Genomic DNA, 71,501 nt, shown 5'->3' on the forward strand with positions numbered 1-71,501 from the left:
GAGCCTAAGCTCTTAAAAAACAATGCTGAAGCCGAAACCATCATATTTTCACACGAGGCCAAAGCCAAGGCTGCATCCTACGGCTCGAAGCCGGTACCAGGAGGCCGGAAGGGCACTGGCGCCCCCAAACCCAAAGCCATCAATACACAAAATAGCTTCACGAAGCCGAAGCCGAAACCGGCTTCGCCCCCAAAGCCGGCACGTCGAGCCAAAATGTAAACATTGACGGTGATGAAGTTATCTGCCGCGTGCCGTCAGCAGCCGCGACGTTCAGAACGCCCCGAGACTGCCTAGCGGCCACGGCCAGCGTACGCTACACTTCTATGGCGTGCGACAGAGGCGGGCACACTCACAGAGGAGACGACGAAGACCGGGCCGAGACACTCACGAACGATGGGAGGATCAGGCCTCGGGCTTTGAACGAGGTGAGGATCAAAATTATGTAAGCTGTTCAGTGCATTTGCGAGGAACATTATTCCCAAGATAACACGGTAGCGATAGCCTTATTCCTCGGAGAAAGAACAGCAGAATGGAGATATAGATGGGCTGATATTTCGGCAACATTCCTATATCGAAACAATAGCAGAAGCCTTTTTTCAATAAAGGCATGTTGCCGAAACATCAACTCATCTATATCTCCATTCTGCTGTTTTTCAGAGGAATAAGGCTATAACTACTATCTTATCGAGATGAGGAACGGACTAAGACACACACGAACGAGACAAGGGTCGGTCTAAGACATCTGCAAACGAAACGGGGATCAAGCCATGACACTCGCCTACGAGATGGGGATGTAGCCGGGGTACCCAAGAATAAAACGAAGACCAGACGCACAGGATTTCACGAGACGTCGGGCTGAGGCACGAACGAGGGTAGATACGAGTGGGCCGAGACACTCACGAACGAAATGACGAGCACTAGGCCGAGACACTCAGCGGTGAGAGTGCCGAAGGCGTTCCAGTCCTTGTCGCCCAACACTTGGTAGTACCGGCTGGGTATGATACCAACCCAATACACCACATACTGTTCTGAAACGATACGACCGAGGAGAAGGGCGATGTTCAAGGGCTAAGATCATTAGTGAACTTAATAGTAACATGAAGCCGACATCTCACGAACTTGTACTTTTCGCCTGGTTGTATAGTCATCCCTAGCATGCTGCATGATAGGTAGAACCTCCCTAAAATCACACATGAGCATCCACTGTTGAGAGAACGATGCTGATCAAGCCAACACCTCTCCCTATCAACCACCGGACCGAGTACGCCCCAGCTCGACAGGAGCCGACACTGGCTGCCGGCGCGCCCACCTGACCCGCTGAAGATGAGCAGCACCACCAGCTGAAAGACGCTGAAGGAGCCGAGGCTGGGGAACATGACCTTGAGCAAGGCCCAGGCGTGGCGGCAGAAGGTGCGGTCCAGGCCGTACCCGCCTTCTTCCGGCGTGCGCTCCTCCTCCGCCGGCGACGCCGGCTGGTCGGCGCTCTTCTGCGCGTCGGTCGTCGGTCGGCGCGCCGGCGTCGGTCGGCTCCTCTGGCGGGCACTGCACGCGCATGGTCGCCGCACAGGGAGCCGTTGCTGGCGATGGGTCGCTGCCGGATGGTACGTTGGATCGAATCAGCTTACGTCATGTGGCTGCCAACCACTGCCACTGACGATGGGTCGCTGCCGGATGGTAGGTTGGATCAAATCAGCTTACGTCATGTGGCTGCCAACCACTGCCACTGACGATGGGTCGCTGCCGCATGGTAGGTTGGATCGAATCAGCTTACATCATGTGGCTGCCAACCACTGCCACTGACGATGGGTCGCTGCCGCATAGTAGGTTGGATCGAATCAACTTACGTCATGTGGCTGCCAACCACTGCCACTGACGGTGGGTCGCTGCCGGATGATAGGTTGGATCGAATCAGCTTACGTCATGTGCCTGCCACCCACATACTGCTAGCATTCCTTCCTTTTCTGGTGTGTTTGATGCTGTGTGCTCACCATGCCATTACAGCACCCATTGTTCAAAGAAAATTTGGCAATAACTAGCTATCTGGATCATGATGGCATTTCAGCACTCAGGTAGCTGGGTATTTTGCAGCTTTTTTAAAAAATCTACCAACATATCTTATCTGCCACTAATTGATTCAGCATCACCTATCCTGCCCTCTGATGTTAGATGACCTTTGTTGCCACCAATGACACTGGCCCCAGGCCATACCTGTCCAGGACAAATAGAGGGCCCTTAAAGTGACCCCCCCCCCTCCTGCCAGGGTCAGTGGATTGGAAGACAATTGCCCTAACCCACTGAGCCACCAGGAAGGATGAAATGGATGATGGCATAATAATGATACAATAAATCACAATGAAACTCCAGCTAGGCATGTGGATGTCTCCCCCAAGCATGTTTCCACAAAAGACCAGGACAGCAGTGAATGCCTATGTAATAACACCATGGCTTGTGTAGTGGCTGGTCAATATTGAGGTAGCATGTGATACAGACACCTGTCCACATTACAAAGCATACAGATGATTTGGATATGAGCACTATTAACTTCCAAAAATTGGCACTGCTTCCCTTATAACTTAGCATCAGAAGTAAAATTTAGCATGGTGGTTAGGTGGTACACACACCCCCACCTACACAGTAAGGGAGGAGTTGACCAGCATGAGAGACCACCAAACTAAATAATAGCACCAAGAAAGTAGGTATCTGATCCATTTTCACAGAATGCATTGCTTTCAACCAGTTTCTGAACCTGTGCATGGTGTCATTTGACACTGCCACACAATAATTACTTGAATGTTAGTTGAATGCAACTAAATTTAATGATTCTTCATCACAGAAAAGCAATAATTACAAGATGAAAGGAATGTTGATTCCAGGTTCATCAAGACGCACGGCAAGTTGTGTTAAGTGTGGAGCATTTGGCATTCCTAGCTTACAGCAATTTAATTACTATTAACTTTTGTTTTCTGCAAATTTCCAGCACCTATCATTTTTGGGATCTCTTGCTCCACTACCACCAGCGACTAACACCAGACATCACGTGAGTCCATGATTTGCAGTTGGCAATGCAACATTAGCGCTGATGGGCACCTCTGAGCAATGACCGGTATTCACAGCGCAGGCCCATCACATCCTATAGCACGCTGAATGAACTTGCATGTAAGGCGTGCATCATATTTCTAGCATTATTTCATATACAACCAATTTATGAACGCTTCAAATATCTTCATATGCATTTCTGTTTCACGTACTAATAAGTACAGCCATCCTCCAAACAACCTACCCACCTAGATCGCAGCCTCCACCGTAGGCTTGTGGCTGCGCCGATAATGAGGGTAGACGCCGACACTTTAAACTCATTGAACGGTGACGTCATAAAACCGCGAGATCACCGTCATTCGTTGAGATCCCGCTGTGAAACACTTGCTGTTTCCATTTGTAAATGTTTTTAACTATCCACGTCGGAAGAATGACACAAGCTGGAAGCTTGGCCCACAAGATCATGAAGTTGGCTCAAATGCAGGAAAAAGCAACTGAAATCTTATTTTTTATGACGCTCTTCATAGCAAGATCAACACCTCACTGTTGGTCCATGCTTCCCAGACTCCGCTGTAGCTGCGCTGTGCGTCTTATTCCGGCGAGTTCAAGAGAGTGAGTGGGTGCTTACCATCACTAGTGTCCCTGAGAGTTGACAACAACCTGTCTAAGAGTACCATGAAGAAACGGAATTTTGATTCCGAATGCAAATGCCATTTTCGGATCAATTCTTTGCAAGGTGATGAGACCAGACGGAACCGAATGGCACCAGACTAAGCGGGACCCGGCGGGGCCGACGCGACCAGACTAAAGCAGCTGGACCAAACAAACCAGGCGGGACCGAATGGAGGCGGATGGAACGCCCAGACCTCCGGGCAGAACCAGACGAGGTCACACGTAACCGAATGAAACCGAACGAGAACAGATGGACCAGCCGGGATCCGAAGGGGCCGTGCCGAACCGAACGGGACCAGATGGGACCAGTCGGGCTCCGTTCGGGCCAGTACGGTCCAATTCTGTCCCTTCCAGTTCCTTCCGGTCGCATCCGGTCACGTTCGATTTCGTTTCATCCGGTTTGGTCTCGTCTCGTCCCGTCGGGCCCCATCCGATTCCATCCAATCCTTCCCATTTCCATCCAGTTCTGCACCGTTTGGCCCTGGTCGGTCCTTGTCCTGTCAAATCCTGTCACGTCCTGTCCCGTTCTGTTCTGTCATGTCCTGTCTTGCTTTTTCCCGATCGGGCAATCCCGTCCTGTCCTGCCCTGTCCTTTCCTGTCCCGTCTTGCATCGCAGCGCCCTGTCCTGTTCCTATTGGTCACGTGACACATCCCTTGCCGTCCAATCCCTCCCCATCGCCTCGAGGGCTATCTGGTCCCGTCGGGCTCTCTCCATTCCCACCCAGTCCCGGAGCTCGTCCTGCCCCATCCAATACTACCAGACATCGAACAGTTCCGTCCAGTGCCCTCCAGTCCTACCGAGTCTCATCTGGGTTCATCCGACCCCGTCTGGTCTGATCACGTTTCATCCTGTTACGTCTGGTCCCGACGTGAAGCGTACGGCTTAAATCGGTCACATCTGGCCCCGTCCAAATCCACCTGCTCTCGTCCGTTCACATCTGGCCCTGCCTGGTCCGACCCGGTCCCGTCCGGTGTGGTCAGGTCCTTCACGGTGCGGTCCAGTCCCGTCAGGTCCAGCTCTGATCCGTTTCCTTCCGTCCAATCATGTCCGGCGTCGTTCGATCCCGTCTGGTCCCGTCTGGGTCTGTCCTATTTTATTCGGTCCTGTTCGGTTCTGTTCAATTTCGTCCGGTCCCATCTGGTCCCACACGTTATCGTCCGGTTGCATTAGGTTTTGGTGCTCACTCCCTGACCCGTCTGGTTTAGTCGCGTCCCTCCGTTTCTGTCTTGCCTCATGGGTTCACATCCGGTTTCGATTGGTCTGGTTCGGTCCGGTTTCGTCCGGTTCCGTATGATCCTGTTCTGTCCCATCGGATTTTCTCCGGCCATGTTTAGTGTCGTCTGATTCTGTCCGTTTCGGTAAAGTTCCTTCTGGTTCCGTGCGGTCCCGCTGATAAAGTTATGTTACGTTCGGTTCCGTCCGGTCACATTCATAGATATAGTTTTTTATTTACGGCTCATCCACGTGGTGGCTGTTCTGCGACTAGTCGTACAAGAAAAAGAACCGACACACAATACAGAGGTACTCACATACGGATGCACACACAGCTTCAGTCAATGATTCAACAATTTAAAACAGTCAAGATTGCCTGGCGCGAGGGGGCGCGGACGCCCGCCGGAGGCAGTCGGTTCCACACGGCGGCGGCACGGCACGGAAGTGTCGCCGGGTGGCGCTCAGTCGGACGCTTGGCAGATGCAGCGAGCCGACACCGCCCGAACAGCCCGAGTTTGACGTTGGGAAGACTCGGCGCGCGTTACGAATAGAGCTCGCAGTGCGCGGGGAGATTCGGGGACGCGCGGTGCCCTGTACACATTCGGGCAGTCCCGGTGGTGCACAAGTTCCGTGACGCTATGCCAGCCGAGCGCCTCCAGAACGAGTGAAATGTATTCGCTGCGGTGGACACATTTCCCCATGCTCACATGGGTCTTAACTGGGCAGCTCATATAGACCCCATGTGGCTTCCAGTTTGGCCCCATATTGGCCCCAGGTGGGCTGCCCATGTGGGACCCAGGTGGTTGCCCATGACATGCCCACATGGGACCAGCTATCCCATGCTCAGCTCATGCGGACCTCAGTCCAGCTAGCCGTCCCAAGTTACAAAATAATTGTACATCATGTCGTAAAACCTCAAAGCAATGCCAAAACAATGGCTATTTACATAACTGTACATGTGACAACTTTATTGCGCATGTAACAGATTGGCGGCCCATCTGCGCCCCAGATTAAGCCTAGATACCAGCCCACCTGCAGCTAATAATGACATGAACGCAGCTCGCCCACACACGACCCCTGTGGATTCCACCACAGCAAGCACTCTCTCGTCGGAAGTAATCTCTTCTTGTGGATTCCACCACAGCAAGCACTCTCTCGTCGGAAGTAATCTCTTCTTGTGGATTCCACCACAGCAAGCACTCTCTCGTCGGAAGTAATCTCTTCTTGGCGTGATAAATTCCGGCGGGACAGAACAAGGCACCAACGTTTCTAGTGCATGCAAAAATATGAAATGATGTGGACACCCCATGCGAGACCCGGCCGAAGCCCAGTTAAAAGCCCACCCAGGGGCGGATCCAGGATTTCATCAAGGGGGATGTCACGCAACACTGTGGGGCCCCCTAGAGTTTGGGGCCCCTCCAAAAAAATATTGTTGCACCCGGCTCATGACATTTTGAGACAGTATATATATATATATATATATATATATATATATATATATATATATATATATATATACCCATATAGCATAGATTCCTAAACCCATCTTACTGTGCGCAGCTCTATACGGCTGGGCGTGCTACGTATGCATATGCATAGAGCTCAGTCATGTTCTACAGATCATGTTAAATCCTTTAATTCTGAGGCTAGGTATTTCGGAACAGCAGACAAAATTAACTCACGTTGGCTGCAAAGAACCAAAGGGACCTCCATTCAAATACGGAGCACCGAAAACCCAGTGCAGAAGGCCCCGAAAGACGGGGTGTGTACCGGAGCAGATTATCAGATGGCCCCTGCAGGAGCGTACAGCCCTGAATTCAAACACCAAGACCGAATATTCAAGGCTCCCGAACAATCCAGTGTGGCCCACGAGGTGAACAGATGGGGCTCCCGACAAGAGTGTAAGGTCATCCATTCAAATGTCAAGTACCCTAGACATAATGTGGAGGGGCTCCGAATAATCGAGTGTGCCCGAGGAAGTGGGTGGGGTGGGTGGGGCCGCCGACATGAACGTAAGGTTTTCCGTTCAAATATGAAATACTCATGACGCGATGTAAGGGGACTTCGAATGATCCAGTGTGCCAGAGCAGGTTAACATATAGGGCTCCCGCCAGGGGCGTAGGGCCCTCCATTCAAGTAAAAGTTAACCAAAACCCGACGTAGAAGTCCCCCAACAACCGAATGTGTTTGAGCAGCCTATCAGAAGGGACCACAAGAGTGCAAGCCCCTCCATTCAAATAAGAAGTACCCAAATCCAGCACACAGGCCCCCCCCCCCCCGAATGACGGAGTATACCCGAGTAGATTATCAGATGACCCCGATAGGAGCGTAGAGCCCAAAATTCAAGCACAAAGACGCAATGTGTGGGGGCCCCCGAACAGTCCAGCGGGGCCGAAGAGGCCAACAGAGGAGCCCCGACAAGCACGTGGGCCCCCATTAAAAAAGGACGTACCTAAGACCCAATGTACAGGGCTCTCCAACGATCGAATGCGCCCGAGCAGGTTATCAGATAGGCCGCTGACAAGAGCGTAGGACCCCCATTGAAATAAAAAGTGCCCAAGACCTAGTGTGGAGGGCCCCAGGAGATCAAATGTATCCTAGCAGGCTATCAAGATGGCCCCCGACAAAAGTGTAGGGCCCTAAGCAAGTGAACAGATAATTGGAAGGGCCCTAGACAAATGCATATGGCCCCTGCACATATCGCAAGTGTGTCCGTAGGTTAATCGAGACCAACGAAAAGGGGCCCCGAGCAGCCGAAAAATTTCCGGCATGTCAACACATATGGCTCCCGGCTGTAGCTCACAGAGCCTTTCTGGCGAATGGAACTAATCCTTTGAATGCCCCTGATTGATAAAAGTGCCCCGGCACTCTAGCAGGAAGGGCCTAGCAACAGTGCAGTGCCCGCCGAGCCAATGCAAAGAAATCAAGGCAACGTGGAAGGCTCCTTAACGATCAGAATGGACCTGGAAGTGGCCAGATAGGTCCCCCGGAAACAGCATGTGCCGGAGATGGTAATGTGGAAGCTGCCGCTCTTTGTGATAGATGGCTTGGTGCCGATCAGCATGATGTCTGTCTTTTTGGGATTCATTCTGAGGCTATTTGACTGGAAACAGTTTTGAAGGCACTGAATGGATTCCTCAACAAGAGCTTTCAGGTCGCACAGAACGACGGCAATCGGCAGTAGCGGAGTCAGGAGTTGGGTGTCATCGGCAAATCATCGGCATCGGTGCCACATCAGGTTCCGTCTGATCCCGTCTGGCTCCGTCTGACCGTGGTCGGTTCCGTCCGGCCCTATCTAACTCCATCAGAAATCGTCCAGTTCCATCCAGTCCCGTCTAGGCTCATGACATTCCATCTGGTCTCATTCAGTCAGGTTCTAGCTCCGTCCGGCTCTGTGTGATCCTGCTCTGTCCCTCTACGACTCATCTCGTTCACTGTCCGTGTCTAAGCAGCGGCACGTGTGATCGGCAAGCGCCCGGATACTACCATAGACTTGCCGGTCTTAGACGAGCGCATGACGGTTATCACGACGGTAGTATCAAAGTGGTTCCTGTGACGTCATCATTCAATCAGCTGGAAGTGTTGGTGATCTTCACAATCTTCGTAAAATCAGCTGACAGCCGCAGCACAATTTGTGCGTCTGCTGTTGATGATCCGGTAGGTAGTCGTTCCCGAGGAAACTTTGATTATACGGCTCATGGAACTTTACTAAGGGATTTGAGGTACTCATGAAGCTCTTGTGCATCTACTGATACCAATATTGTGTGATTTTCATGTAAGAAATAGCTGCTTGAAGGTCGTTTAAGTAAGTACGACGCCTGCGCCTATGATACCTTTTTAAACCAGAAGCGAGTGGAAGGGTTGCTGTGAACGAAAGGGCTTTTGATTGTTAGTAAATGGTAGAGTGAGGTGAGGTGCTGGAAGATTAATCATTTTCAGCTGTTATTTGCTGGCAAGACTCCAAACTGCTGTGTTCTGGTGTGGATGTTCAGATAGTGAACAACTAGTGATGGATATTGGCCAATTACTAAATTGGGGTGCTCTGGGCCCATCAAAATTTTATGGATTCCATCAACCTTAAACAGGTTAAAGTAGATGAACATTGGTTTTCCATCATTTCACACCCTCTTACAACCAAAATGTCTTGAATGTTTTGCTTGCATGGATTTGGATTCTGCATACTTGTCAAGCATAGTGTGTTGCATGTACTATGAACCCACCACCTATGTTGAGTTGTCCATTTCGAACAGATAAAACTGTCTCCACTCTTTTTCCAAAAAGCAGTGAGAGAGTTTTGTATGTTGCATAATGCTGTGGCACTTCAACCAGTGCTGTGGTTAACCCTTGATGATCAGTTGTCAGCTGATCATCCCATTTTATTCAAACCAAACAATGTGTGCAGTCTGGGATTGGTATCTAATGCTGCTGGAGGTTAAGTCCAGTATCTTTACCATAGACCAACAACAAAAGCAAACTTTTGCTTCCGCATGCCTTGTTTTTTAGTTGTTTGCATTATTTTGTTAGGGAAGTATCCAAAGCCAATAATCCGGTTATAGAGGTAGTCGACACCACAAGCAGCAGATACACATAAGATAAGAAACATGTGGGTTATCAGAGGTAGATTCCATGTCAGCTATTTGAACTAAACATTGTATCTGAAGTGTTTTAGTTAGCTAGAGACAGTCTCATGGTGTGGAATGCTGCAGGGATATGTTGTGCTTCAATAATGTGCATGCTACAAACCGATTGGCCAGATCCCTTCCCAAGCTACTCATGAGACATTGTGCTTTTCATGGTTTCAGTTAACAGGTGGCAGCAGGAAGTAACAGGAGGCAGCAATCATGGTGGCAGCATTCCCACTTGCCAAGTTGGGGACGCTAGTCATTAAACAAGTCAGCAAGCCACTGGCCAATGCGATCAAGGAGAGGGCTAAGCAAAGCTACTTTTTCCGGACCTACCTCTGCATGCCACCTGCACAGTGTAAGCACGCTAAGTGACAGATTTGTACATGCCATGCGTATTGCTTAACACAAAATGTAATATGAATGTGGATGGGCCAAGGAGGTTTTGTTACAGTTATTTTGTCATTTGACAGGTTGCACAGCATATTGGGCTCATGACTGTCCATCAGTGGTTATTGTGTCACAATTGCTTCTTCTGCTGGCTGGATCTCAACAACCATCATGATGACAGTATGGTGAAGCCTTTTGGTGTGAATTCCGCGCGTCGGGTGTAGGGTCATCGACTTCGCCGCGACACTATGGACCAGCGCTGGCCCCCGTAAAAACACATCAGAGCTATGCCACCCTGTCCATGTGACGTCAGCACCGGACCGACGTGCTGCCGTCCCCGACCGTGCTGGGCTTACATGATTGTTACCTGTTTTCTGCGGAGTGAGTGTGGGGGATGATTTATGTGACAGTGACCATGCGTTCCCCACGTATCTTTCGACGGAAGGCGTAACGGCAACAAAGCGTTGGTAGATTGTAATAACACTAGTATATCTCCGTGTCTGTTCTACTTCTGAGACACTGCTGGCTGTCCAAGCGTGGCCGTTCTGGCACATCGCCGGCCCTGTGCTCGTTCAAGCAGTGATCAGGTGCGCCGCGATGTGTGCCGGTGGTCGTCCTCAGCGCGCCCGCGCGGTCTGGTTTCAGTCTACCACTGGTGTGAGGTGCGGACCAGGATGTGGGTGATGAACCTCGGTCACACTGGCCAGGTTCCCAAGCTGAACGAGGCCATGGCCATCGATCTCGGCGCCAACATGCTCGGCGAAGGTGGGTCTCAAACTCCTGACTCCCCACCCACCGAGGCGAGCGCCGTTGACGGTGGCTAGTGGCTGTGGAGGCGTGGGCATTACTGCTGATGTGTTGCGTATTCGATTTACATCTGCGTACGTATTACAGGCTGTGTGTATCCTCTGCACAGTGGTAGTTATGAATTCCATGACAACGGCGTATGATGCATGGCTGCTCACTTGCAGCATGTTTTGGAACTGACGGGCGTTCGTATTTTGAGACGCGTAATCTCGAGTCACCCGTCGGCTGCGCGCCGGCTCTGACCGTCCGGTCGTCTGGGCTGAGCCCGTACCGCCCGCTCGGCAGGCATCATCCTGGGCATCGCTACCGGCGTGCTCGTGTATGAATACAACCGGTCCAGCAACAAGGAGGAGGCGCGCGAGGCGGCGCAGCACGAGCGGCTGCGGCAGCTCGAGTCGCGCCTCGAGGACCTGCGCTTCACCACCGAGCAGCAGGACACGCGACTCCGCGAGCTCACGCGCCAGCTGGTGGCGCTGGACCCGCGGCCGCCGGCGCCGGCGGCGCCCCGCCCACCCGGGCAGACCCCGCCGCCGCCTCCTCCGCCGCCGCCGCCGCAGGCCGGCGTTGGGCTGGAGGCGGCTCTGCAGGAGGCCACGGGCCGCGTCCGCGGAAGCTGAGGACGCCGGGCTCGTGGGGCGGCTGGTAGTCCTGGAGCGGCCCGGAGTGGCGGCTTTGTGCCTGTGCCGGCGGCGGGAGCGGCGTCGCTCGGCCGCCGGCTGCGGTTCCACCCGGCGACCGACGAGTGAGGTCCTGTGTGAGAGGAACTGGAGCGTGGGCGGCGGGCCGGCTTCTAGGTAATGCTGGAGGCGCAGCACGGCAGCAGTCCGTGACCTCACGCGTTTTTATTGGTGAGCTTCGAGATGAAGCGGCTCGTGTGTTATTCGCGTGAGGACGAGCGGCTTATAACGAGGCTTCCTGCTGCACTTCGCGTGCAAAACTGTGATGCTAGGCCCTGTTGCTGAAACCGTGCTACGTTTCGGGTGATAACCGAGCGGAGCGGTTTTCGCCGGTCAAGTCTAAGGCCCGTCCCTTGAGCATGTTGTCCCAGATATGTAGTGACTACGTGTGGCTCGCGCCCTCCCGGCCCCCGGAGCTTTTTCTTCCCCGGCCAGCACCGCCACTGCAGCCGTGCTGCACAGCTCGGCGGACGCGGCTAGACGGGTGTTCGCGTCAGCTGTCCGTCTCTCTCTCCGCCGCCCTCTCCGCGATCCCGGTGGCCGCTCGCTGCTCTCGTCGCCGGGTGCGGTCCGTCGCCTGGCGTCGGCTGTGACGGGCCGGTGCAGCCAGTGCAATATAGAAACGGCACCCGGTTGTGGAAGGAATCGCTGATGACGGAGCGAGTCGGACTGCGGTTCGGAAGATGTGTCACGGCACTCAGCTGCAATGGGTTCCAGGACGTAACGGTCGAAGCCTCCCCAGAAGTCCCTTGTTCGCTTGGAGGCTGACGTGCTGACGCAGATACAATGACGGGATGGACAGGATGTTATGCATCCTGTTACTGCAGGGTATCACTATGGGGTAGGGCGTGACATGCAGACGCCAAACAAGACGTGACGCCAAACAAGACGTGAATGTAGGGCGTGACAAATAGACGCCAGACAGGACGTGACGCCAAACAAGACGCGACATGTGTAGGGCGTGACATGCGACGCCAAACAATGTAGAAGATCGCATTTCGCAAAACGCGACACTAGCAAAATTTGTATCTTGTTTTTCTGGTGATTTATTTACAACAAAGGGACCATACAATTTTCCGTCCATGGAAAATGGTCTGAGCGCGCTCGGCTCGATGAACGAGGCGGGGGAAAGCTGGTCCCTAACATCACGTGTAATATATATATATATATATATATATATATATATATATATATATATATGCATTTACCGGGACACTACATTTTCGCGACACCATGCCCGGGTGCTTGCGATCAATCTCAATCCTGCAACTATATCGCAATGGTGTGCACCACAACGCCATTCATTTTCAAACTGGCACCGGAAACCCATCGTGCGGTTTTCACGTTTATTACCCTGTTTCTTAGACAGTGAAGTGCAAAGACAACGTATCTGCCGTGACTAGCAAAAAAGAACCGGCTTGCACATCAAGCGACATGTATGACGCTCTCCCCGCAAAACGAAGTACCTCGGCAACAACGAATGGACACAATAAGCGGCGGCACCAGCACGAGCCGCGTGACCCCCGTGTGGGCGTATTGCGGCCGTGGCGTGAAACGGAAGCTTGCTGCCCTCCTGGCTCTGCACTCATCTGGCCACCTCTGCCTAAATGGCCGGCTGCAGCTGCAGCGCACGCGCTCTTTCTCTCAGCAGGCAGTCACCCATGGCAGGCGTCCGCCGGCCCCGCTGGATCCTCCGCTGGGCCTTTGCTGGCAGCCGTGGGTTCCTCCGCCGGGGCGTCTGTTGCCCCGTCACCAACCCTCGGGCAGGAGGCGCGTCCCGGCTGGTGTCGGCCTGAGCCTCGGCCGGGCCGTAGCCCCCTGCGCTCCCCGCCCGTCCGCCGAGGCCGGCCTCAGATGATCTTGATGGTGACGTTGCTGAGCAGGGCGCCAAGGCACAGGCCGAGTCCCAGGAAGGCGGCCATCATGGAGCTGGCCGTGTTCTGCTCCTCCGGCTCAACAGAGCTGGCGGCAAACACGCCACTCGGTCAGCCGAGGTCCACCCAATGACCTGGCGGGGTCCATCCACTGACCTGGCGGGGTCCACCCACTGGCCTGGCGGGGTCCACCCACTGGCCTGGCGGGGATCCACCCACTGACCTGGCGGGGGTCCACTCACCGACTTGGCGGGGGTCCACCCATCGGCCTGGCGGGATCCACCCACTGACCTGGCGGGGGTCCACCCACCGACTTGGCGGAGAAACGCTGCCACATCGGTCGACGTCAGGCTCATGAACAGCTGACAAATTACCGGGTCTGCTGCTGATTGCATTATCTGGTATGCGGGTTTAAGTTCCCGATCCTGTTCCGTCCAAATCGCGTCTGCATTTCAATATCGCCTCACCGACACCGGGCGTGAGGGTCCCAGCACGAGTCTCCAACACGAGTCTTCATCACTAGTCTCCTACTAGTGATGAAACGCGTCCGGTGACTCGACGTTAAGCGTCTGAACGCAGGACACAAATTGGCTACGGCGGCCCCCGAAGTGACGTAAGCCCGGCTATCCACCGCAAGGCTATACGCCACGCCACGTGTGCGCCGGGCACGAGGCGGACCGGAGCACCGGCCGCTCAGCTGAGCGAGCCGGCGGGTGCGCGCTCACCCGGGCCCGTAGATCATGCACAGCGTGGCCAGGTAGCCGTTAGAGAGGCCGAACACGATCATGATGACGATGTAGTAGGCGTCGTGGTCGAACACGGTGGTCAGGTGCTTGTGGTCGATGTTGCAGTACATGAAGAGCGGGACGAAGACCACTCTCAGCACCACCAGCGCCAGCACAATGTACCACTGGTGCTTCTTCGGCTGTTGGGATCAGGCCGGCCCGGCTAGTCGACGGCAGGAACTTCACCATCGATGAGGAGCGCCCTCATGCTAAACGCTTTCCGAACTAGAGCAATAGCAAGTTTGCTTGCTTGGAAGGGAACGAACAGAGGCGCGGCCATATCGAGGCCCACAATATGATACATTCATCACAGGCCTTACTATGGCCTTGATATCATGGCATACATCACATGAGCTAATCACGAATAAACATGAATCGCGGCATGAGCCGATTAGTCCATGCTCAATTAAGTTTGCGCAAAACGGCCACCCGTCCATGTTCGTTACCATACAAACCATGCCAGCGATGCCTTCTTTGACATTGTCAGACCGTCACGACCTCCATCGATTCTGCCGACGCTCTACGTGGAATTACGGCAGCACAGCCTGTATACACATTTGGAATGTGTGTGCAGGTGCGCGTGCGTGTGTGCGTGTGCGCGCGCGCGCGCGCGCGTGTGTGTGTATGTGTGTGTGTGTGTGTTGGTTCGGTGTATTCCTGCCGTAGTTGACGCCTTTGTCAGGCTAGAGGAGGATGTAACGTGAAATGCTTTGCACAGTTCGGTCCGGCTACTCACCCACACTGTGTAACCGCCGCATATTCTGCCGATGTAGTCGGTCAGATTGAACAGCAGGAAACAGCACACGGGCACAAAGTAGTCACCTGCAACGCACCACACACGCGCGGGTGACACGCGCTCTGAGAACAGTGGGCAGCACTGAACATGAAATACGAAGACGACAGCAGATTATGGTCATGGTAACCAGATAGTCGATTCATCCGCGATGACGGTTCGGGACCACCGAAACCCACGACACCACCCCAGTGCACCGAGCTGTCTCAACGCTGCAACCTGACCATGATCCACTACATTTTGCAGGGGTGCGTGCCATCCTTCTCCCAGTCACCACTCACGGGCCCAGACGGACGGGTTCTCCTTGGTGCTGGCGCGCATGGGCTCGATCTTGGCCGTGATCGCCGGGAACATGGACAGCGTCACCAAGAAGACCAGGCACACTGCCAGGGCGAACCACTTCACCTGTCGGCAGAGAGGCAGGGCTTCAGCAGCGGGCGGCGGCCCGGCCGGCTCCCGTCACCCGGCCGTGCGACGGCGCAGCTCGCTGCGCGGCCATCCGTCCAGACTACCGGCACGAACCGGACCCATCGGGGTCTGGAGGCCCTCGAGGATAGGTGGGGGTCAGATGTCACGTACCGCCATCTACGCGCTCTGCACGTGGCCGGTGGCGCCGCCTATCTAGCGGCGGCCGTGGGTCGGCTGACCTTGAGGAAGACGCGCCACACGGAGACGGACGGTGCCTTGACGGCCGCGGACGACCTCTGACCCAGGTCGACCAGCTCATTGGCAGCCCGCTTAGGACCATGCAGCACCGTGTAGTACTTGTAGAAGGCCTGGCAAACACGGACGGTATGCAACTATCAACCGCGGCGCAGCTAACCGCGGATGAGCGCAACAGAGACACTTGGTTTTATTCGCAGCTTTTGCAGGGTTCACATACTTGCTGTTGTGAGTGCGCAAGTCAGCAAAAAGCAATTCGCACGATTAACATCCCGAAAGGCAAAACCACCTCGCCGACAGAGCCTCGCCACGTCGCCAAACCACCACAGCCGAAGTAAAAACCGAAGCCGAAGTATAGCCGAAACAGTTTAGGACTTAAACACACTTAATGATGACCAAATGAAGGTCATACTACAAATCACGCATTTCCAAACTTTACAAACATGCAAGGATCAAGCCCCTATAATCGCGCAACGAATGGCGCGCTGGAAGCTGCAGGTACCGGAGATATCGCGCTAGCACGACCGTTTCGATCCGATTATACTCCAAAAAAGCAGGCGAAATGAGGCCCAGCCCAGACAGCCAATGATGCTCGTCTGAAGGGCGGGAGGGAGGGAGGGGGGGGGGGGGGGGGCGCCCGGCACGCGCTCCATTACAGCGACCGTCGGATTCCCGGCGGCATCCGGGCCGCACAAGTGATCGCGTTCCGCCCGGCATCCTGCCCCGCTGCAGCCAATTGAGGCGTTGACGTGTCCGTGTGAGTCCGACGGGTACAAGGCGAGCCGAACTCTGGCAGCGGACGCCGAGAAGGCAGAGCGCAGCCACGTCGCTGACACTGCTCTGCCTCATCCCCCCCCCGCCCCACCCCTGCCCCCGGGCGAGACGGCGGTTAAATCGAGATCATATGTACGTCATCAGCACAGTCATCGTCGCAGAATCGTTGCAACACGCTCACGTCAGCGATAGGAAGCTGGCAATGACTGCAAGACTGTAATTCGCCTCTCCCGCCAACAGCGGCCCTCGTGCTGTGGGAGAGGTGCCCTCTCCCCTGGCCGCGCCGGCCGGCCTCGCGCGCCCGCCGCCCGGCCGGGAATACTTAACAGCTTGCGTCCCGGTGCAGATCAACACAAGCCCGGAGCTGGCCGGAAACGCTCGGCAGTGGTACGTGGGAAATGTTGAAATGAGGCCACTCTTTAGAAACGACAGGCGCCCGGGACTACCACTTGCTTTAACTGATTCGCCAGCTACAGACAATATACTGCCCATCCCCAGCCACTACACTTATCACCGGGGCTTTCAAATGTGCCCCACCCACCCGTGTAACCTTTTTCATTGTTCAATTTGTTGATGTGACGTTTTTTGTACCAACTACTCCCTGCATCAGAGCGCCCCTATGACAACCGCACGCCCCAGGTGTACCGGATATATTTTTTTTGAAAATCTCCCCCAACCCATTTTTTACGATTTCTTCTAGGCACTCATGGCCGAACCCGATCTCTCCAGGAATACAGCAGGAACGGGAGGAGCATCTATGACCGCTTGTCTTGGTTTGGGGCGGGGTGATGGAACTAGAGGAGGGCGTTAAGGTGTGTGTGTGTGGGGGGGGGGGCCTGAGGTCTCAACTTCCTGAAAATTTCAGGCTGGCCCTATGAGCGTTGATGCATAAGCAATGGCAGTGGTCCCTTCCCGTCTCCAAAACCAAGGACTTTGTTTCTCCTGGTTTGCGGACTCCCAATTATTTGGTTTGGGTTGGTTCGTACAAGAGCCCTTTCAGCCATCCGTGACCATTTCAGAGAGATGGGATCTAGGAGAGCAGATAGTTCATGCAGGACTGCATAGACCAGGGAGCCCCCCCCCCCCCCCCACCGAGGCTTGGCCCCTGCAGGGCTCGACGCCACGACTGACATACCAGGTGGCACTTAAGCCCAATCATGATTCATGCATGCAGCGGCTTGGCCTCGAATAATTGGGGCGGCGCGAAAATGAAACGTGAATGAGAAACGGAAAACGAATCCGCATGACTCGCAAGGATGCACGGACTCCCAGGACGCACGGACTCCAGACGGCTCGGATGCCCGGGGGCCACGACTCGCGTGGCGCGTGCCGGCCGACCTGGTGGTCCCGCGCGCCTCCCTCACCATCCGCGTCATCCACAGGTAGGCACCCATCGAGACGGCCAGGGTGATGTCGGCCAGGGTGAAGTAGACCAGCGCCGAGTTGACGGCCGCCGCCACCTCGTCGTCGCCGGACACGGCGATCGACACGATCCTGGCGGAGCGCAGATGAATTAGTCAGATGCCGCGGCCGATTGTCCGCCACCGCCCGGTGATGAGCAGCGGCGCTCGTCTGCTGCAATCGTGCTGTTGCATTTGAAGAAAGAATGGGGCAGTGCGTTGACATCAAACTAAAGGTAGCAAAATTATAAAAGAGTATATCTAAACCGTCTCGAGACTGACTGAATCATGTCGCAGCGCAGTCGGCCACGGCTTCACTGTTTGGCGCCACATTTCCATTGGCACGGCTCGGCCGTACGCCTTCGTCTCAGACGCGCCAGCCTAGCGATGCGGGTCTGTCATAGGGCGACGGATTTTCGGTGGGGCGGGGACACAGCAAGCAACATGCCTGGAGCCAGACGTTCACCTTCTGAAGCTTCAGCCAGCACCGACCGAGAACTCCTCATTACTCGTCCTGCCCTTCAGATTAACATCTGCGCATGCGCTTTAATGTCAGGCTTGCCCTGGATCTCACAGATCATTCTACAAATTTCGGGTAAGTGTCCTACGGTCCTACTCAAGCATGTTTCAGGACATTTTACAATATAATAGCATCCATTTGATTCTTTCCAACAACAGAACACACGTGGCAGAATATAACACTCATAACCTCAAACCTGCGATCAAGGCAGGACATCAGCTTTCAAATTGCCGTGAAGGACGGTTTTAGAGTGGTACGACAAGAAAGCGAAGGACTGCGAACCACGTTGACATGTGAAGCGTATTACTGTTATGCAAAACTAGCACACAACCTGTCTTGTGCCGGCTGACTGGTGAGCAAGGGGAACTGGGCGTGCTGGTGACAGATCAGGCATACTACGTGATAACAGTGGGGCGCGTGGTTGCAGCTCGCACCGCCATGAGCTTGCTTCCAAACCATGTTAACATACGTGAAACGGACACACGGGGTACCCGAGTATCACCAGCGTATCTCTCCCTCTTCCCCAAGGTGTTGACTGGTGCATATAACCTTACAAAGGGTATGGCACATAGGCACTCCCAAATCCTCTGATTTCAAGGATCCTATTTGTTTTGATTTGTTATCAATGATCCTATTTGATGAAACGATCCTGGTTGCCTAACGATCAGATGATCGTTCCATAGCCAGCCATTTCGACAGAGGGTGGTAACAATGTCTCCTAAATGGCAGAGCGCCGTATTGTTAGACGCTCTCGCCAGGCACCCTGTGCCGAATAGGATGACGCTGTAGAGGTTACCAATCCCGACAATTCCGGCCAGTCTGCGCCGCCTGTCGCGCCGGCCGCTCAGGCGGCGGCCGGGGTCCGCCAGCGATTCCCCCCCCCTCTCCTACCCTCCCGCCCCCCCCCCCCCCCCACCGGTCGGCCCCGTACCGACCTGCAGACGCAGGCGAACACGGCACCCAGCGCCTGGCCCGACAGCACGGCCGACAGGTACTTGGACGGGAACTGGGCCGACAGGCCGAACAGGCCGCCCTGGAACACGGCGGCGCCCACTGTCGACCGGCAGGCGCAGGTCAGTACACGAGCACGGCGGCTCACACAGGTCAGCGCGCAACACAAGACCTACGCAGGTTAGCACGGAACACGTGACCAACGCAGGCTAGCACGGGACACTCGACCAACACAGGCCAGCACGGAACACACGATCGACACAGGTCAGCACGGCACACACGACCAACACAGGTTAGCACGGAACACACAATCGACACAGGTCAGCATGGCACACACGACCAACACAGGTTAACACGGAACACACGATCGGTACAGGTCAGCACGGAGCACACGACCGACAAAAGTTAGCACAGAAAATACAGAGGACAGCATGGAACACAAGCCGACACAGGTCAGCACGGAACACACGACCGACACAGGTCAGTGGAGAACACGAGACCTGTGTCGGTGTCTTACGCTATGTGTTGGTGTTTCACACGCGGCCAAGAACGGAGCGCCGCTGGCGCACCTCAAGCCACGGGGCTTACCATTCAGAATCACTACCATCACCATTGTGATGGCGAAGAAGGTAGACTGCCATTGGTCAGAGTTCACGGGCACCAGGATCGTCGTGACAATGAAAAAGACGATGACGACGCCGAGTGCCACCAAAAGCTTCAGCTGCTGGTTGATCCTGCAAAGGGAATTACTCAGATGTATATTCATGTCAACCAAAGGGGCGGAGAACGATATCACGGCATCATTTACTCCGGCATCGGCAATGGCTGGTGCGGTCCGGTATCGACGTGCAACGAACCAAACTCTGTGTTGTTGGCTATGCAGCTTGGTACTTCGAAAACATCGGTATAGCTGCGGATAAACTGCCAGGCTTAAAAAGATCGGAAAAGACGGTGAGGGTAGAAGTCGATTCGGGTGGTGGATTTTGGTGAAGCTTTGGGTCGTCCAAAATCCGTCCCCGTCCTTTTGTAACATTGGTAGCTGGCACCAATCAGCTACCGCAACTGGTGACCTCACCGACCTTTAAGCTTCCTATTAGTCGCCCTGAATGGATTCATCGATACGCCCCCAGCCCGCTGCATTCCAGAGTCGTTTAAATGAGTCGTAATCCTTACTGACAAATCAGCTTCTGATGAATATCAGACATCGTTAATTAGATTACCAGCACCCAGTTCAACTGTTTAATTAGGTCATAAAATGGATTTGCTGGCAAATCATCTACCATCACGACAGTGGGCCGTACGGCAGCGTCTCCCGCACGGCCCACTCCGCCTACCACGTCCCAAATCAGCCCTCGTTGAAAGTACCAAGGTTAGAGAAGCACGTGTCAAGTAAAATAATGGCTGCAACATTTAAGCTTGTTCACAAAGCGCCCTTGTAGTACTTGACAGCTCAAGTTACTGATAATGTCATAGGTTGGGTTTGGAGTCGAATTCTTCTGGATTTTTAAAACGTCACAATGGGGTTCATTTACCAAAAAACTATTTATTGAGCAAGATACGTTCACCTACTTCGTAGTGTAGTTAGTCGGGACAACCCAAAGCATCCACCACGGAAAAGAAGCCCGTCGGGAAAGGGAGAGGAGCGCATATGTCTGGCATCATAAGCTCCTGCTGCCCCTTCCTGACCAACGCGGCGAAGGAATGCCCAGGCTCGCCTCCCTACTCAGTGGACATGCGCCTCCGCATCCACAACTGGGCTAATTCCCTGACGGGATCAAAACAGATCCCGCGGTCCGCTGCAGCTTCCACTAAGGAAAAGCCTGGCCTGCCACAATTCTCAGGTGAAAATTCGCCGATCGGCTTTAAAAAAAGTGACGCCTCGATGGCAGGGAGCGAAGGGGAAGCCGAGTGCACGATTATCTTGGCTGCACGTGGCGGCTGCTCCCTGCAGGAAAAGGCGTTGACAGCTCTTGCCAAAGCTGACTTTCATCCAATCCCAGAAGGCGACTGGGAAACAGAGAAGGGCCAAGAGGAGGAAGAGGTGACTTTACTACATCTTAAGGAGGTCGAAAACGACGGCGTGTGCCTGGAGCGCAAAGAAGCCAAAACGGTCTTGCAGGAGCCGTTAGAGCCGTTAGAACAAGAGCCGTTGGAGCACCCGTCGGTGCGAGAAAGAGAAACAACCGGCATCAGCTCACCACCGCCTGTTCCGCCCAAGCCATTGACGTTGTCGTCACGCCCCCGCAAAGTGCCAGGTAGGTTTACTGATCCACATCAAGCACCGCAAGAACCTTTCCTGGTGTCTTCCTCCACAGAGATGTTGGATGCCAGTGCGTCCCTGCCGCTGGAGATTCCCGACGACATAGGCCAGGCTTGCTATTCCTCCGAGGCACCAACGTCAAGCGCAACTCTGTCGTCGGAAACACCGCCGGACACTTTTCAGGCTTCGTCCTCTTCAGAGCTGTTGGACGCCATCTCCAACATGACGGCCGCACGTGGCTCCAAGTCACGCCGCTCGCGGATGACGAGCACACGCGCTCCGACGCCGTGGGCGGCGGACGGACCGCCGGAGGAGGAGCCGGGCGGCGAGGACGAGCCGCTGGACCGGGCGCCCTCGTCCGACGACAGCTCGCCGTACGGCAGCGTGAACGGCACGGCAGACTCGTCCTACCACACGCTGCCGACGCCGACCAGTTCGGCCGAGCGGGCCGGCGACGCGGCGGCCGGCGCCGGCGGCGAGCGGCCGGCCGCGCCGCCGGCGACAGCCGACCCGGGCGAAGTCAGCCTGCGCTACTTCTGCGGCGCCTTCCGGCCTGACGACCATTTCATGTCTCGCCACGCCGGCCTGGAGGCGATCGCGACGGACGTCAAGCCACCGCGCGTGACGCCCGGCCTCTCGGACAGCGCCGTCGGCCGGCCGGCAGCGGCGACGGCGGCGGCGGCGCGCGGTGATCGCCGCCGCGGCGTCGCCTCCGACAGCACGCTGCCGCTGTCCGGCCGTGGCTCGTCGCCAGAGCTGCCGGCCGGCGACGACTCGGGAGTGGCGCTGGAGGCCAAGCGGTCGGACACGGCGCTGCCGGTATAGCCGGCGGTCGGCGCCCGGCGGCGCGGGGCGTCGGCCACGGCCCTCAGGGGAGTGACGGCCGGATGCACGGTCGGGACGGCAGCTCGGTGGCTGAGAGCGGCAGCCTCATGTCCAGTGGCCCAGCGCCAGGCCAACGATGGAAATATCCGGGGATGATAACGGTGCAGATTCAAAATACGTCCGGAAGTCCATGCCATCAACGTTTCCGGTGCTTACCTTAGGGGTGACAGGGCATCTCCCGACATCTGGGTAATGGATGTACGCGCCTGAACGAGCACTGACTCAATTGCCAACAGTAATGGAGCGATGCCCAGAACTTTGTTCAACTATTTTATTTTGGCACTGTGCCGACAAAATACAGCGGCTACTTATTCATGCCTTCGCAACTATAGAATAGCAGCCTAACTATGATACTGAAATTTGCATTGGTAAGGATCTTATCGGGACCTGCAAGAGATCACTGCTCCCAATTAATGGGCATTTGCTTTAAAAGATAATGACGTTCTCGAACCACAAGCTTTTGTCAACCTTGTTGCACGCATAGCAGAGTTACCTACATACGCACATTCTTGTGGTACTCAAAAAGAAATGCATCTACCCGCTACAGTGTACAAACACGTTGTTGGAAGTACTAGCATATGGCTGTCAGTGCACACATTTGCTGCATTTAAGCCAACAAATTTACGGGCCCTAGTTCATCATCACCCAGAATCTGTGCCTCAGATGCTTTAGCCTGTCGGGCTCTTACCGACACAGTAAGAGCCAGACGACCCAGGCCGGGGCCACTGTTCAGAGTCTGAAGACCACTTCGCTGCATCACCAGACACGTCGGTTAAGCGCCCATTGTCAGCTATGCTGGTGCGGTGGTTCGATCTGACCATGTTGACGTCACTGTCTCAGATCTAATGATTGAATTGTATTGACGCTCATTGTGATCCTGAGCAAGACAGGCAACAGACCATTTGTCGACGAAAGGCGACTACACGCATGCATAAAGACCTAAGCATTTTCACCAATGTTCTAAAGACATGTTACAGCACTGCTGACAAACGTTTCGACCAACGTGAAATCTAAAGCTTTTGTACATACTACGGCTGCTTCCTCGCGCTCAAACACCACACCTGAAATATCATGCGAATTATATACAACACAGAACAGATGAAACACAAGATACGCACAGAGAATGCAAATTTCATTGGTGATGCTCATGGCGAAAGTGAAATGGGTATCGCCAACGTAGCAATATCCACTGCATTCACACTCTGTCATTTGCTACAATTGCATACGGTACAAAACGACAGACCCTCGAATCCTTCCGCAACAAAGGCTCGATCTACACCGCCTCCCCAGCGTCACGTCTGCAGCCACTTACTTGTCGGCCAGCACGGCGTTCAGCGTGAGGAAGATGGTGTTGGGCAGCATGGAAGCCACGCTGAGGTACGCGAAGAAGTTGTACTGCAGGTCGGTGGTGGTGTCGGTGGCGTTGCTGTTCGCGTCCAGTGTGGCGTTGCGGAATTTGTAGTTCCAGTACTGCAAAGAACACATCGCGTTCTGAAATTGGGGCGCGGGCTCGGTTGTGCATTCTTCTTCTCAACGGTGCCGGACATGCCGGACAACCCGCTGGGAAAGACAACGCCAAAACAAGCAAGTTCAGTAGGTCTCCGGCCGGACTAGCCTCCAGCCCAGCCGGTGGTGGATTGTCCGTTACGGAGTGCCGTTCCCGGAACGCGCCTCCTTCCGTCCTCGGCCGTGCGTCAATACCAGCGTGGTCCCAGCGAACGTGGTCGCGTCGTTGCCGGCAATAATGGCGGTAATGTAGAGGTGCATGGGCGCCACCTCGGTGCGTGGTTTCCAGCATTACTTGCCAACACGTGCGTGTCGCACGATGCAGGCCTTATACATCCATGGCCCATTCGGTGTCCATTTCGTAATCCCTTCGCTCTGACACGGAGCCCTGCAGCGTCATCTGCTCCAGGCCATCTAAAAGCCGGCCGTCGCTGCACGCGCCGCTCCACGTGCTCCGACGGTACGCCCGGCGGAAACCGGCGCCGCTGAGCCGTCGCCGACGGGCGGCCAGACGGCCACGTGGTCGACCCGACCGGCGGCGGCGGCGGCGGCGGCGGCCGCCGCCGCCGCCGCCGCTGGCCGGCCGCCAGCGCCGTGGGCCACGCGGCACGCACCGGAATAGACCCCCGGCGTGCAGGTGGAATGTGGAGCGGCAGCTGGCCGTAACGTCTGCTGTCGCCCCCGGGGAGTCACCGGGCACTGGACGGCGGCCCAGACAAGACACCGCCCCTGATACTTGTAGACAAAAAAAAGACAAGAAATGTACCAACCAAAAGGCGGCTTATATTCCCGAGCGTTCGAGCTCATTGGACACCACTCGAGATACATGTAGACAAAAGACAAGAAATATACCAAAAGACGGCTTACATTCCCCCACTTTCGAGTTGATTCTTTGTGACAGTCAGAAAATGCCACTTTGCCCCACGCCATACGCCATCTACCGCAATGCAATGCAGGCAGAAATTCATTCGTACCCGTCAAATATTCTTTGCTGGCTCCTAACCCTCGGAATACCATTGGCTGGTGCAGTGCAGCTCTCCCAGTACCTACCCGCGGCGTGGATCGGAACCCCTGTTGCAACCGCATCGGCCATGATAACCGCCAGCCCGTCCAGGAGCGACCGCACCCAGGGAGTGGCGGGGGGGGGGGGGAGACATCCAGCTGACGCGGGTTGCGGATCCATTACATGATGTCCATGAGTCAGGAGCACAAGCACGCTAGCACGTCATGTCATCTGACGCGATCGCCCCTGGTGACCGGGACAACCCGGGGAGCGACGTGGTGGACACGACCCCAGACTGAGACACGTCACCAGACTCCAGACTCAGACACGTCAGCAGACTCCAGACTGAGACACGTCACCAGACTCCAGACTGAGACACGTCACCAGACTCCAGACTGAGACACGTCAGCAGACTCCAGCCTCAGACAGGTCGCCAGACTCCGGCTCGCGGGTGGCGTGACCGACCCCGACCACGCGACGCCATGACTGCGCCCATCTGCCGCACCGGAGCCGGAGCAGGCTTGAGCTGCGACTTCCGTCCTCTGAGCTCGCGGCAGGCTAGCACTTCCTCAGGAAGCACTGCTTGAAGTGGAGACTGCGGTCAGGGCACTATGCTTGCTGAAGTGAAGTGACTTTGAAGTTAATGAGGAGTATAATAAATAAATCGTAAAACGCACCCGGCGGTAACGCAGAGGGACGGGAAGGCATGTCCTAGTCTCAGCGGCAGGGTGCACAACACATTGAAACTGCTTTTCATTACAGGTGCAGTGTGTTTGAAGTCCAATGAAGTAATTTCGATATGCTATTCGACCTCGGTGTAAGCTTCCAGTAATGGCATGCTAATCACATATAGATAACTGTAAAACCGGAAGTCCAGTTACGACCTCAGGCATGAAAGGGTCAACTGCTAATCAGATACAACATCAGGTCGCCAATCAACACCACCCACCGAGGCATCTTTTCTGAAATCCATGATCTGCACCTACAACGCCTTGGATGATTTTACGAGGCTGCACCACCATCCTCACTACAGCCCCCATAGTGCCCGGGTCGGCCCTTGTTTGCGGACAGACTAAGTCGCCCCCCCCCCTTCGGTGACCAGGCAGTGGAGCGGCAGTGGCTGCGCGTCCCGTCGGCAGCGGCCCCGGCGGCGAGGCGGCCGCGGTGCGTGCCGGTGCAGCCGACCGGCGCGCCACCTGTACCCGACACCGCAGTCCGGCCCGTCCCGGACGCTGCTGATGGCACGGCTCGGCGCCACCCGAGCTCCAGTCAAGCGGCCGCAGGCCGAGCCCAGCATCCGGCATGTGATCTCCATCGGACCCGACATGTGATCTCCAGAGGGGCCGGTCTCCGTTTGAAGCCACAGCTACTAATTCGGTCCCATGTACTAAATTTAGGGGAGCGATGTGAAAGCAGGTTTTTCCCAGTTTGGAAAGGGGTCCGTGTCCCGTTGTCCCTCCACCTTCCTCTTGGATACATCCTCGCTCTCCTCCCCGCTCTGGGACGGAGCTGTCGCAGGTCGTGGGAAAAGTCGCCGGGTCACCGTTCCCGAGTTGCTGCCTCGCTGGCCAGCCCGGTCACCTTAGCGCAAGGGGGCAGCGTATGGGCGATGTGGAGCTGGAAACCCACTGCATCTCCAGCCGGCGACCGAAGCAGAGCGACATCCCTGGCCTAGGGACATCACCAATGCAGGGCACGCGAAGGCCTGTTGTGCCCCCCCCCCCCCCTTCCCTCCCCTCCCCCTCCAGCACCTCCCGCGACAGCGCGAATGCAATTGATCGCTAAAGCTTGGATGTCGAAATTATTGGTTTGATCTCACAGGGTATATGACCGTAAGACGCGCAGGGGCGCGGGCGTGGAATCACGGGAGTGCTAAGCTAAAGGGCTCATTAATGGTTAGTGTGGCTAATTTGGCACAGTGACGTTTGGCAGCTTCGAAATCAGTACCTACGGCGGTGCACGGAATGAAACGATTCAAATCATCAGCGGGCTTCCGCCTCGCACAGAGAAACCAACGCCCCCACCGCGAGGCTCCCAATAACCACAAACGCGTGCGCTCAGCCAGCCGTTCGGTAACTTCGAGCACACCTCGCGTCCAGCGCGTGCGCTCGCAACAGCGCGTCCAACGTTCGTCCCGTGAAAAGCATAGGGCTTCGCACGGAACAGGGCAAAACACCGCCGCGGCCGAGGTTCTGTCCGCGCATTGCCGCGCCATTTCCGGCGCAAAGTTACAGACGCAGAGCGCGGCGGCAAAACCGGTGCGACGAGAACGTCCATCGATCGGTGGCCGCCTCCGCCAGGCCCGACCAGCGTCAGCCAGTCGGCTGGCTGGCGTCAGTCCTTCGAACGACCTCTGCCGTGCAGCCACGCCTCACGACATGCGCCGAGGTCATGGGGTCATCTGCGTCGGCGCGCGCCTCCGAAAACGGTGAGGCGTCGTCCGGCCCGGTGAGGCGCGGGGGTCCAGCGCGGCTTCACAGGCGCGCTGAAGGCGAGTCGAGCTCGACGCGTCTTGTGACCCGCGTGCAGGAAGCCATGCCTCCCCATCCCTCTACTTTGATAAGCTGAAGGATGGTACGCGACAGAGTGCCGCTGATGATATACACCCCGCCGGCCCCACACGTGCGTCCTTGACTGCCGCCAGCCGGCCCCTTGTTGATAACACAATCGGGAGATACAGGACGCGTGTCGGGTGTTCTATTCAAGAAGTCGGGATCACACTATGCTGGACAATGATAACCAATTACACATTAATCAAACCACGTTTTCAATCGAATATTCTGTTTGTCAACACTCGGCTATAGCTCCTCTTCAGTACCAAATGAACGCCATTGCGAGTGGCTACAAAAAAAAAAAATCAACGCCGCGGCAAATCAATAACTCGGATGGCAAAGATTGGATGTGACGTCATACGGAATCAATGTGGGATGCGCAGAACCCTTTCAGCATGGTTGTCCGTCTCAGACAATTGTGTCACAGTCGCTGCAAATTTCTATAAGCAAAAACAGCGATGATGTGACGGAAAACAGCATGTGCAACAGTTTTCATGTGTGCGACGAGGCGCACCCACCAACCTGCGTAGCGGACGTGACATGAAACACATGCTGTCCAGAGGTAATCAAGCGAACCGCTACGATCAGAATCTCACGTATATCCCAACGTCCCTCTCCGTACGTGCTGCCCATTTGTGACGGGCGGCGAGCGACCGGTGTCGGAAGGGACCACTCCCGGTGCCGATACAAAACGGCCTGCTAACCGGCCGATCGGCACAGGCGAGTTGAGCCAGGCTTGCCCCATGGCAGACTCAACAGCCTACAGAAACAAACACCGCGCAGTCCAAAGAGCGGGCCGGTTTCCTGTCAGCACTCTCCTGAGCAGAGCAGCGGACTGGACCACGCCTCAACTGTCACACAAGCAGGACAGCGCAGCAGGCAGAACAATAGCGGGAAGCTGGCCAGACGTGCCTCGGCACAATCTGGTTTCATACATGCGCGTCACAGAATCTGGGGGAATTATCTCCCGATGGTCTTACTCGGGCTGCGCTCCTGCAGTGTAATCGAACCCCTCCCACCAGGAAAAATTGGTCACAGATGAAGGCCGACTGAATCCGAGTGCGACGGTTGAGCCAGGGGTGTGTTCGCAGAATAGACACAGGGAAAACATCCCCCCCCCCCCCCGCTCCCGGAATCAGACCAGGGAAGCTCGCTTCTACCCACCTCGACAAACCACCGCAGCATCCGAGTGGGTTAAACAGGCACGCCTAAGCGTACGAACTGCGAGACAAGGTCTATGACTCTCACTTCATCGCCAAGCTTAACGACCCATATTATATTTGACCCCATATGACTGTATGGAAAGAGGCGTTCATGATGGTTTGACCGCGCCATTTTGGGGCCCTTCCGACACCACGCAGTCGCGCCAAGCCGCCCTCCTCAATACGCACTTCAGCTAGAAATGCTGTCACAATCGCGCACACCAGTCAGAAATTGAGCCGGGCACGTGGGGAGCGTGGTTGGGGAAATCGCGTCACGGCTCCAGCTCCAATCACGGCTCCAGCCACCGCCGGCGTCAGCGTCGGTCCGCTCTCCGCTGGCTGGTCCGGGCCGGCCCGCCGCTGTGTGCGGCTCCAGCCACCGCCGGTGTCAGCGTCGGTCCGCTCTCCGCTGGCTGGTCCGGGCCGGCCCGCCGCTATGTGCGGCTCCAGCCACCGCCGGTGTCAGCGTCGGTTCACTCTCCGCTGGCTGGTCCGGGCCGGCCAGCCGCTGTCTTCGGTGCGCCCGCCCGCCCGGCGACGCCGCGTGGACAGCGTCCGTGCGGCCCATCCCCCTTGCCCGCCACAGCCGGACAGCGGCCTCGCATGCCGAGCGCACTTCAAAAACGAGGCTCGCTTCGCGATAGATTCGGCTCCTCTCAGCCTCATCAGAGCACAGCTCAAATCGCTCGCCAGATCCCGTCCGGGCAGGAAGCTCGGGTGGGGGACCGGCCTCCTGGGTTCAGAAATGCTTTCCATATTGGGCATAAGGCGCATGCGACAGAGCTCAGGTCTCCAAATAACCCCGGACCTATGTTGAAAAACCCACCCCGCAATTTCAGACCCGTTCTATGACAACCACCGCTGTGGGGAGGGACAGACGAGGCAGACGGAGGGGAGCGCGGTTGATCAGGACAGCTGGCGGCGGCGGCGGCGGCGGCGGCGGAACACAGCGCATAATACACCCGCAGCTCGGCTCGGACATCAGCTGCCACGGACGCGTCGTCTGGCCGTCGGGCACCTAGGAACACGATGCGATAGTTTTTTTTTTTTTACTTTTTCAATAGCCTGAATTTATATTTTCATCCATGAACTTACCTCAATGAAAGTGCATGTATGCATGTTTGAAATGTATGCGCATGCATGCATTAAATGTGTGCAAAATGTTATGAAAGTACAGTGCAGTGTGAATGTAATATACATACATTGCAATATAAATGGAAAATAAATGCAGAGTATGCTTCTAAATTACATAATTAACTTGCCTTGGTCTTCATTTAAGCAATTTAGGGTACATATTAGTACCTATTATACACATGCATATATATATATAATATCATATTATATATATATATATATATATATATATATATATATATATATATATATATATATTATAACTATTGTGGCGGTCCTCCAAACACTCTCAGTCAGTATAGCCCACATGCACTATTGCCGGTGACCACGCGTCTAGAAGGTGAATTATCGCAGCTGCCGTGCGGAGAGCCGCCGTCCGCTGGCCGGCGGGGACCGCGAGCCTCCGGTGCCGGATCTGCCCCGCCCGCCGCCGACCGGGCGGGGTGGGCAGGAGTGGGCGCCCCGGGGGTCCGACGAGACAACAGCTCATCGTCGGTCCCGACGGCGCTGACGTCACCGTCGCGGCGGCGCCCCGCCGCTGAGCGCGCTCACACGGCCCGCCGATGCGCCGGCGCGAGCCAGGGCCCGCCGCCCGCTACTCAAACGCATCGGCAGGCAGTATTGCAACTCAGCCGACGGGACAGCCCCGGACGCCGGAGGCTGTCGTGGCTGCCACTTGCAGCGACGGAGAGAGCCTCCGCATGCCGGGGTGCCACGGCGCGGGGCGTGGGGCGCGGGTGGACGCCGAGCTCACGTCGTCACTCGGCACCGCCACGCGGGAGGGTGTGGCGCCCGCTGATTGGCTGGCGCACCGCCCCCACCCCGGCGTCACTGGATGGGGTTAGCCACGAGCGGTCGAGCCTCCTGGTGCGGGGGAGGGGAGCTTCTTTCGCGCGGAATAGTCATACGGCTGAGGGAAGATCGCTGCCAGGGCCGGCAGACAGCAGCCGGACGAAGGATGTGCGAACATTACGTGAGTCAAAGGCGCGGAAACGTTGAAAAAATGGGCGGACGGGACTCTCTTTACAACCGTTTCTCACTGGACATCTGTGAAGATCACCGCAGTGATGGCCTTCAAAAAGAAGCGGGTGGACCACAGCCCACCCACCCCGTATTGCTGCGGAGACTGCACACGTTCGGCCCAGCCGGGCGGGCTTATCGAGCAGGCGGTGCACCTATGAGCTGTGCTTGATCCTCCTTTCGTCGAGGGGCTGCATCCAGATGGTGTTCATAATTTACGACGATATAAGTTTGGTTTCAGTGGCGTGAAAAGCCGGTCTACATTTCGCAATTGCGCGTTGCGCAGCTCAAGGTTAACGTTTTCTCAAGGAACGACATAGGACCTCAGCATGTTGCAGCGCCTTTTGCGCTATCTATTCCCGGAAAGGCAATCTATCTAGATCTTGTTCACTGGTTGTCAGTTCGATCCAGTCGGGGGCGGGGGGGGGGGACGTGCAGGGGCGTGACACGTGGGGCACGGGAGCAAGGGAACGTTCACCCGCTGCACTGTTCCGCACAGAGGCATGCACTGCGGGACAGCATGTGCAGGCGGCTACCAGGCGGCCACGCGGCCACGTGCAGCGCCGCGCCGCGGTGCTTCTGGGAGTGGCGGCCGGTGAGCGCTGGTGGATGAGCTTCTCCACATCGGCTACGCGGCCACGTGCAGCGCCGCGCCGCGGTGCTTCTGGGAGTGGCGGCCGGTGAGCAGCTGGTGAACGAGCTTCTCCACATCGGCCACGCGGAGCAGCGAGCGGTCCCTTCATGCCATCCATCAGACAGGATGCATGGATTCGCGCGTGCGCTATTTCGCTCCGCTCGTAAAGGGGTGTAGCTGACGGTGTATGAAGAAGCCTCTCCTGCATGCTCGCACCTGGACCTCCTCCGCTGATTTACCAGGTTTCGTATTCGATGCTTTAATGCTGGTCGCGATGATTATTAACATTGAGATGAAAGGGTGTTTCAGACTGAGATGAAAGTGTGCAAGTGGGAGAGGGCGGGGGGGGGGGGGGGTGCGGCAGCCTTGCTCACTAACTGTGCAGGGATCGGCATACTAGGATTTCGTGGGTTTACGAGCTGGCGTGGTCTCAAGAGATCTACAGGTCTTTGACCTCTTCCATTTATTACCGAATCTGCCGCTAAATAGTGCTGAACATCACGTTTCAAATCAACCGAATTTTCCAGCCGTCGAAGGGTGATAGGCAGTGCTTGTCAGAAAGGGAGTTGCGTTCTGCGTGGATTATGTACAAATGGCAACGTTGCAATGGCCATCTAAAGCCCCTCGCCACGTTGAAACGGGTAGGCTCAGGACAGAGTCACTCAGAACCAGGCCCCTGAAAGTCGGGTACACCGGTTACCCGTGCATCCTCTGGAACCTGAGGAGCGTCCCTCGGCCATCAGCCAGCTCCGTGCAATCCCTGTATTTCAATTTTAAGGCCTTAAGGTAATTTTAAAAGCATTGAATGCAACCCTTTCTCGCGCCAAGATATGCACCAAGTTAAAAGATAGCACATTGTAACTAGCATAATGGCTCCAGCCCAGAAAAATATCGTTTTCAAACCAGGCGTTCAACTTTGGTTGGGGCGCTGGTGCCTCCCTCAGAACTGTTCTGGCTACAGGCCTGTTCAGAATACTGAAGAACGGACAAGGGGCAGTGTGCTATAACAAAGATTCCGAATTTGTTTAACGCCCCATTTAACTATAATTGGGTACGATTTATTTTTTGGCAATGCGTTTCTTTCCGTCCAATGAAAAGATTATCCTTCCCAGGGCATACCGCGACGTTTCATTGCAGGTCATGACACGCCGCTATATGCGTCGCTGAGATGGTGGAAGAGGCACGCCATGTCGACTGCCTATTGGTGGACCCTAAAAAGGAAAAAAACGTGTGTTTGGTCTCTGACCCTGACCTGAAACTCATCGCCATGTATGTCAGTGAGATTCAGGTCAACTTCATGACACTTCCAGAGCCCGACTGTCACTAGCGCCTGCCCAGAAGAGCTATGCACTGGAAACGAAAATAAGATCTTTTGCGAGAACCCATAAAACGTTGAAAGCAAGATTGTGCATACTTGCATTTCCTGGTTGGACACGTTTATACTGTGCTGGCAGGATGGTGTTCTCAAAAAGCTATGACGTCACGAAAGACGGAGGCGGCATGGCTTGCCTGACCACTATCGCTCTCCTGCCGCCTGTATCCTTGACGCGGGCCAGATCACCCAGATACCGTATCAGAATACACTTGTCCTCCGGCTATTGACTGAGCCAATCGTTTCCAATTCGGCGGTTAAACCAATGTGAGTTTGATATTTTCTTCCACGCAAAACCAGCGACCTTCCGCAGGCTTCCCCCTGAACCGCTGACTCACCCCCTCCGTGCGGCCGCCGTACCTGTGCCCATGGTTTCGCTCATGAGCGCACACATACTGACTGGTAAGGTAAGCGTACCCCTGTGCAGCTCCAGCCGCGCCAGCCGTGGCGCTCCGCCAGCAGCGGACGGCAGCCGCCGGGGCGTACACACGTCTGGTCTCTGTCCGGCGCAGCGGCCCTGATGCCGCTGACGCCGCTCAGTCGGGCCGGGACGCGTCCAGACCGGGCCGGGCAGACGGGTCCGGCGGCCCTCAGGCGCAGGCGCCGCCCGCTGTCGGAAGCCTCCCTCCAGACGTCCCGACACGCGTCCCGCTTCTTCCCCTGACGCCTGGCTGTCGATGCGGCTCAGTCGGCGCCGGATACCAGCCGCCGGAGTGGTAGACACCGCGGGCTCGCGTCCCTGACACGGCGACGCCTGGCTGTTGACGCGGCTCAGTCGGCGCCGGACACCGGCCGCCGGAGTGGTAGACACCGCGGGCTCGCGTCCCTGACACGGCGACGCCTGGCTGTCGATGCGGCTCAGTCGGCGCCGGACACCGGCCGCCGGAGTGGTAGACACCGCGGGCTCGCGTCCCTGACACGGTGACGCCTGGCTGTTGACGCGGCTCAGTCGGCGCCGGACACCGGCCGCCGGAGTGGTAGACACCGCGGGCTCGCGTCCCTGACACGGCGACGCCTGGCTGTCGATTGCGGCTCAGTCGGCGCCGGACACCGGCCGCCGGAGTGGCAGACACCGCGGGCTCGCGTCCCTGACACGGCGACGCCTGGCTGTTGACGCGGCTCAGTCGGCGCCTGACACCGGCCGCCGGAGTGGTAGACACCGCGGGCTCGCGTCCCTGACACGGCGCTCCGCTATTTGCCATGTCCGAGGCGGCCAACTGGCAGGTGGCCGTCAGAGAGTCGGGCCGGCCGGGATAGCCCTGTCATGACATTGCATGACATGTTAAAATATTTCGGGCTGCTCGTTCGGCTGGAACTGCTCCACTGGGATGGTAGCGCAAGTGCCGTCGGAGAAAGTTTTGCATAGCAGGGGTTCGGATTGCGACACCTTGGCTGCAAGACGCTCGGTTATATTTCCTGAGTGGGCGTCTGACGGCTCCCAATCAGAATCCAGCCAGTGCATTTCCCCCCCGAAACAGTCCCGGTCAGTCGGCTGGGCCTCCCAGGTCTCCCCGAAAAAGTCAGCCTCCCACACGCCCACTTCCACGTTCACACCCACATACCTCCTTCCTCACACAAACACACGCACACACGCACACGCGCGCGCGCACACACGCACGCACGCACGCACGCACGCACCCACCCATACACCCACACCCACACCCACACCCACACTCACACCCACACACACTCAAACCACGCATACATGCACACACAGCAGACCTGCGCCGGGTGTCTGACAAAGACCTCAAATGGTGGACAGATGGGCGGTTCCCAAGCAACAGGCAGGTATGGCGGTGGCTAGAACCGCGCGTCTTTTACGTTCTTAGCAGCATACTTGATGGACAAATGTACAGCCACCAGAAGATAGCTCGCCCTGCCAGTCACGTCTGCATTTAGTACCCAGATGCTATAAATCAAAAGGCTTATGTTGAACTGAAAGCTACCCCGCCTCCATCCTGCCTACAGAGTATACACAGCGGATGCCCAAGCGGGGCATGTGTTACGTCAGGGACGGCGGAGGCACCATGCTGTGATTACACGTCAGGGATCAGTAACTTCCGGCAGCCCTCAGCCGCACCCAGACTCCAGGCGCAGTTAAAGAGCTCATGCGCATGTGGACAAAGGTCACGTTCGGTCGTACCTTAACGTCGCCAGTCGCCAACTTCGACAACCTAGCCGCCTCCCACGGCGCCAGCCCTCCCCCCCCCCCCCCCCCCCACCCCCCTCCCTCCGCCACACACACTCCCCTCATTCCACAAAGAAGTTCGAGATGGGGAAAAACACTGTTACGCGATCTACATCTTTTGCCGTTCCTGGTAAGTACTTGAAGTCATCTAGGGTCATCCCGTGATCCTGACCTTGGTTGAACTTGCCTACACACCCTGTGTTCACGATAGTCATATCAGGACGCTGTAAAAGCCTGAGAAGCATTAAATTGAGGTTTTGAGATGATCAGCACAAATATGCCGCGATGCCTAGAGTAGCATGAATGCGCCGTGGAGCGTCGTGCAAATTCAAGCTCTTCATATATTAGCTGGGATGCCTGGTGGTGGGCACACAGTGATGAAAGGTGTGCTGCAAAGGGACGACTTGAGATAGTTGCATTCGGTATGATCGGAAATTTATTTGACTTACATATTGGGCATTCATGATTCTACTTCTACTTAATAATGGGATAACCTTGCACGCAATTTCCAGCCGTCAATGATTTACTTGAGCGATATATTGACTCTAGTTTCTCAATTTACCCCATCACTAGAGCGTTCAACTTCAAAGAAACCGAAGACAGACGGTAGTACACGATCAGCAAAATTACAGCCTGGTCTCAGATTACCCCTTAAGGGTCTCTGACGTGGAACAGGTGGCCCCATCCTGCTGAATCGCTGCTTCACAAGCTGACTCACCAGTGAGATCACATTCCCCTTCGAGCAACTCAAAATGGTCGCCATTGCAGAGCTTTGGATCCAGGATCTAGATCCAGGAAGCATGATAGCGCGGCTTGCATCAATACGAAATTGTGTGACATTAGACCTGGGTAATCCACAACCTTCCCTAAGTCTGGGACAGCGTCCACCGACCTGCAGGTTCTTGTCCCTCCACGCTGCTTCTCCAGAAGTTTCAAGCTCATGCCACCAGCGGCAAGGTTTTCGGTGCGATGATGACCCGCTCGCTGAACCAGGCTGCGTAATAACACCATTCCTCAAGGCCGACAGGACCTTGGCCAGGAGGCCATCTCTAAATGCTATGTGTTCGCCGTAGCGAAGCTTGATTTGGCTATCTCGACTCTGGCTCTGGTCGTTGCCTTCTTGTCGGAGTTGATTGGCGACCTGTCCAGATGTGTTGTATCTGCTTAAGTGCGCAGACGCTGACAGTGAGATCCTTGCTGGTGTTCTGCTCGTCACTTATTATTTGTCACGCTGTAATTTATGTGACACTACGTATAAACAGCCGCGCAGGAGAGCCATTTTAGAACCACCAGTAACTTTGTCTAGTTAAGTTCTACTCGTCGTTGTGTTCTGGTTTTCACTCTATCCGTCTCCTAGCAACCAGCAGATGTGCAATCGATTAGTACGCGACAGCCGACATTCCTCGCTGCTGATAACCGTCAAAGGGCGCGGAGCCGACCGTCGCTAATGCTTACGCTATCGGGTTGTTATGGGCACGTTTTTTGACGCCCACCACGCGCGTTGGGCAGATCTGGACTTCAGTACGACACAAACCTTCCTCTCGCCACGCCGATTCAGAACGTATGGGGTTTCGAGGGATCTTTACGCAGGTTACGCAGGTTATGCAGGTTCTAAAGTGCTAACTTGATGTAGGTTATTTCAGCGTGTTTCATTTGAAGCTGACCCAGCTTTACTTTATTTTCAGTCGTCTTGGTCGATATTTTAGCAGATCACTTCGGTGCGCGTACAGCACGGCAAAGCTGGTCACCCCCATATCAGTTAATGGTTTGCACGCGGTGGCGGCGCTCGTTAGTCGGATTGGTTCCAGATTTAATGCGACCACAGGCTGTCTTGTCTGAGAAAGATGGTGGTGGGCTGATGATGTTCACGCAATGACCCAGATTCACTATGGCGCCAGTGTTGGTCAAGGGCTGCCCAGTTGATTTCGAGATGGGACGCACGCCTGGACGTCGCAATGGTTTCGAGACGGGACGTACGCCTGGACGTCGCAATGGTTTCGAGACGGGACGTACGCCTGGACGTCGCAATGGTTTCGAGACGGGACGTACGCCTGGACGTCGCAATGATTTCGAGACGGGACGTACGCCTGGACGTCGCAGTTGGTTTCGAGACGGGACGTGCGCCTGGACGTCGCAATGGTTTCGAGGACGGGGCGTACACCTGGACGTCGCAGTTGGTTTCGAGGCGGGACGTGCGCCTGGATGTCGCAGTTGATTTAGAGGCGGGACGTACGCCTGGACGTCGCAGTTGGTTTCGCGTCGTTATTTGCTCGGATTATTGAGATCTGACTCAATCCTGAAAAACGCCTCGAAACCGTCGAGTCTGTTCTTCACGCACGAGCTCAAGTATGCCACTTGCGCATCGATCCGCATTCTCGCTTGCGCGATTTCCCGTCCTTTTACGCGTTTAAACGTGTTGATCCCGTTTTGCTACGGCCTCCCGTTACCGAGCTGTCGCCACGCGCTTCAGTGAATGACGTCATTTTGCGGATTTCACGCTTCCCATGTTAAACCAATGAGGCATGCCTGCACGCGCCGGCGGCACCCCGCCCGTCGGCTCCGGTCCGAGATTTTAAACATTGACGCATAGTTTGCACGCGCCAATGGTATCCACTTGTTGGATTCGGTTTTCAAACGTAGCGCAACTATACGTGCACGCGGCCTTGGCTGAGAATCACACCAGGTGATACTGGCTAATTACGCTCCACGCAGCACATTCACATTCACATTCACGTGGCCAGCTTGTTGGTCAAGGGCGCACCCATGAGACCAGCAGGCTGGGCCTCTTGCGATCGGCAAAATAGAAAAGCATCCTTGGCACTCTGCTGGCTCAGATGGTAACAGGCCCTGACCAGGTGTATGATTTCTCTTTTGGACATTCTTTTTTTGTATGCTCAGACTTTCCAATTTTCAACATTTTGTTGTTGAATGTAAACTACGCGTTCACAATGCGCACATTTTCGCTTTGGACTCAAATTCGTCTACTTCATATGCATCGGCTATGGCTGCATTCGCACCACAGAAAGCATTATCCCCAACAGACGGAAAATCACGAGGCCGTGTTAGGTTTGCGTAAGAGCGCGGTTGTCCAAACAATTTGAGCCCCTGTGTATTTTCAGCACTACGTCACAAAGAGATAGCAGCTATCTATCTAAAGACCAATGCATGTAATGTCGGAAAGCTCTAAAATTATGCATCTCTAAAAAAGTGCCCCACCTAAAACAATGCACGGATTCCACAGGGAAGTGGTTTCGCAAAATTAGATGGGGGCTGAAGATTTAAAAATGACGAAACCTACCCAAGATGAAGCCAGCAAATGGGTTTCACCAAGGATTTGACCCACTTTGTCGTCAATGTGTAGTGAGCGAAGGAGGGGGGGGGGGGGGGAGGAGCTAGAGCTTCTCTAATTGAAAAGCCAGCTACCCCCTCCCCCTGGATCCCAACACCATTTAATGTTTTGGAACGGGAGTGGGCCCGGTTGAAAAAATAAATTCCGAAGCCCAGTAGAAAACTGCCGGGGTGGAAGAGGGGGAGGCATATGTACGAAAATAAAAGCTGCCGTCCAATACGTCAGTAAGCTCTCGTCGTTACTGCCTTGCCCGGAGTTTCTTGACACCGTCATTGTTGGCTACCTCAAGCCAAATCCGAAGTTCCTGGCGCAGACTGCCTTTGAGAAATGACACGATGCGTAATAAAACTAACCGGTCCATGCCCTGTGCTCGGTAGCGCGTACCCAGCTACGCGCGATAGTCATGCGATGCTGAGGCTGCTGGACGGCGGCCTTGTGTGCACACGTCTTGCGTCTCAGTCGTACACTAGTCGGGTCCGCTTCGCCATGGCTCGGGCTGCCTTATGTCACTCTATACTTCAAAATGGTCTCAGCGCGGATATGTAGCATGCAACATATGTGGGAGAGATGGACGAGCCAACTACGGCGCTCGGCAACACGTGACTACATGTACACAGCGGCAGGTGATCACATGTACACAGGAACGGACGTGGGTGCCAGTGCCATTATATGCTGTTGTCTCGGCAAAAAAATAATGCTTTTCAAAAAATAGATATCACAGAAAATCCGAAAATATCCGCATTTCATGCCAAGCCACTTGTTGGCAGCTGATAGTATTTGCCGATGGAGGCTAGTGGACCAGGACGTTTCGAAGACAGGTCGATTAAGACAGGACTCGATTCAAGAATGCATGAACTATCCCGAGACGAATCAAACGGATTGAAATGACGAACGTCAAGTTATGCTTTCATCACCTGGACTGGATGGGCCATGGAATCGCCGAATATATTGCTGTGAATCAGCTGGATTGTATTCGCAGATGGAGCGATAGATTGAGTAATACTTGAAGCGCTGCATTAAAAGCTGATCCGTCGGATAAGACTGAGTCCTGGGGGCTTAATCCATTAGAAGCACTGATGCCAACATTTCCAGGCGGACCGCGTCAACGTTTGAGAACGGAGTCGTGCCCGGTACGTCCGTCAAGACAGCGACGTGTGTTTGAATGCAAATATAAAGGCGAATACGAAGTCGCCTTGAGAGACGCGCGCCGCCTTGCATTGGGCTGGCACGCTTGGCGATGGGAGGCGCACGTGCCATTTGTAACCAGGTCCGGTACATTCCGAAAACGCGGTAATGCACCTGTCCTTGGCGCAAGTTCAGACGAATGCCACACCTGTACAGCAGCTTTCGAACTGAGATGGGATGATTCTAGTACGGCAAGAAATGTCCCAAACCAAAACCTTAGTAGGACTAAAGCACTCCAGTTCGTCAGCTTAGATGCAACTTTTTCCCTCGATCACTATGCAATTGCATAAGGGACCACCAGGGAACGACAGATGTAGCATGTCCAGGCATGACCAGATTGACGTCCATCGGTCTGGCCGTTGCGTCATGCGCATCCTGACGCAACGGGACCAAATCATGGCTTTGGCGAAGTCGTGATACCCCAAGAACGAATGGCACAGCCAGGCGCACAGCCAGCACACGCCCTTCAACGATGTTTAATGCTTTTTGCTGACACTTCGGGTGGCACTTCTCACTTGATGCATGATATATACATATATATATATATATATATATATATATATATATATATATATATATATGGAGCAGGTTCGACGAGTTTGCGCGAGTTGGCCATAGTTTTGTCCGAACCACCGTGATCGGTTCGTTACGAAATATCCTGCGGTCGCCCTTCGTTGAATTCATGTCTAACTATGATTGTACTGGACATTAAGTAGATCAAACCATAATTCAGTGTGATTTGAATATTGCGTTTGCTTGTAATAACCTGATATTGTCCTATGCCGGACGAAACGTTGCAAACAATTGGGAATTAATGCATCTCACTGAGCCACATAACAGAAAGTGTGTTCGCCAGATCGAAAATTTGAAGAAGTAGATATACACAACAAGCCTATGCTGTCATCTACAACTTTGGAAATACATATATATATATATATATATATATATATATATATGCACATGTATATACTACTTTGGTATATATCATATTTGTACACAGGTTTGGAGCCAAATGTTGCAATTGTTCAGCATCCTTCGCATTACGATGCTTATGGTGATCATTTAGCGAAAAGTCATCATAAGCAGTGAACGTGATTGTGCAGAAAATCTAAACCAATTATGTGTGGCAAATGCGGTGTGTCCCAAATTTCTTTGCGAAGCGGCCATGATCACGGCATTCTTGAGAGCACAGCAGCTGTTCTCCATGGAGCTCACTCGGTTCGTCAACCTACAGCTGTTTCGTCGACCTACAGTCGGTTCGTCACCGCCGCTGACAATAATGTGACGGCCGCCTGGAGGGTGTTGTGCTCACCGAGTCAGCGGTGATGAAGAAGTTCCACGGCAGCAGCGTCCCCATGCCGAGCAGGTAGAATATGAAGTACACGATAGCAGGTCTGGAACACACGAGCACGCGGCGTCAGCCGGCGTGGCCCGGTGTCGTTGTCCGGAGGCGCGTGTCCACCACATATCATGGATGACACCCACTGCCCACGCGCGCCAACACAGCGGCCGTCGCAGGTGCCCCAGTCGACCGGCCGGCTGACGAGCGGACCTGGAGATCTCCTGGCAGCCAGCCGCCGGGGAGATGGCAGCCGGCAGGTGGTCCTGTGCCCGGGGGGAAGGGTGCTCCGCCGCTCCGCTGTGCTCAGGATCGGAGCCGGACGGCTCCGGCTGAGCCGTGGAGTCGGGCTGTCCAGCCGGCCCCACGCGCCCCATCGCGCCGACTCGGTCCGGCGGCACGCGGCGGCCACGCAGCCTCCGGGGCGCTGGCCACGCTGATGACGCTGCGATCGATGCCGTACTCGGACAGCTGAGCCGTAGTAGGCCGGCGTGGGATGAAGCACCCCCCCCCCCCCCTCCCTTCCCCTCCCCCGTCGTCACCGTGGTGCCCGGCCCCGAGGATCTCGCTTCTTCCCCGCCGTCGTGGGGGCTCCGGTATTGAGACGCAGTTCGGCTGCTGCGGTGTCAGCTGCATTCGCTGCCAGTCAAACGTGCCACCAGGCGGCAGCCGGCAAATCTGGCAAGGATGACGGGAGCCCCCACCCCTCCTCCTTCTCCTCCTCCTCCCCCCCCCCCACCCCTCCCCCCACATCTATAACTGTTAAACAATGCCAGCGCTGCGGTGCTGCATGGGAAGAAACGCCATTAAAACTGCGTTTATCCCTCCCCACACACATACATGTGCACATTCGTTTTCTTTTTTAAAAATCCGAGGGCTGTAACCGGGTATCAGATATGCCGTGATAGGTGACATTCAGGGTAACTATGGTGTCTTCATCGTTGGTGTCCAGTAGGAGCAGTTACACAAATGAACAGACTGATTTGTTTCGATACTGGGTGTCAGTGTATCTGATACTGATGCTTCCAGTTGGTTCCATGAAGGCTTTCGTGTACGCGGAAGTGATATGTACGCAGAGGGTCACGTTCTAAACAGAGATGGATTGCAGTGTGATAAGGTGGATGCAGGTAGCTCCACCTTCGACCAAATCATGAACATACCAGAACTTCATGCCTTCAGAGCTGATTAAATCAACAACGCTAACGCTGGCTTTTTCGAGTCCCCATAGGATTACGCAGTGCGTTTGAGAGACAAGGAAGGCGGCTCAAACTCACTGGATATTACTAACTTCAACAATTTTGCAATACCGTGACATGCTTTTGTAACCATCCCTTAGGAGGTGCTTCAAATGCGCATTGAGGCATCCTTCAAAGCTTACCGCAAGCACATTAGAAAGCGTTCAGGCAGACCTACCAGATCATCGCACGAGCTGATCTGCTGACCAGCAGGGCGGTCGCTACCTAAACATCGAGCCCCTCCCCCCTCTGCGAAAAACAACGCCAGAGCTGCCGGTTGTGGCATCCGGAGGCCAAACCTGGCGTCAGCCCCATGCCCGTTTACACAAGACAACATATACAAAACATTCAGGCCGGCGTTTTTGCCGGTAATGACCGTGCGACGCGGAGGGGCGTTTCTCAGTCCTGAGCCAAACTGTGTATCCAGGCGGAAGGTGACGAGCTGCCACTGCAGATGGGCGTGACATCCCCGAAAGCTGACATGACGCAACGTCGGACTCTGTCCTCGGCCACCGTATCGTAGTAAAGTGCTGTGAAAAACCCGAGTCGCTAGATGACAGCCAGCACATACTCCGGGATCAGGCGGAAAACGTCCCTGACCTGGAAAAGTAACGGTTCCCAGCATTGCACCTGAGTGCATGCTGTTCGCCAGAGGCCACTGATCCTAGTTTGCAATAAGATGAATCGAAACGGAGCAAAAAGTGATAATGACGTGACCACTCCACGTTGAAGAACATTAATCTTTTTCGGAACCGACTCGCGAAACAATTATGTAAATTCACTTCACTCGCGCGTTCAAAGCCTTCCGCTTTGCCTGAGAAAGCCCACCTTTTTAGAACCGATTCGTGAACCTACGATAAAACTAATTTGACCACGCGTCATGGCTGTGACCATGGCCATGCGCGGCAGCAATAACACCGACGACCAGGGATGCGGTCCCTGCAACGCAGCACGGCATTGGCCACCGCAGCTGACCAGGCTGAGGGCGGCGGTCATGTGAGAACAGTCATGTCAGGACAAAGGTTGCCGAAAGTATGTTCAAGTATTCCCTCTACCAGGAGCTATATTCTCGTACCAGGAGACTCCCAAGCGCAATCATGAAAGCTGTAGGCATCGGACTCCGTCGTAAACGTCATCGCAGTCCCAAGTACGTCAGCTCGGCGTCCAGGTACGGCACCGACGCGAACCACTCGAAGCCGGTGTATCGGCGGGTGCTCCTGGCCACGCTGCGCTGTTATATCGGTCGCTGGCCGACGCGCGCCGATAGCGACGTCCGCAGAGTCAACTGTTAGAGGCCGACGCGTCCACACCGCACCCGTAATCTCACACAACAGGACGCAGGGACAACACCATGGATATGCTCGACAGTCGGAGGCGCAGCAGCAAATTGCGCAGCGGCCTGGCTGGGATCAACCGAGCTGTCCATTTGCTCTTTAAACGCGAGGTAGTCGAATCGCCAAGCTGGCAAAAGCGACCGAGTGAAGAGAAGTGTCAGGAGTGCAGCTTAAGGCGCTCACAGGCTCACTTGAGCATGTAAAGGGTCACGAAAAGCGTCGTTCCTTGGGCCTGACAGCGGTCCATCTGTCAAGCATCGATCATGAATGGTACACCGCACCCGTTTAGCTGACTGTGAAGATTGATTTCCAGTTTTAACAGGTCGGATGAGCTCCGACGGACTAGGTACATCGGCCTCGACGCAAAGGAAAGCCCTCAAATCATGCGTGTAAGCTGTTTCAGAATATCGAAGGGTAATACAACGGAGAAATAAAGCCCCAATCAGGGCTTTGAGATGGCGCGGTGGTAAGTGCATCCACGCACGCTTCCCACCCAGCTGTAAGGCATACAGTCTTCAGATGTAGGCGGTGCGACAAAAAGCACGTGAATCAGGCTGGTTTCCGCATCTTTCAACTAAAACATTCCGTGAGACATCCTATACACCATGGGTATGTTCTGCGTCCTCTGTATACGTGAAATGTTTCGGTCTGTCCAGCTACTATCATGGACGCCAAGGCCAAACATGCCGGAACCTTGAGGGAGTTCCTCTTTCTGGAAATACCGCGCACATCTGGCTGACGCTTCGCAAAGGGCCTGGGAATCACGAGTTCCCAGCTTTAGCAGTAGATACGATACGTGAAATTCTTCAAATAATTTTCTGGGAAAAACGTGAAATTTCACGGTTTTTGATTCTCGCTTTAAAGGGGGTCTCGTTATATCATGCAGCTCCCGGAGTAGCAGACTTCCACAACGCAGAAACTTCAGCCAAGCCAACCGTCCGAAATTGACTCAAATGCTGGGGCAGGGGAGAATACCAAGATCACGAGGTTTTCTTCCCTCGCCATGCCCATCACACGATAGCAAAATGCTAGGCAGTGCATAGCTTGAGGTTTGGTTACCTTATCATGAGCACTGGCCTAATGGTCTTATGTTCAGCATCAGTCTCACCATTTTCAAAACATGTTCACAAAGAGCTGTTTTGAAGATTCTTCTACGCAAAGCAACACACGCAGGACACAAACTGAACACATATTGGCTGAGCGGACCGTAACGCTAGGTGACGACTAACATACAGCACTGCCGACAAAATACTTTACTCTGTTCCTTCAATCAAACAGAAAAAACAAAGTCTATGTCAGAATTCCGCATGCCACTGTCCCCGGCTGACACTTACGCGTCCGGTTCGCCGGACGTCTCGATCATGGCCTCCACCTCCTTCTCCTTGAGGCGCTGGGCGGAGCCGGCGCCGCTCCTTCCATCGCTGACGGTCTCGTCCTCGGGCGACTCGGCTCCCATGACGTCGGGCTTCGGTCGCGGCTACAGACACGCTGGCGTCGGGCGCGCGCGGAGCCCTCGGCTGCCGGAGCACGAGTGCCGGCGGCGGGGGAGCCTCCGGCGCTCGCCAGAGCTGCGCGCCGCTGACGCCACCGCCGCCCGGCGGCCAGCGTCGGCAGCAGGAGGCGCGCGCCGCCGCCGACTGCCCGGAGGGTAGGTGAAGGTCGAACGACGCGCCCGCGCGACCAACACGGCGCGAACAGTCAGCTGTTGAGGCGGCGCGGTCATTAACCGACCGCGACTCGGTACGATCCTGCACACGTCATCGCTACTGCTAATAGCAATCGGCGAAACAGAAATAACTAGGCATCTGACAATGGACTATACAGCCGGCGGCTACGCATGTCAGTAGATACCCCTCCCCATCACACACTCCGGAAAAATGGCAATATTGCTACGTCGCTGCAAGCAAAGGAGGTAAAAGATGCATCTGCCCGTTCTAAAATCGCCAAAGGTTACGCCAGCGCTGACGCATGCCCAAAGCCACGCATACCTATTGGTGTCTCGTGAGACATTCAGTCCGAGATGATGATTCTTATTTCTAGTATGATTATGTGGTACTAGCATGCACCTATATACAGCATGTTTTGTGTAGGTGAAAATTTGGCTGTCACGCACGCATCCTTTCTCGAAAAGACCGACGACACTACACAACCCTCTGCTTATTCAAACTGCCAGAAACTTTTAACCAACCAATCACAGAAGACACCCGGGTGAGTATATAAATAGATGATAGAGCAGTGTGAAAGAAAAGGCGTATCCATTCCGCTGACAGCATGTTGTGAAAGGCTTAACAGACGTAGTTCGGCGCAAGCGGAAGCAGCACAAATGCCAAAACTGGCCGAAATCTTCCCGCCTTCTACCGATGCTGTTGTTGTCATAGTGGAGTCACGTGGAGCATTCGCATACCGTACAAGTACGTTCATGTACTTACACGCTTCTTGGGTGCACCTATCAAGCTAAGTATACAAGATGATATTTATCAGACGTTCGTTTACTTACCAGCCTATCAATAACGATCGCAATTTCGCCTAACGGCCAACCTAAAAGACAATGCGCAGGAAACGCCGTCACTGCGAGACAAAATGGGACCATCTGGCCAACAGCACGCACGTTTGGCGTCATGGCACCTCCTTTCAGGAAAACCTCCAAGAGACTCGGTATGTCGGTGTGCTGGTGTTGCATCTATGCGTTGAGTCATCACTGCGTCTATGATAAATCACCGAAGTTTTGCTCCATTGTTTTGTTTTTAGAAATTATCTTCTGCGGAACGCCTGTCGCGATTTTACATGACAGGTGGAAGCGAGCAGCAAATGACAATTTTCCCCATAGACTGTATTGGGATCTTTCGACTTAGCCGATATGACGACTACCGCTGAGTCGGGCTCCAGATCTGCCTATTCGAGATCGGCGGGGTCTAAAAATGTTTTGGCGTGTCGCCTGTCGGAATGAAACAAACGTTTGTTCCCATGCTGTCCCACATGCTGAAGACGTGTCCAACAATAAAGCAGCAATAGGTGTTCAGTTTACAGAACTTGAGTTCAAAATCATATGCAAATTAAAGAGCTTAAGCACAGTGCCTAGCGTTGCTGGGCACTGATTTCTAATCAAAGAGCTTTAGCACAGTCTCCTCTTTCACCAAAGTCCAAACTCCGTCGCCGAACATTGTTGTTTGTCAATGACCGGGTTGCTGAGTTATCAATATCTTAGTAATTTGTAGCCCGTACATTTGCCTAACGCCGTGCATTTTGTCTTGCGACCTGCGTCATCCGCTCTAGTTGTTGAGACCCGACAGAAACTTCCTAAGAACGGCCACCAATGCACGTGAGCCAAATTGCCCTCAAAGGTGGGGTCAATGCAGTGAGTGAAGATGAATTGCTAAAAAATTGTGTTTGAGACCACTTTCCTAGGCAGAATCAAAATTTGCACGCAATTTGTATCGCAAATGTTGAACTACTGACGTTTTAAAAGGTCAGGTTTACGCCATTGACCTAGCATGATATCTCTGCTAATTTACTTTTGAGTAAATTGCGCGTGCATAATATTTTTACGCGCTGAATTTGAGTTAAGCAATATTCCCAAACTACTGACGATCAAAATCATCACATGGTTTATGTTGACCGGGCATAATAGACCAATCAAATATGCATGCTCATTCTTACTCGTCTAGTCGGAGTCAGCGTCGTTGCCATCGTATTTAAGTATATATGACGAGGCTCCGGGAGGGTCTTGTAGAAGGGCGAGTGCCTTTTTCGACAGCGCTCTCTTGCCCCTGGTAGCCCTCTGAGTCCGTGCAATGATCGCCTGCGAGTTGATCACAGGGTCACTATTGACCAGTAGGCGTCCGAACTGGTGGGCGATGTTATGCAGGCGACAGCCTTTTCTAGCGTGTCCCACACGGCACGCCCGTAAATCCCTATTGCGAGACTATTGTGCCTCCTCACTGAAGAGTCCGAGTGGCAATGACAGTGCGTCAATGACAGCCGCTCCATGGGGAACTTCTCGGTGCACAGACACGGGGATCGGATACCACGGATACATATACACATATAGTTTGGCTGGTTCAAGGTAGTAGGCACCGAAATTCTCAACGTCTATTTGATTTCCGGATGCCATGGCTTTCAGGACAGCATGTAGGTGTCGGATTAGGTACTCGTCGACCAGATGATCTCAGCGAAGGTCGCTTCCTCTGCGAAGGCCAGCCGGGCTGTGTTGCCGTCGCTTGACAAGCCGCTTCTTCCAACTCTCGGCTGGTCTGCATGAAGACGAAGCCTCTCCCAAAACGCTGCTGGCACTGTTTTCTCCTTCTCTTGCATATGTTCCTTTTAAAGCCTTTTGACCTGATCTGCCTCTTCTGTAGGTCAAGGCGGCAGCTCATGTGGAATATGCACTCGAAAACCGGATCCAGGAGTGCATAGCGCTGAGACCCAATTGCAAGTGGCCTTTGTCGACTGCAAGTTACCGGACATACTGGAGATCGCACACCTTTTTGGCGTTACCTTGCAGAGTGGACATCGTTGCATTGAGGCGGTCTCCATCCACCCGTGCGCCGACCACGGGTGGATGAAGCTGAGAGCTCTTCCAGCAAGACTTCTGTCTTCAGCCACTCCTCGTTTGCCGACAGAAACCTCGCCGTGTGCCTGTTCGATTTCACCCATCCTTTCTTTCACTTTATTATAGATGTTTTCATTAGCTGCGTGCATCGCTCCAGCTTTTTGACACTGATACCAAGGCCTTCGAAGTAGGTTTTTCCTTTTCTGACTGTCACAGCGCTGAATCCATTGTTAAAGGGGTTGTTCCCCATTTGAAGTTGCTGAGGTAAGCATCATATATGATAGATAGAATCAACTGTAGTGAAACCGATGTTTGCCACCAAGTTTACTAAGATATCCTGCAAGTTTGGCAACGAAGGTGAGTTATTTTAATTATGAAGAAGCGCAAACTTGAATTGTCCAATGCGTGAATGGCGCATGGAATGGGCGAATATCATCTCATATCAAGCCATGGATTGGGTGAATTTTGTATCATGTCCAAGTAGTATCGGTGTGACTTATGGAAAAAATTGTGCGATAAAATTATCCGGTTTCTGAGCTACACCGTCTCCAAGATGTGCAGACCATTTTGCGCAGCCTATTCCAAGGCCATTCAGGAATGCTGATGCCGCAGTCATTCAAGTCTTGCCATCCCACAGTTCAGGTATCATTCAAGGCCAGTCCAAGCCTAAGTACTAAGATACACGCGCTAAAGGCCTAATTTTCACAGAGCTGTGAATCTCTTCCTATCTGGGCAGTTTTGACGAACCTGCATCAAACAAAATATTGTTTCATTTTCTTGACCCGATCCATTGGCCAGTTTTTGTCTAGAAAAGGGAAACTCCCACGGCGCACCAGTTCAAAGTTTTTTGCACGGTACGCTGCAAATTTTCCGACTTTCGCGATCCAGTCACTTGGTGTCAGTAGATCAGTGAGTACCGTGCTGGATTCATAATCCAAGGTTATGTTTTCGTAGCCGGGCGCTCTAGAACTTTCCCAAGTGTCCCCTATAAGGTATGTTTAATTGCTTGCTATCAACCAATATATGTCTTCAATGTTATATAGCGCACAGCTCCTTCAGTTTTTTTTCTTCAAAAATTCTGGGCACAACATTCCTTTAAATTTCAAATGCCTTCACTATTGTGGTACCTGCGCAATGCTGCCTTCAGTTACCAACTGCGAAATATTTGATGTAAACTGGATTTCTAGCTTGCATCGCAAATATAGTATATTTCTAGTTCCATACCGCTGTTTTATACTAAACTTCCTTCCTTCCGGTATCTAGTGCCCTGATTCAAGGCAGAAAGAATATGATTGTCCGGCAGCTCAGATCTGGCGTCCGTGAGCGCAAGTTCCAAATATAGTGGATGTCACCTGACTTTCAAACAGTGATGAGCAAGCTGTGCAAGCTTTTCAATCATAAAGCACGCTTTGTGCTACATAATATTGGAAACTGGACGTGGGCCCTTCACTTGTTAGTTATTGCGGAAATATGACTTATAAGCGAATAACATAAGAATAAGCCATGACCGAGTCCGTGAATTTGACCGAGCGTCCGAGTTTGTGTAAGTTAACACCGTAAACGTACGAAAAAGTATGCAAGAACACGACGAGAAAGGCCAAACACGAGTATGTAACCACATTTGGATCAGCGAGCGTTCCCAACCGGTGTTGCCGTCTCTCGACAGGGTTACATTACAACAAGTAAGTGGCAACTTCGCACGGCTAATTTGGCAGCACCTCAACCGGGAGCGAATCCAGGATTCTGTCAGGGGGGTGGGGGCACACGCAACGTTGTGGGGGTCCTTAGAGTTTGGACCCTCTAAAAATATCCTCGCATTCGGAGCATTAAATTCTGAAATAAATGCTAAATAGTATATATATATATATATATATATATATATATATATATATACATATATAAACATAAAGTAAATATGAGAGCCCACCGTATTGTGTTAAGGCTGGGCATGTTATGCATGCACATGCATGGAGCTCGTTCATTTTCTCCAGGTCACGTTGAATCCTGTGATTTTGAGGCTAAGTGTTTCGGAAAAACAGGTAAAATGATCGCAAGCTGGCTGCTAAATACCATCAAAACCACGCACGGGCTCGATTCCTGGTTTATTGACGGCTAGCCGGCTGGGTGATGTAATCACCTGATGGCTGATAATTAAAGTATAAACTTTTATATTTGTTATAAACGAGTACAAAATATTATAACATTTAAAATATGTAAAGAACGTGATGTACGAGTTTCTTAAGTGTCATACACTCAATCGCCAAAGGAAATGACACGTGCGACGTCGTAGACACGTAAAATTACCTCCGGAAATTGCGCGTAAAAGTTCATCGGCGCGTATACGACTGCTGCTCTGAAGCTAAGGTACCAAGGCTAATAGGTACGGAACCTGACCAACCATGGATGCCCTGCGAGGCCAACAAAGACGCTCCCGTCAACAAATATAGCGTCCCGGGGCAAGTGAAAAAGCCGACTAACACAGTGGGCCCCTAAACGATCGGTAGTGTCTCGGTAGCCTGACATATTAGGCTCCTTCCAGAGCACAGGACCCTCCGAGCGGAGGGGAATTGTGCAGCACCATGAACTGATACCCCTGTGCGATCAAAAGTGCCGGGCAGGTTGGCAAAAAGAGCCCGACAGAAGTGAAGAGTCCTCCGCAAATGAGTTCAAAGGGAAAGAGCCCTCGATCAAAGAAGAGGGGCTCTGCGCATCATGTGTCTCGGTGCCTTACCTTTTATGAGCCCCAGCAACAGCACAAGGCCCTCCGAGCAAGTGAGAAGGAGCTGAGACTAATAGGAAGGGCTCCTGAGCAGCTGAGTGTACCCTGACATACGAGGCCCCGGAAAAGCGTATAGAGCCTTTCAGGCGAATTGGAAGAATCGATGGAGGGCCCCTGATCGATCAAGAGTGCCCAGGCCTGGAAGCAGATAGTGTCCCAACAGCAGCGTTGAGATCATGTGCGGAAAATGGAAAAATGTTAAGAGATCGAGGGTAGCGTGGAAGACTTCTCGGCAATCAGATTGACCAGGCAAGTAGACATATATGGCCCGGGAAACAGCGCAAGGCCTCTGGAAAGCATAATGAGCCCAGCAATTTCCCTCAATCACCACTCTTTCAAGCAGCAAAGATTTGAATTTGCTAGCTTATAAGCTCTTTACTTTCGTTTGCAACCGTTCTATATCGTCTGTAGACCCAAACACCTCCAATTTTGTTTTTTTTCTTACAAAACTGTGTCCGGTCAGTAGGTTATCGGCCACTTCAAAGCCTGTGGGTCCTCTTTGCATGGCCCATGGGCCATGGTCCGGTGCCCCTCCCCTCCCCCCCCCCCCCCCTCCTCTGTATCCGTCAACAGCCGAGCAGCTTAACAGATGGGGCGCGCCAAGAACATAGGGCGGTCCATTCAAGTAAGAAGCACTCAAGACAACATGAATGGCCCCGGAGTGATCGGGTGCACCAGCGTAGGTTAACATATAGGGCCCCCGTCAAGAGCATAGGGCGTTCTATTCAAATAGGAGGCACCCAAGACCCGATGTATAGGTCCCCCAGCGACTCAGCGTGTCAAAGCAGCGTATCAGGAGGGGCCCCGACGAGAGCACAAGACCCTCCATTCAAATAAGAAGTACCCAAAACCCAGCGCGGAGAGCCCCCGACAGATAAATGTACCCGAGCAGGTTATCAGATGACCCCAATAGGAGTGTAGGGCCTTAAATTCCAACCACAAGGCCCAACGTGCAAGGCCCCAGAACAACTCATTGTCGCCGAGGATGTGAATTGAGAGGTCTCCGACAAGCGCACAGGATCCTCCATTCAAAAGATAGCACCCAAGACCCAATGAAGAGGGCCCCAGAACCATCGAATATGCCCTAGCAGGTTATCGAATAGGCCCCCGACAAGAGCGTATGGGCTCCCATTCAAACAAGAAGTACCCAAGACCCAGTGTGGAGGGACCGCGAAGGATCGAGTGTACACGAGCAAGCTATCAGATGGCCCCCGACAGGAGCGTAGGGCTCTACATTAAAATACCCAATGTGCAGGGCCCCCAAACAATCCAGTGTACCCGTGCAAGTGAACAGATGGGGCACCCACAAGTGTGTAGCGCCCTCCACTCAAATGTAAAGCACCCAAGACCCAATTTGGTGCACCCCGAACGACCGACGTGCGCAAGGAGATTAACAGATGGGTGCCCGACAAGAGTGAAGGGCCCTTAGCAAGCGGCAGAGAATTGAAAGCGCCCTAAACCAGTGTAAAGGGCTCATGGGCATATCGTGTGTCGATAGGTTAACCGAGACCGACATAAACGGCGCCTGAGCAACCGAGAATACCCCGACAGGTTAACATATGGAGCCCCAGCTAAAGCGTCCACAGCCTTTCCGGCGAATGGAAAGAATCTGTGGAGGTCCTCTGATTGACAAGAGCTCCCCGGCACGCTAGCAGGAAGAGCCTAGCAACAGCACAGCCCCCCCCCCCCCCCTGACTAAATGCTAAAAATCAAGGGCAAAGTGGAAGGCTGCTTAACGATCAGGATGACCCTACAAGTGATCATATAGGTCCACCGGAAACGGCATATATAGGCCCCCTGGACAGCAAAATGACGCTTGGTATTCCCAAATGAGTTTTCCGAGAATTGAAGTTTTGTTTTTGTCCACTCGTCGGCCCATTACACTCGTCTGCAACTGTTCGCCTGCAAGTCCAAAAACTCACAATTTTGTTGCGTATTGTGTTAAAAAAAACTGCACCTGTTCGGCCGGCTATGGGCCCCCTTGGGGCGCAAGGGGGGGGGGCATGGCCCCGCGGCCAACCCCCTCTGGATCCGCCCCTGACCCCAACGTCATGCAAATGTTCCATGACACAATCAAACAATGGCGCATTGCGAGCCATGCTCACCAAGTACAGAGGTGTTGTTGTCTGGCGTCTTTTCCACGTTGAATGCCAAGAGTTAAAAGTGAGCATATTTCATCCCATCTTATGTTTGCCTTAGTATCTCCAAATATGGAGCATTCTCTTTGAGTGAATCTGCTAAAGCTCCCACCTTGGTAAAAACAGCATGCCCATGCAGAGCATATTGAATAAAACATTGCAGTGCTCACCTGCATCATATCTTTCCGGTAGACTGCATATCCTTGACGTGTTAACTGCATATCTGCTGCATAACTGCATGTCCATCGACACCGTAAAATATTGACACTTCAAAGTATAGACAGTATTAACATACCACCTACGATCATCCATACTTGAATCCTGGAGTAAATACCGGGTCTTTATGAGTGGCACACCAGGCCACTGCCGGCGCCATTCCAGATGTCTGGGGCCGGCAAATCGCGCATCAATAGGAGGCACGTCAGGCCTCTGTGGGCTACATGCCTAACCTTCATGGGCTGTCCTGTATTCGGCTTTTAGCTGTTCCTTTACGCCCGGCACGCAACGGGCAGTTTGATGAATACGCACCGCTGTGTCTCCACCCGACGACCCAGGTTAGGCTGATATTTCGCTGAATAGGCACCGCAGCGGCCCGACCCGCAAGGGCCACGGGCAATACTGTGTCCACGTTTAGCCAACTAGCGCAGTGTAAGGCTGTGGAGCATAGGCCAGGGACCGAGCAAGGCTGTGCCAGGAGCGAGGTAATGCAGAGCCAGGATTGAGGAAGGCTCAGACATAACAGGCTGCCTACCAGATATCGGTCGTTGGAATACCAGGAATTGTGTAATGGTTAAGTAGTTAGGTAAATCCTACTAAAGACTTATCGCTTAATCGTGATGCGCAACATGTGTGTACTTATATTCATATTCCCTTTGAACTACTAGTATCATGTTTAGATGCATGGAATATCGTATGAAATGTGCTTATGGGCGTGGGATTGGTGACGATCCGATCGTACCCTAGCCGTTACGGAGTCGCAGACTGACGCACCGGGCTGCCCGCGCTCGCCTCCTACGCACGTTCGTGCAGACAACATGCATGGATCGGACTTGGGGGGGGGGGGGGGGGGGAGGACGTCGTGGTTTCATGCGTAAGAGGTTAATTGTATGCTGAACTTAAAACCGGAAAGATGCAGATTTAAAGCATGATGCCGGGGCGAAATGTTCACAAGTGCCTGGGCTGACCAGCTCCCTGGTGAGTCTCTGCCTCGCCAGACCGGATGACATCAGGTGGAGATAGAGCGGAGTCGGGGGATGACCGGAGCTTCCCCACACCCCTCCTCCTGTCTCCTCCCAGTACAACCACGAAGGTTAGGCAGACTCCGGACAGAAGAATGGCGGACGACCAAACAAAGCTTCAAACTTGTAGGCAGCGGCAAACATGGTCCAAAAATGGAACGGACGTTGCTTAGAACTCAAACTCAACCTGCTACTGATATCCGTATACCAGTCAACAAGATTGTGGAGCATTCACGGCTCCAGACATTTTTTAGGTAACATTCAGATGCCTCTTTGGTGGCCTATAACTACGAAAACAATGAATGTTCCAGAATATCGGATGGCAGTCGCAATGGTGCTGTTTTAATTTCCGTTCCTTGAAATATGATCCATAGCTGGGACTTAGTTTTGCCTCTGATGCCATAGCAAAGTGAACTTGACGACGTGACCTACATGATAACAAGGCAACAGATATGTAATTCTTGCCACAACGAATGGGACTTCAGAGCTGAAATGCCACGATGCAAGTGGTAAATGGACTTTGTCTTGAAAATATGAGCTTTAAGTGCACTTATAAATCGTTTTAAGAGACGTATTTATGATTTACTCATACAGCATAAGTGTGTAAAAAGATGCAACATGTCCAAGCATAAACATGCCACAACTCAGATAGTTATTAAAATGTTACGAACTTGCTTGATTTACGCGATGATGGTCCGTTATGTGCTTCATCCGCCTTCATCCAAGTATCAGCAGGGGTGAAATAGCTTCTAATTTACCGGATATAACTGTTGACAAAAAACTGACACTGTTGTAAGCCAATGATGCAAAATTTCAAAAATGCAAACAAATTTCAGTAGATCAGACCATATTACAACTTACTACCTCAGCTAAACGACACTCAAAGTTTAGTACTGGTCTGTGCTCGTTAACACTTGCAGCATGAGTATGTAGAACACAGGTCGAAACGCTCACGTTTCGCTGCATGAGAAACTTGAGCCATAAGATGCTGCCAAACATAGTTCCTTTAATCAAGATAGTTTTTAGCAGGTGACAGAAAGATACCATAAACTATACTATTTCAATGCTGACGTCACAGGTCATCGATGGCGCCGGGGTTTTCCAATGTCCTTCAGACCAGTGTTTTTCGAAATTTTCAGCCAAGGTCTACTTCACATACTAAACAGCATAAAATACCAATTAAATCGGCTTATTACTAGCCGCAAGGATCGCAGCTGGCCGCAGCATCTTGCGACGAACGTGATCAGTTTGTTTCGCAGCGTTTTAAAGCGTCGTGCCATTTGAGACAAATGGACTCGAACGCTTGCCACGCGGTGATGCATTGGATACGTCCGTCAATCTAGCAGCAGATTGATATCCAACGGGCAGTTGGATATTCCACGGCGTCACGACCGCCTCAAAATTTGGTGTGCATAACCTTCACGACACGCTTATTCCGAAAACAATAGTCTTTGGGGTGGGATTTTGCGTACCTTCCGAGTTACAAGGCGCGTAACATCGCCAGATCGACGTTGCGGGGCGTCTCGATTGCCTCCGAATTTGGTGCGCAGGGCCTTCTCAGCACGCTGATTCCGGAAATAACTGTCTTTGGAGTGGGATTTTGCGTAACTTCTGAACTGCACGACGCGTAACGCTCCAGTTGGATATTGCGGGGCTCCTCAATTGCCTCCAAATTTGGTGTGCATGGTCTGCTCAACACGCTGGTTCCGAAAATCACTGCCTGTGGGGTGGGATTTTGCGTAATTTCCTAGTTAAACGACGTGTAACACCTCAGGTGGATTTTGCGGCGCGTCTCAATTGCCTCAAAATTTGGTGTGCAGGACCATCTGAACACGCCGATTCCGAAAATCAGGGTCTTTGAGGTGGGATTTTGCGTAACTTCGGAGTTATACGACGCGTTACTGGAGTGTTGCGCACAGTTTAACTCGGAAGTTACGCAAATTCCCACCCCAAAGACACTGATTTTCGGAATCAGCGTGTTCAGGAGATACTGCACACCAAATTTGGAGGCAATCGAGACGCCCCGCGATATCCAACTAGGCCGTTACGCGTCGCATAACTCGGAGCTTACGCAAAATCCCACCTCAAAGGCAGTGATTTTCCGAATTAGTGTGTTGAGAACGCCGTGCACACCAATTTTTTTAGCCAATCGAGAAGCCCCGCAATATCCAACTGGGGTGTTACGCGTTGTGTAACTCGGAAGTTACCCAAAATCCCACCCCAAAGACAGTGATTTTCGGAATCAGCGTGTCGAGAAGGTCATGCACACCAAATTTTGAGGCGATCGTGACGCCCCGGAATATCCAACTGGCATCTGGATATCAATCTGCTGCTAGACTGACGGGCGTGCATTGGATTCAGTACAAGGCTGTCGGCTGCTGTTAATTATGTTCATGTTGTGAGAAGCTGACTGGCTAGGAGAACGTAGCTAATCGTCAGTTTTTTAATGTAGTGGTATTAAAGAGTCCTCCGATCTAGGAAGATTGCTAAGGTGCGCAGGGTCTGTTTGTGTATACCTGTTTGTATACCTGTATACGCTGTTTGTGCATACCTGAGCTGTATCCCCAGAGGTGAACGGAGGACATTGAAGCAACGCATGTCAACGATTTATCCGGGGTTTTCTGCTGCTGAGAGTAACAGCGGCTTTGAGCTAAAAAACTGGACATCACTGTTGTAGGCCTCTCACATTGCCCGTTGCGCCTCTGGCTTAGCGTACTGATCGGCGGACAGGCGTGAGATTAAGCGCTTTTTATTTTCATCAGATTGCATATAAAGCAGAATAAAGGTGGTAGAGGTGTTCGAAAGTGTTATTTGCATCTGTTGATACCAATACTGTATGGGTTTTGCTCTAAATGATTGGGATCGTGTCAGGAAGTGTGAGTTCCGCACCGGTAATGATAATGCGAAGATAGAGTAGCTCGCCTGTGCGCTCAGCTGATTGTGCGTTGACGTCACAAAATCAATGATGATGTCGTTATCAGGTGCTTACAGTACCATGCTGTCGGTAAATATAGGGCTACAAGGGTGCAGTTTTGCAAAATGCGTAGGGATGAGGGTTGGAGGATGGGGGGGGGGGGGGAGCGCAAGAAAAAATGACTGAGTCTGCCTCCAAAATGCACTCAAACAGTTTTTCCACAGATTTGACGCACCTTCTCTTCACAGTTGGGTAGACGTCTTACTGTTTACCTTCACACACTGAAGGTAGACGGCGAGAAGAGCGGCGGGGTGGATTTGTTTAAATGCATGGATTATGTTAAATGCTGTTAACATAGAGTCAAATTGTGGCTCAGATGCTACACAAAACAACAAAAAGAAACTTTTCAGCGTTGCGAATTTACCGCAGGTGAATCATGAAGTGAGCGCATTCGTGAAAGTGCACATCAATAGGATAACGTTTTATCTTGTCACCTGTTGCCACCATTCCCACTCTGCCTGTGAGCAGAGACATTTTGGCATTCGCTTATCGTTAGCCGTAGCGTGCGCGCAACGATAAGCCATCACCACCATTGCATCAATCACACTTTGCCTGTGCGCGGACACAGAAGTATTGAGGTGGTAGTCGGTGGTCTACTCCTGTCTGTGTGCGCGGAATTACAACTTTCAGTTACATGGAATACCGTACGCTACACACCATGCAGCCTCAAAAGTTTGCCCTCCCCATCCTGTGCCTGTCTATGGCCCAACCCAATGTGCTGTTCTCACGTCATGTATGTTTTAAATACTACTTTGATGAATGACACATGCACCTTCCGATAAATGTAAAAGCACCTTTCGAAACAAAAGACACATTTGCTCCCCTCAACCACATAACCCATAGCGAAGGTCAAAATGAACCAGCTTACCTTTCGGTGGATAAATTTTCTGACTGATCGTCAATGCATATCATACATTGACGAAGTAGTGAAATGCATCTAATCCTTGGCAGTTAACAGAACAAGGCGTCGCACATTCTAGAGCAATGACCAACAACGTATCACATTTGAAACTGAACGTAAAAAGAGCTGATACTCTTGGACGAATATGTCCAGGCAACTCACCTTACCTATGGAGCTCACCAGTCCTCACTAAGGCAATCCGGCCTTCTGGCAGCACTCCAGCCGATTGGCGTTATATATGTCCAAGGCACGGTTTTCTGCTTAGCATCTGCCGACATCAGACACGCCATGTACTAGCCGACCTCGGTCGACACAGCCGCTCCTTTAGACGGACGATGCAAACGCTTCCGTCTCTGCCAGACAGTACGCCTACATTGACCGAACTCCACGACCGCGTACGTACTCTACAAACGAAACAAACGACACAATGCCGTCATGTTCACACGCTGACATAGTGCCTACTATCGCAGCTTCCATTGCCTTTCTGGTCATACCAATCCTTGTTGCCTACAAAGGTCGGCTGAAGTGTATGTCACCAATGCTGTCAGCATCCTGTCGTAACCTATACGCTCTGCCTTGCTCTGAAATTTCCACAAGATCAGCAGATCATCTGCTTCATGACGGACCGGACGAGGACGGGTCACCCGCCGAGCGACGGCTGCTGACCCTGCTCAGGTCTCACGGTTCGGACGCCATGCCTTGATCAAGACCATGCCTCATCTTCTGTCACATTACCGCTTAGCCGCTTCATGTGGTTTCCAAGCAGGTTACTAAGCACATGTCGCCAGAGCCAGTCCTCGGCCAGGATTTCCTCCTGACTCACATGTTCATTTGCTTATTTTCCCCCACACCTCACCACCTCACACCACATTCCCCTCAGACCTCATCACAGACAACACATCCGGCAAGCTTGGGATGAGACACAGGCAGGCCGACCAACAGTATCACGCGGATCATCATGTCACTACGTTAATCTAAGCAAAGTCCGCCGTGGTCATGTCAGCCGAGTCAGCTCCGGCCGCCGCCTGCCCGCACGATCGGAGACGGGGCTCTGCTCTGATTGCCTGACCGTCTCAGGAAGTCCATATCCGGGTGTCAGTGGGTGCGCTGCTGTCCACACCATATCAACTGCTCAGGCGTTGAACTTCCAGTCAACGGTTCAACTACGTGTCAACTGACTTTCAAATGGAGCACCCTTAGTGACCGCCGGTGCGAGCGCAGGTGCTTAAGCGCGCTAGCGCTGAGCCCGGCCGCCACGCCGCGCTGCGTTAGTATTCCTCACCAGCTCGCCGCGCGCCGAGTGAACTCGGCTAGACTGTCGCCAAAAGAAGGCGTTTGATAAGATGCAACCCTGCAGCTCAGGCCGTATATTAACACTTCGTCTGTGCTAAAGCAATCGTGGTTGCAAGGCTGCAATGAAAGCATGTTCAATTATTACAATGCATTTCTCAATATAACAAGTACATTATTAATGAGTGCGTTTAACATTATGCCTCATTACCGTTTGTGCTTTGATAAATCTAACCAGGCGCTGTAACTTTTCAACGTTTTACATTGATACGCCGTGTGGCTGACTCCACGGTGTCAGTCGGGCGGCGTTCGCCGGAGCATGTTATCACGCGCAGCGACCACCACCGTTTGCTTAGGAAGTTTATCCGCGGCTGAAGATAGCCGGTGTTTTACATTTTTATGTTTTTGAAGTATACGTATATATACATATATATATATATATATATATATATATATGTATATATGTCGCTTACGTAGTTGTCACAGTGTCTGCTGCATTTGCACTCATGCTATTGTCGTGTTGACCAATGGCAACGACAAAAAATTTAAACATTTATTCAACTCGCTGTCGTGCGATGTCGTACTCGCTTGTCACTGAATAATAATGACGTCATATCAGAACATTTCTGTGACACATGACCCTGACTCGTTTCCGCTTGGAGCTAGTACATAAAGCGACCTGTTTCTTACCGCGTGGCATACACGCTCAAATGCTCCCATGATCTGAAGAAGCGAGGCTGCTGTTAGCTGTACACTTGGACAATGTGAAGTGGGGTGAGTGTTGGTAAGTGTAAGTTGCTGGATAATAGAAGCTCTAGACTGATACGATCTATATTTACCTGACTCGCGGGAAGGACTGGTAAGGGCGATGTCGTCAGTTTGCTAGCAATCATGCAAGCAGTTAGAAATTTGCTGCAGCCCGGGTAGCCTTCTAAACGTTTGAATTGATGCTCTGAAGCGTTCAAAGGTACTTATTTCAGATGCATATCACTTTTGTTCCCCTGTTGGCCATCGCCCGGTATCAGCCGCAAGGCCGACCTTACACCGCCTACGAAGACCGCAACGTTGGTCGTATGAAATTGGTGTTAAAGACTTGCGAGCGTGCATGTTCAAAACTATTCTAGATGTTTTTCACTAACCAATTCATGAGGAAGGTTGAACATTCCTGTGCGAACATGAGTTGGCCATATTAATGCCACTGTACACCCCATTTTGATATATGATCTGCGCTTACGGGTCCTCAATATCTCTGTAGAACCCAAACCAATCCTGACAGGCTCCGAGTGACATCTGTTTCAAAAAAGTCCATTGAACCACTGTACAAAATGAAAAACCGTTTTACTCCACTCAGTTTTTTTCAGTTAACCTCGCGTCTCTTGTTTCTGTTTCTCCCTTCCATCGGGTATTGACTTCAAAATATATGAACAGAATTGGATCTTCGGGTGACCTCTAGTCTCTGTTCTAGTTAAAGGAAGCATTCCACCCTTGCATTTTTCACTCATGGTTAGATCACACTCATAAGACTTGATCAGTCACCAGTTCTCACAAAATCCTTCTGAAAAGCTCAGTTTTTTCCATTTGGAGTAGTCGACTCTGCGAAAAGAAATTTCATTTGACTCACTGCTCACCACTTCAAAGGTAATGCACTTTATTCGTCTTTTTATTCCAACGTGTGTGCTGTGGTGTCAAAATGTTTGTGATAAATGCTAGAAAAGCTTGAACATATTGTTTGGATAAAAAGGTATGCGAGCATGAAGCTATTATTCTGTCAATTCAACGAGACGCTTTACTACGGCTTTTATTTCCCCCCTGCGGCGTTTACCATAGTCACTGTTTTCTAGGCCCACTTTGGCTTTGAAAATGTATCACATGATCAATGCGATGCACTGGTGCAAGCTTCAACCAATGTATTCTTCGGTAACAGGCCCTCGCCAGTAAGGTCAATCACAAACGTTTCTTTATCCGCAGCAGCGGAGGTGCGCACGGTGTTTGTCATGACGACGGTTGTCGCGACCAGAGGAGTTCGCTCCGGTGTTTTAAGCATTTCAAAAGTGTCACTGTCTCCAAAACCCTGCTGCGAATTCGGACGTCAATCTAAGCCTGTGATTGGTCGGAGCGTTTGGTGCTGTCACAGCTTTAAACCCCGCGAAACCCCGGTTGCCATGGTGCTTAACTCCGTGGCATCGGGGAAAAAGCTCGTACTTTACGCTGTTTTTGCCTCGGTTGGTAGTGCGCGAAATACTGTAGCTATAAGAGATATTTAGCTGATAAAAACCGTAACATTTCGGATAACCTGAAAGATGACTCTGGCAAGGTTCGATAGAACCCAGCTGACGCTCTCCATGCTGTTCACTTTTTATTTAAAGTGCTCATTTTGTTTTGACGTCTTATCCGACGCAGCGACGTGGCGCTATTCTATGACATTGCAAATCAAAATTATTAAGGTAAGGTTTGAAACAATATACCAAAGTAGGTGTAAGCATCGGGTATCTGCCAACGTCTGCTGATGAATAATGAATTAGATATGAGTTTAGCAATGAGATGATGTTTCCTGGATGTCATTTAAGGGAGTACTAAAGGAGGCATTACTGTCAGTGATCTGTGTACTGCTTGGTGTCAAGCATCATTTTGGTTGGGTTTTAGGTGTTATAGAATGTGATGGAATATGGAATACAACTGCACGCCTCTTAAGTTATCTTGGTAGCACGTCATTTCCAATAAACAGAAAAACGTAAGTCAACAGAGCCGTTCACCGGGCGCGGATAACGGCCCGTGCGTCGCGGGGTGGCATGCTGCTAACCCCGGACCTGCCTGGCTTTGTGCACCCAGACGGACGTCGTCCCATTTGTCAAAGGTGTTACAATGCCCGAGCCGCTGTCGGCGGCCACGGGCCGAGCTACGGGTGTTCATGCGTCACACCTGGCTTCATGTTTCTGGCGCTGGTCAAGGCGCCGGACGACGTGACCGTCCTGCTCACTCCACGCGGCGAGAAATTCTAGGCCTGGCAGGTTGACAGAGGGTTAGGATCCTAGCTCCTATCGATGCCATCGTGGCCATCGATCGAGCTGCCGACCGGTCTGCCCGCTAACCAACCCTCTGGTCGTATTGCTGTCTAGTCGCTGAGCACAATGCTGTTGGTGCAATTCAACAGCTCCAACAATAATTCAAAATACGACCTGAAGTACGCAGAAGGGTGCAAGAACCAAAAGCCAGCTTGCATTGTGCCGTTAGATCCATGAAGCGTAAATGTTTAGTCAATAATATGGCCAGAGGTCCCGGAAGAACCCAGAGCCAGCCGGGAAATATAATCAGAATCCAGCAACAACCAAGATGCAGCATAAGGTCAAAGGTACCAACAAGAAACAGAATCTCGCCTGAAAGCATGGTTAGAACCATTGCGCAGTCACTTCATGGGCTTAAGTTATGCGGCGCGAACATGCAATTATCAAAGCACATATGCAAGATACACTTGACCTCAAACATCATTTCCCTGGCAGAATGTTGTCAAATAACAACCCGAGCTGGTGTTGACGAATGAGCCCGTGAGGAACAGGGGTCGGGATCAAACGGGTTTTGAGCGAATTAGTGGAAGCAAGAACCGAGAGTGTGGTGTTTGTGACGAACTAATTGGAACTGTTGGTCGCATGTTTGGTTTGGGAACAATAAGTGAGAACTAGGAGCAAAATCCAGATGTTTGCAAAAATGGCCCATGCAATCCAGTAACCACGGACTAGTGATAATGAAACAATTAATCGAAATGAATGACCTAGGGCCTTGTTTTGATGAGGGGAAGTGGGTACCAGATTATAGGGTTCATAATCTTGGTGAGCGATCTGCCAGAACAAGTGCAGAGCGTGGTCTAGATGTTCACAGATGACACCAAGGTCTACTGTCGTGTCCCCAGGCCCCTGATTAACTCACCTCTGCAGGCTGACCTGGACGCCCTGGCCAGGCGGTCAACGAAGTGGCTGCTCCCCTTTAGTGCAGCGAAGTGCAAAATAATGCACATCGGGAACTGCAACCCGAGGCTGACGTATTTCTTGGACGGTGCCGAAATCGCGGTCGAGTCCACCGAGAAGGACCTCGGGACCTTCGTGGATTACCGACTGAAGTTCCGCATGCAGACGGCGAAAGCGATCTCCAAGGTGAACCAGATGTTGGCGGTCGTGATGCGGTCCTTCGCCAACATCGATGCTCGCATGTTGCCATTGCTATTTAAGATCTTACTGCTTCCGTACTTAGAGTATGGTAACGTCATCTGGGGCCCGCTCGGCAAACTGGACCAGGAGCGGCTGGAGCGGGCTCAGCGACGAGCTACCCGGCTTGTCTGTGTAGTGAGGCGCCAGCCATACCATGAGAGGCTCAGACTCGTTCAGTTGCCCTCGCTGTACTACCGTCGTCGCAGGGGAGATATGGTAACAGTGTACCAGCTGTTTCATAGAGGTATGTCGCTGTCGGAAAAGGAGTTCCTGACGAGGCACAACTCAGATGTGACAAGGGGCACCAATGGAAGCTCAAAAAGCCTCGAGCTAGGACTCTTAACCGTCGTATCTCGTTCAGCACGCGGGTTGTCAACGATTGGAACGCTCTTCCACACGCTGTCGTGTCGTTAACCTCAAATGAACAATTCAAGTTTACGCTTGATATGCAGTGGGTTTAAATCTTGTAATACGTCCCACACTGAATCTACTCATAATTTGAGACTGTTTGATTACCGGACAGGGAGCCTGACGAGACCGGGACCTGCAGGCCTGGTCGCCTTTTATAATTCCCGATCAACATAAGGCAAGGTAAGGTAAGGTTGAACACACTACCACAGCGCGGGATCTGGGGTGTATTGCCATGGCAACCGGGATTTGATTCTGTGGCAGCATGAAATCCTCTGACTAATCAAAGGATAAATATGATGTCCGAATTCGCGGCTTTCCCAAAATCACAGACTTTACATTTTCCGAGACTGGACACGGTTACTGGATCTACAGGTTATGTGAACCTGGCAACCAGTGACGTGCTCGCGGGGGATTATATTTTCTGCTGGGTACGGCGTTTTATCGGATAGATTGCTGGGCTAATGCAGCTTTCCTGAATAATACGGCCTCCTATGACAAATTAACGTGATACAGTCCAAGAACTTATTGCGTGCTGTAATATCATGATTGCATTTTGCTATTTAGATATATAACGAAGGCAAACCGGAACAATTTAGTGGATATTTCTGCTGCATGCCAAAAATTTCAGTAGCGCTTAACTTGATACCTCTACAAAATCCATTGTTGTTGTCAATGTCATGGTTACGAGAATGAGTCCCCACAATCTTATGGCACGGCGTAATTTTGTGGAACAATGTTTAAAGCATAAACGTACTAATTTTAGCTTATTCACATCGCTAAAGGTTTCCTGCGCAGAATCGTGTCGCGGTGCACCGTGAAACAAGAATGCTGCGGACGCCGCCTCATTATTAATTCTCAATTAAATCAAGACGAGACGCGCAGTACGGCATGAATTCGTGCCTGCCGGCCTCAAGCGCCTGTTCAAGATTCTAAAAGTCGGGGTTCGTTCGAAGCAGTATACTGCGTATGAGTTCTGAACGCAATTTGAAATGTCAACTACTCCATCTCGCGAAGAACCCTGCACGTAAGCCCGACGTGAACAATGCAAAAGGAAACGCCTGCTGTGGTGGCGTCAGCGCCTCCCCTGATAAGAGGGTCGACGATGTAGAGGATACCGTTGAGGCGCCCTTGCCTTCCCTAAGGCTTTTGAGGACATCTTTTCGGCATGTTATACAGTCGTGCCTAAGTTTCTATGTCATCTGAGGCATTCATTGCCCGTGCCTGGACACAAAAATGTGTTCATACCCTCTGGCTTCCAAAAAGTGACCTTGTTGACAATTTTCGGCTCGTGCGAGCGGCGGGCGGCAATCAACAAAGCCGCCGTTTGCGGCGGCGGGGACCTTACCTGTTGCATTAGTAGACATTTACGTTGTAGATATATCTTCAAAACACACAAAAATAGGAGCCGTATGCTCAGAATGAAAAAGTTGAAAAGTATGTGTAATTTTCATGGCGGGGGTGGATTGCGTCGACTCCCCCCCCCCCCCCCTCTATCATTTTGTGCTCTGAAAAACAATGGGTCAGGGCGACAGCTGAGCTCTGAATTGACGTTCAGACCTGTGAATGGCGTACCCTGCTCACTCGTTAAGACGCCAAAAACATTGACAAGCGCCACTTTCAAGTGCGGGTGATAATGCCAAATAACTAGGCTCAAATATCAATGGATAAACAATACGTTGGCAGAATCTTGGCCCTAGCCAGTACTTTTGGCCCCGAAATTACATCTGTCAAGTGAGCAACATATCTGTATCAAACCGCCGATCGATATTCCGGGCTAATGCAATTTAGCTAAAGACTGACGGGCTTAGCCCATATGTCTCAGATCACGAAAAGCTAAGTTGAGGATACAAAACCCCGCGAGATTGATGTCCGAACGCAACGTTTTAAAAAGCTTGGGCACTGGGCTACGAGTACAAATTTTGAACTCCATTAAAATGGTCAGCTCTTGATGACCTTGAACGTTAAACCTAAGATTTTTCAGGCGGTTGTGAATGCCTACCTTACCTTTTCAGGTTTTCAAACCCGTAGGCTTAACGTTTTTAGCCTAGCAATTTTTAGCCAGATCACTGGAGCCCTGGATATTGATGTACAGTGTGATATAAGACTGCTGCTAGTCTAACAGGCGTCCCAAAACTTGCATTAGGCTGGGTCAGGCGTGCCAGAGCGCCCAAGTTTTTGGCGCGCTGCCAGGCCATCCTTCTAATGGGGTAAACCAAAGTAAAATGTTACTGAACTGGGATTATGGATGCTCATGCTATCATCAAAAACTTGGTGCGGATTTCGACAGTTGCGTGGCTGGTTGTAGGCTTATATGAGTGCAGGCTATTACACCCGTTTAAAATGTATCGCAAGAAACAACATTTGGTCACCATCCAATGAATGCCATTTGAAAAGATGCTACAGTGGGTTGCAAAATTTGGTTAGGTGGGGCTGAAAGTGCCTTGAAAGAAGCACCGACACTGGAAAATTTACGTGTATCCGTTTGACCAGCAGAAGCAGTTTCAGGTCGACCGAACTAGCCCCTTGCTGTTCCGCTGGTTGGAGGGAGGGGGGCTGATCAGGTTCCCCCTCCCGGCACGCTTTCTGGAGCTGGTGAGCTCATTTCTGGGACGCGTGGTTCTGGTGCGTAGAACGCAGGTGAGGTCTTCCCGACTACATCGTAATACGGTCAGTTGGCCTGAACGCAAAGGCTCCGGCGCACCCCGCTGTGTCTTGATGCGGGTATCATGACACCTTGCTTGTCCACTGCTACGACACTTTTAGTATTATTGCCGCTTGCTCCGCCTCCGGCGTGTTGTAAATATGGAATTACCTGGCATCGTGTTATATTTCTGTGTTGTATTTATTTGTGGCATGTGCTTTACGTCAGGTACATCGCGACATATGCGTTAAAATAATTAGCTTGCTCGGAGTTGTAATCTTTCTGCATATGGCCCGCATCTCATACATGGGCAGAATTGCCGTTTTTCGGGGACGAGTTATTCTTCCACCCACCTGCGCACGCAACGCCGGTGATGAGTTCGAAAGTCGCGTGTCGACGTCAGGCGTTCAACATTCTGCCAGTTTAAGAGGGTTAAAAGCGCCAATAATGACAAGACGGCTGTCAAATTTTCAGTTCAACGTCCAACTTAGTAGGTTCACACACGTAGGTAACCAATACCGTGACCGAACATCATGTGACGTTAAGATCGAAATGGCAGGTAATGGAGCCGAGAATATGCCTTGGTAACCGAACAAAACAATATCATAGCATGCAACCTCTCAAAATAATCTCTTAACATCTAGCACGCAATCTCATTGTGGTGACCGAACAAAATAATCTTTGCGTGCCAAATGCTAAGATATTCGAACCAGCCAGCACAGCTTGCATTCCGACTAACAGCGCGCCTCGAGAAGCAAGATGCAAGTATCTAGGAGAGCTAGATGAGTATCATGAACCCGAGAACAGCACTAGCGTCATCTGTAAACCAGGTGTTGGTGCCAGTGGCGCCACCTAGGTCGGCGTTGCAACGCCTGTGCAAAGTTGGTTGCAATTGAAAGGTAGGGCAATGAGCTTTAAAAGCACACCTGGCATACGAGAGAACATACGCTTTGTCTAATGCTGAAAGCGCTTCGGCCTTCTATACATTCTCAATCTGCCCAGAGGCAACCTCTGAAATAGCCCCTTACCTGCGAGCTCTCAATGCTGTGGCGTGTCCAGGCGCCCCGCCGTGACGTCACATGATGTCACAGTGGGGTTGCCAGATCAGCTTTGACGGGCCCGGGGGACCGGAGCGTTATTGTTTCTATAGCCTTGGTCGCGACCACAGGGAGAAGGTGCGAAGTTGTTACAAAGCGTTTACATTGCAGCTCGGACTCTAAAATAATCTTAATTGATACATGGGTGTAGGAACAGGGGGAAGGAGACAGAGGGCGATGGCCCCCCTCTTTTCAAGGTGGAGGGGGGGGGGGGCAGGACAGTAGTGCTAACTGCCACCCCTCACTTTTCAGATTAAGGTCATATCATTTGCACCAAATTAAACATGCATGGCAATTCCCGTACTTCACCAGCCATCTTCCCCAAAATGCATAATCTTTTTCGTTTGCTTATTGGCCATCGCTTAGTATCACAGTCACAGACTGACGCAGCGTGGCCTATGGAGACTGCAACGCCGGGCGTCGAGGCTGTTGCTGCTATGACTTGCGACTTCCTTTACTTGCTTTGCTTTGCGACTGACGACAACTATGACTATGAGTTGCGAGAGCGCATGCTCAAAACCATATTGCACAGGTTTTTTTTTGGCAGTAATCAATTCTGACTGAATCCCGAACATTTTGGGACGAACATGAATTAGCCCCGTTAAAACCAATTTGGGACCCCATTTCATCCACAATCTACGTTCAGGAAATCCTAAATATCTCCGAAAAACACAGAAAAAAAGAAACTGTTGTCTATGTAGCATTCATTGGACCACCTGGGGCGATCAGGCATGTTGTTGCGGCAATGAGGGTTCCTTTACTGGTTCGGGGCCAACTGCGCGGGTCAGAGGAGCTCCCGTGTCAGGGAGGGGGAATATCACACTGTATATCATTCTACTGTCCTCCGGATCGACCAGAAGATCCCGCCCCGTGTCGCTAAAATGGTAGCCAGAAAACACTTCGCGATGGGGCGGAGCGTGCCTCCAGTACTTGACAGGAACCGGTGATGTGCCCCTGGTTTTCTACTCGAGGGGCCCCTTGCCCGGAAGGAAATAAGGGGTTTCATTATTGTTGAGTAGAGTGGGTTCTCATTATTGTTGGAAAGAGTGGGTCGAACTAAATTTTGAAAAAAGGAATAAGGTCATCCCATGCTTGCCTGAGAGCGTTTATTTTTTCAGAATGGATTAGAGAAAAATTACGTCAAAAGGCTTGAACATGCCCGCCAGCAACCTCGGGAGCAAGGACAGCGATGGCCTGGGCTGCAGCTTCCTTAAAACCGAGCGGCGTCGGCCACTGCAAGTGTAACCAGACGGCAGGAGTTGTGTTAATCTGTATTCTGGACAGATTGGCGGTTACAGAAACTCGAAAAATAGAGATTCTGCCTTTGGTTTTCCAGTTCCACCACCATATTTCAGCATGGTCGCGGTGCTCTAAGGGCCAATCCGTTCTCATCATCGGTCTAAAAGTCGCACACGTGAAATATGCGCCCAAACCGCCTTCTAAATGTAAGATTTGATCAAAGTGTTCTGTTCAAAGTGTGTCCAAACTGAGGTGTTCAAAGGTACTTCTTTCAAAAGCGCCATCATTTCTGTCCACCCGTCGGCTGCGGCTCAGTATTAGCTGCTGGACCGACGCTGCGCGGCGTAAGGAGACTGTAGTGCTTGGCTTCGAGGTTTTTGTTGCTAAGATTTTCAAGCACGCATGTTAAGAAATCACGTTACATAAATGCATTGCTAATCGATTCAAACTGAATGGAAGACATTTCCAGACAAACATGGCTTGGCCATGTTAGTACACATTATTGACCACTCGATCTAAAAGCAAATTTTCATCCTTAAATTTCGATCACACATATCGATCTACAGTCGACCTTCGCGATGTCCTTCATATTTGTAGAACCCAGATTAAACATTCTGACAAAGCTTTTCAACGCCTAATTTCTGCAGTTTATTGACTTTAAAATACAAACAGAATTGATCTCACAGTAGCTTCTGGTTTCTGTTCAAGTTGCAAGGTAAAAATCACAGTGAAGCGAAGGAAGTCGTGTGCCATGTTAACAAGTAAGCTATATCCGTGGATTTTTGGGGAGGTCACCACAATGGGGCATTTGTCAGCCCTGTGCTCCCCCTTAGCAAGTATTTGGCTACACCCCTGGCTACGCACAAAAGCAGATCAAGTCGTCTACGTTAAATGATAGGCAATTAAATGTCCGTTGGGCTAATTCATACCTAAGGCAAGCGCTTCCCGGGTTTTTTTTCTGAGATGGTGTAGTGTAAGGGAGGATGATTCGGAAAAAATCTGCTGTTGCAGGTGTCCAATATGTTTTACACACCGAAAAGTAGCAATGCTGACCCAGAAATATGCAACAAAGCAGGCATACGATCAGTTCACAATCAGTCATGCGGGAGACAGCCGGGCCTGGGCAGGGGCAGCCGACGGGGGACGGGAGCAGATCAGGAATATATGAAGAAGGACCTTTATTCTGTGGCTGCTTGTTGGAAGAAAATGTCCAGCTTTATAGCTTTTGTCACATTCATTTTGGCAGTTTCAAGCCTCCAAATCTGTTTCCGCCTTAAATGCTGTGACAAGCCTTGTCTCTTGAAAAGCAGCCAGTGAAATGAAGGCGCATGATAAATCTGTCGCACTGTGAGCCATCGATTCACATTCAAAATTCTCACCAGCCTATGTCCAGGCTATATTTTGGCATCTACCATGTGAAGGCAGATGCCTCCTCAATGACCCAAAATTAGTACCCACTGGTGGAACTTTGCGTCCCCAGGAAAGGCAGTGTTGAAATGGACGAGTCATCTTGGGAAGCTTGATAGCCTTATTTGCTGAATGACATAGATGAGTCGAATAGGCAAGATTGCGCACCAATGAGAAACAGCTCTAGATGCATATCTAGCATAACAGCCGTGACATTCGAAGAAAGAGCGACAACAACCTCCATCTCTAGCCGCCCCCTCCCCCCTCCCGGTCACCGGGGTACCTTTCCACAAAAAGTTCCTGAAGTGCGCCCTGAGCTTGTCCCCCCCACACTTTTTGAAACGTTCCTTCGCCTATGAGTTGATATCCTTGTTATGTCTTGATGGTGCTGCAGTGGCAGTTCCCAGTACTATTATCAAACTAACTAGTCCTGAGGTGTCCGCAGAGTATGTTTTGTAATATGCCCCAAAGGTGTGGCACTCGCTCTAAACCAGATAACGATCCATCCAAAACGAAGAAAATCACGCCCCATCGAAACCAAGAGGAACATGACCAGTGCCTTATATTTAGCGACGATGGTGGAGGGCTTTCACTAACAGGGGCCTTCTGTTAGTTCTTTGCTCCCCCTCACCCAGACTCTGGCTGCGCCCCTGGATTTGAGTTAACCGCAATGATCTTTGCAAAGCCGTGTGCTCATATTTTTAGGTTTTCAGAATCAGAGGTCTTTTAAATCAGTTTTTCATCAAAGCTCTTGCGGTTGTCTTTGCAGCTGCAAGGCGTCAACACGTGTACGATCGCGTCAGTATGTGTACGATCGCCGTGTGCTTTCCAGCAAACGTTACGGTACAGACAATCTAATATGAAGCAGCGAGGTCCGCAGGGTTATGGAGCAGCGTGCCGCCCTGGCCCTGTACTGGACCTGTCTCAGCAAGATGCAGCAGAGATAATGCCGGTATGAAGGACACCGACTCCATCATTCATGAGGTGTTGCCTCGGTGTCGTATTGAGCTTCTTCCTATGCTGCGTCTTGGGCCATTTCTGCCGGGCTCAAATGTGGTCTGCAATTAGCAACACACTGCGGTGACATCTTTCTAGCTTTTCATAACAAATGACAACGTTCGCACCAAACAATGGTTTGTTTCTGTTCATACCAAGAGTAATGTGATGGTACTGAGTGAAACAGCCTTGGTATTTTTTCCTTTACATTATCTTATTATTTTGCCTTGTTATATTTTGCACATGTTATGCACATCATGTTTGTA

At 52.4% G+C, this 71,501-nt stretch overlaps 3 protein-coding genes across 3 annotated transcripts in view; 1 reads left to right on the top strand and 2 right to left on the bottom strand.

Annotated features, from left to right (window-relative positions):
• LOC119093504 (lysosomal cobalamin transporter ABCD4) overlaps positions 1 to 2,008 on the bottom strand; it is a 51,169-nt gene extending 49,161 nt beyond the window's left edge. Inside the window, exons 1-3 of the mRNA XM_037216464.1 lie at positions 1,989 to 2,008; positions 1,310 to 1,542; positions 901 to 1,028 (exon numbers count right to left, since the gene is read on the bottom strand). Of these exons, the coding sequence (XP_037072359.1) occupies positions 901 to 1,028; positions 1,310 to 1,542; positions 1,989 to 2,008 (381 nt within the window). The remainder of the gene's footprint in view (positions 1 to 900; positions 1,029 to 1,309; positions 1,543 to 1,988) is intronic.
• Positions 2,009 to 8,594: 6,586 nt separating this feature from the next.
• On the top strand, positions 8,595 to 11,358 carry LOC119093505 (putative OPA3-like protein CG13603). The gene is made up of 5 exons (XM_037216465.1): positions 8,595 to 8,727; positions 9,725 to 9,902; positions 10,580 to 10,699; positions 11,027 to 11,208; positions 11,299 to 11,358. Exons 2-5 carry the CDS (start codon positions 9,764 to 9,766, stop codon positions 11,356 to 11,358), a joined length of 501 nt encoding a protein of 166 aa, XP_037072360.1. The 5' UTR covers positions 8,595 to 8,727; positions 9,725 to 9,763.
• A 1,392-nt stretch (positions 11,359 to 12,750) lies between these two features.
• LOC119093571 (equilibrative nucleoside transporter 1) lies at positions 12,751 to 44,919 on the bottom strand. The gene is made up of 11 exons (XM_037216540.1): positions 44,711 to 44,919; positions 40,781 to 40,862; positions 23,636 to 23,793; positions 19,767 to 19,912; positions 19,163 to 19,280; positions 17,672 to 17,801; positions 15,518 to 15,646; positions 15,152 to 15,275; positions 14,814 to 14,899; positions 14,018 to 14,217; positions 12,751 to 13,380 (listed from the first exon to the last, which is right to left on the bottom strand). The coding sequence occupies exons 1-11, from the start codon at positions 44,830 to 44,832 to the stop codon at positions 13,269 to 13,271; spliced, it is 1,407 nt and encodes a 468-aa protein (XP_037072435.1). The 5' UTR covers positions 44,833 to 44,919; the 3' UTR covers positions 12,751 to 13,268.
• Positions 44,920 to 71,501: the final 26,582 nt, after the last annotated feature.

The sequence above is a fragment of the Pollicipes pollicipes genome, unplaced genomic scaffold, assembly GCF_011947565.3.
Source record: "Pollicipes pollicipes isolate AB1234 unplaced genomic scaffold, Ppol_2.1 Scaffold_4002;HRSCAF=4701_pilon_pilon_pilon, whole genome shotgun sequence".
NCBI lineage: Eukaryota > Metazoa > Arthropoda > Thecostraca > Pollicipedomorpha > Pollicipedidae > Pollicipes > Pollicipes pollicipes.

Excerpts from the sequence above, each read along its gene's own strand:
- LOC119093505 (XM_037216465.1), top strand. The coding sequence starts at position 9,764 with ATGGTGGCAGCATTCCCACTTGCCAAGTTGGGGACGCTAGTCATTAAA. Across the intron at positions 9,903-10,579 it reads CTGCATGCCACCTGCACAGT|TCTACCACTGGTGTGAGGTG; the intron begins GTAAGCACGCTA and ends GTCTGGTTTCAG. Across the intron at positions 10,700-11,026 it reads CGCCAACATGCTCGGCGAAG|GCATCATCCTGGGCATCGCT; the intron begins GTGGGTCTCAAA and ends CCCGCTCGGCAG.
- LOC119093571 (XM_037216540.1), bottom strand. The coding sequence starts at position 44,832 with ATGGGAGCCGAGTCGCCCGAGGACGAGACCGTCAGCGATGGAAGGAGC. Across the intron at positions 23,794-40,780 it reads TCTTCATCACCGCTGACTCG|TACTGGAACTACAAATTCCG; the intron begins GTGAGCACAACA and ends TGTTCTTTGCAG. Across the intron at positions 13,381-14,017 it reads TGCATGATCTACGGGCCCGG|CTCTGTTGAGCCGGAGGAGC; the intron begins GTGAGCGCGCAC and ends GTTTGCCGCCAG.